Below are 71,047 nucleotides of genomic sequence, written 5' to 3' on the forward strand. Positions count from 1 at the left end.
GAGCTATGGAGATCACTGGACAAGAAGTACAGAGGTGAGGACGCTGGCTGCCAGAAGTATGTGGTCTCAAAGTTCCACGACTTCAAAATGGTGGATTCAAAACCCATCATGGATCAGGTGGAAGCGCTTCAGCTCATTTGCCATGAAATCGCTGCTGAAGGAATGTCCATCTGCGAGACATTCACAACTCTCAGCTTCATTGAAAAGCTTCCTCCAAGCTATGCGGATTTCAAGAACTACTTGAAGCACAAGAAGAAGAAGATGGGGCTCGAGGAGCTCATCATGAGGCTTCAGATGGAATCCAGAAACCGAATTGCTGACAAGGTCACTGCTAAGGAGCACAGTGTCAACATGGCTGAGCACAAAGGCAAAGGAAAGGCACACGCCCATTCTCCTGCCAAGCCTTCCAAAACTGCTGCAGCCCTGAAGGCTTCTGGAAAAAACTTCAAGAACAAAGGCATTGAAATCAATGCGAATGCGAATGTGGAGAAGTTCAGGGGGAAATGTCACTACTGCCACAAAGTGGGGCACAAGACTGTTGAGTGTCGCAAAAAGATCAAGGATGAGAAGGCTCAGGCAAATCTCACAGAGGAGGATCTCGTTGCTGTGGTGACTGAAGCCAACATGGTTGAAAGCAACAACCCCAAGGAATGGTGGTATGACACTGGTGCAACCACCCACATTTGCACCGATAGGGCGATGTTCAGCACCTATCAGAAAAGCATGACTGAGGAGAAGCTCAAGATGGGAAACACTGCAGTCTCCAAGATTGAAGGACGCGGCAATGTGATTTTGAAGATGACATCTGGACATGAGGTCACTCTGACGAATGTGAAGCATGTGCCTGACATGAGGAAGAACCTGGTCTCGGGAACCTTGCTCAGCAAGAATGGATTCGCCACAAATTTTGAGGCGGACAAGCTCGTGATTAGGAAAAATGGGATGTATTTGGGAAGAGGGTATGTTAAGGGTGGACTTGTCAAGTTGAATGTAATGACAGTCCCTCCGAAAGTTGTAGCTTCAAAAGTTTCAATGAATAAGAAAGAGCCAGTTGCTTATTTGGTTGAGTCTTTTAATATATGGCATGAAAGATTAGGCCATGTAAACTACAAATCTATACAAAGATTAATGAATTTAAATCTAATTCCTAAATGCAAAACAAGTAAACAAAAATGTGAAGTATGCGTACAGGCTAAGCTCACGAAAACGCCATCACCTCGTGTTGAAAGAACTAATAAACCTCTAGATTTAATTCACACAGATTTATGTGATTTAAAATACTTACAAACTAGAGGTGGTAAAAAGTACTTTGTGACCTTCATAGATGACTGCACAAAATATTGTTATGTATATTTATTACATAGCAAAGACGAAACCTTAGAAAAATTTAAAGAATTTAAACTCGAGGTCGAAAATCAGCTTAAAACAACTATTAAAGTAGTTAGAAGCGACAGAGGAGGCGAGTATGATGGTCCATTCAATGCATTCTGTAAAGAACATGGAATAATCCATCAAACTACAGCTCCTTACTCACCAGAATCTAATGGAGTTGCTGAACGCAAAAATCGAACTCTAAAAGAGATGATGAATGCAATGTTGCAGGAATCTGGGTTACCCCAGAACATGTGGGGGGAAGCATTGCTTACCACTAATTATATCCTCAACAAAATTCCACACAAAGTAACTGGCAAAACTCCATATGAATTATGGAAAGGTAATTTACCTTCGTATAAATACCTCAAAGTGTGGGGGTGCCTGGCAAAAGTTGCAGTACCGCCACCAAAGAAGGTCACTATTGGACCTAAAACAGTGGATTGCATCTTCATCGGATATGCACATAACAGTAATGCTTATCGATTTCTGGTACATAAATCTGAAATATCAGACATTCATGAAAATACAGTCATGGAATCAAGAAATGCATCTTTCTTTGAAAATATTTTTCCATATAAGGAAAAACAAGGTTCAAAACGAACTCGAGAAGAAAGAGACAATGACAAAAACTCAGAAACTGAGACAAACGTCGAGATTTCTATAAATGATATTTCAGAAAATGAAGAAAAAGATGAACCTCGAAGGAGCAAAAGAGCTCGGAAGGAAAAATCTTTTGGAGAAGATTTCCTAATGGCATTTTTAGTAGAAAATGTTCCAAAAACTTTGGCAGAAGCCATGGCTTCACCAGAAGCTCCATTCTGGAACGAAGCGGTCAGGAGTGAATTTGATTCGATCATGCAAAATTATACTTATTACATAACGGATTTACCACCTGGCTGCAAAGCATTAGGGAATAAATGGATAATGACACGAAAACCTGGTGGAAAATACAAGTCTAGGCTTGTAGTTCAAGGATTCCGACAAAAGGAAGGCCTTGACTATTTTGATACATATTCTCCAGTGACGAGAATAACATCAATAAGACTGATGATAGCAATCGCAGCCTTAAGAGACCTAGAAATCCATCAAATGGATGTAAAAACTGCTTTTCTAAATGGTGATTTAGAAGAGGAAATTTACATGAAACAACCTGAAGGTTTTGTCATTCCCGGACAGGAAGACAAAGTATGTCGACTTGTAAAGTCACTTTATGGGCTTAAACAAGCTCCTAAACAATGGCACGAAAAATTTGACAATACAATGATGTCAAATGGTTTCAAAATTAATGAATGTGACAAATGCATATACTACAAAACTACCAAAAATGCGTATGTTTTGCTATGTCTATATGTAGATGATATGCTCATTATTGGAAGCAATAAAGACATTATCAATCAAACAAAGAACATGCTCAAAGGGACATTTGAGATGAAAGACTTGGGATTAGTAGATGTAATTCTCGGGGTTAAAGTCACAAGAAATTCAAACGGAATTATCTTAACCCAATCTCATTATGCTCAAACAATATTAGAGAGATTTAAAAATTACTCTAATAGTACGGCGAAAACTCCGTTAGATCCCCAAATGCACTTGACAAAGAATTCAGGTGAAGCGGTTTCACAAAACGAGTATGCACGTGTGATCGGAAGTCTCATGTACTTGACCAATTGTACTAGACCGGATCTGGCGCATGCAGTAAACGTACTTAGTCGATATACAAGTAATCCAGGTCATACACACTGGAAAGCTATAACGAGGGTACTCAATTACTTGCGCTACACCAAAGATTTTGGGCTTCACTATGGTAAAGAACCAGCAGTTTTAGAAGGATACAGTGATGCTAACTGGATATCAGATTCTAAAAACTCAAAATCCACGAGTGGATATGTCTTTACACTAGGAGGAGCAGCAATATCATGGAAATCTACCAAACAAACAGTGTTAGCCAGATCTACCATGGAATCTGAGTTCATAGCCTTAGACAAAGCAGCAGAAGAAGCTGAATGGCTTAGAAATTTTTTGGAAGATATTCCTATGTGGGAGAAACCTGTGCCAGCTATACGCATACATTGTGATAGTCAATCAGCAATAGCTCGGGCTCAGAATAATCTCTACAATGGAAAATCTCGTCACATCAGAAGACGACATAAAACCATTAGACAACTTATCTCAACTGGTGTAATCACAATAGACTACATCAAATCGGCTGACAACCTAGCGGATCCATTTACTAAAGGTTTGCCACGAGATGTTGTTGCTAAATCATCAAAAGGAATGGGTTTAAAGCCTATAACGAATGAGGATGCTTGATGGCAACCCTACCTATCATGACTGGAGATCCCAAGACGTAGGTTCAAAGGGAAAACAAAATCAAACAGAATCTAACCAAAGCACTTGAGACAAAGTAGTCTATTCCCAGCTCCTAAGATGATAAAAGTGCTAACAAATGTGTGAAGGATAAGCATAAGCTTTTAATGATTCCATAGCTTCTAAGCGGGGTATTACTCAATACTTTTCATGGTCAATCACCTAATGAGTGTGAAATGGGGCCGTTTCTAGGAGAATGAATGCAAGGCTATATTCTCTAAGTTCACTCATGAAAACCAGGAATAGTTCAGGGCCACAATGAACACAATAGAGAACTAAGTTCTACGAGAAAATGAAGCTGCGTTATGCCTGTTGTCTCGGTTTACATAAAACACCGGTTGGTTCAAGACATCATGTTCACCTTCTGGTTAAGTAAACCCGACAGATATTAACTATGAGTGGTTCAAGGCTTAAAAATGCCACCAACTCAAACACAGTGAATTTTTCGCAAACACTCTCGATAAGTCTGTCTAGTCTAGTCATGATTAGAATAAGTATAGTTTTTCTTTAGAGTCTATCGAGTCTGCATTTAGTCTGCATATGTTTTAGAAGAGTCATTTCTATTCATGTGGGGGATTGTTGGGCCTAATTATTAAGCCTAATCGCTCAAATAATATATGGCAAAATGTGAAAATGAAATGGGCCTATGGGTTCTTACAAAAAACCTTGTTGACTTTAATGAAATGAAGTTAACAACATCCCACATTGGTTGGGAGAGTTGATTTTGAGGAGTATATATATGTCTTCATGACATGAGAGGTTAAACAGCTCAGAGGAAGAGAGAGCTCCCCACGCGCGCGCCGCCGCCGCCGTCCGGCCGGCTCGGCTCGGCGTGGGCTTGGGCTTGGGTCTTGGGTCTTGGGTCTTGGGTCTTGGGTCTTGGTGGAGGGCCTCCGGCCCGATAAGAATATTCTTTTTGGACCAAGTTAAGCTCAACATTCCCAAAAAACGACATGCATTTTATTTTAAACAACACGTAGTTCGTTTAAAACCAACACGCTGTCTCTCTTCTTGACGATAAGTTTAAACGAGAAAAGATCTTGCGGAGGAAGTTTCGTAACGCCTCGCCTCCGAGATCCTCGCGAGATTTCCGCCAACGTGCGCACGTGCGGCATTAGTTACGGAAAATGGCTCGTCTTCTCTTCTTTATAAACTCGTCTCCTCCTTCATTTTTCCTTAAGTTTTTACGCAACAAAAAATCACCAGATCCCTCAACGTAAGTCTAGAGAGTGTTTCGTAGAGTTTATAGTTCGATAGGGTGATCACGAGTGAGGCGTGATTCGTCTGCCATGGTTGTATCCTGGGACTCTATATTCGTACAGTCTCGTCTCACTAACGGAGCGAATATTTTGAGTTAAGGAAAGAGATCATATCTCGACTCCATGTCTCTTTGCAAATACGATTTCTTATCGTTCTTGTATTCGTCTTTTACATTCGTTTATTTCCTTAACATCGCTTTTATTCTATCGTTTATGTCAGTCCGGTTTTTCGGCTTTTACACAAATTAGTCTCGCTTCACTTTATTTTCTGTTGATATATTATTTTTTCGATTTTGGAAGTTTCTTGTTTCTCTTTGCTAATCATGGTTCATCTCTTCATCGTAACATGAATCATTCTTTGCTAGCGAAGCCTCCTTAAAGATAAATAACATTTATTATTGATGAAGCGGTGATGAGTTAGCGAAGATTCAGATTAGTCGGAGATTTCTTATACGAAGGCGTTCCGACAAGGTTTTGTAGTTGTTTCTTTACATGCTTCTCATATGATTTTACCTAAGCGAATTGATGAAAAAAATCCTTTGGATCGGCAGTAAATAAGGGAAGGAGGAGCATACAAGTAGTTCAAATATATGGTGGGGATGGAAGTGGAGATGTGGTAATGTATTTGGTGAGAATCGACTCTGGAGGGACAGAGTAGGTTTCCTACGGAACTTAAGTAAGGAAGTGATGGTAGCAAATGAGATCGAGAGAGGGCGTGGTAACGTGAGAAACAGGACCGAAATACTGGTGAGATGGACCGCCTCTCCGGAGGGGTGGATGAAGATGAACACAGATGGGGCTTCACATGGAAACCCGGGTCCAGCAGCTGCGGGGGTAGTAATGCGGAATGATGAAGGTGAGTGGTGTGGTGGTTTTGTTGTAAACATAGGACGATGTGGAGCTCCGTTGGCGGAACTTTGGGGAGTATATTATGGTCTTGTGGTTGCTTGGGAGAAAGGGGTTAGGAGACTGGAGGTAGAAGTGGATTCGAAGGTGGTGGTGGAGTTTCTTACGACAGGGATTGGGGATACGCATCTGTTGTCTTTCCTGGTACGGCTGTGCCACGGCTTTATATCGAGGGACTAGTTAGTCCGTATTGTTCATGTGTATAGGGAAGCAAACCGCTTAGCTGATGGGTTAGCTAACCTTGCATTTTCTCTTCCGTTTGGTTTTCATAGATTAGATAATGCACCTATTGAGGTTGTTGATGTATTGCAAGAAGATGTTGTTGGACCTCCCCGGCCACGACTAACTCATGTGTAGACTAAAGTTTAAGTTTGAATAAATATTGGGAGCGAGAAATATTGGGAGCTTGCTCGCTCCCAGTTTCCTACCAAAAAAAAGTATAATGGAGATTTGAGATTGGCGGTTTCGGACTGACATGTTTTCGGGCAAAGTTATCGGTATCTTTCTTTGTTTCAGAATAATCGTTTGCCACGTTTTCTAACATGTGTCTTTCATATAATTAATGTTTACATAGTTCAGAAAATTGGGCTTCGATTGAGTTTGAAATTTTTTTGATATGAACTTGTATTATCTTGTAATTTTGGCCTTTGGTGGATATCAGGCTCGTCCCTGATTGGTTATGAAACTGGAACCAGATGAATCAATGATGATGTTATTTTACAAAGGTCTCCAAAGCTGATATCATCGACATATACTCTCATCTTCCTGGTTCAACAAAATTGGTCATGTTAGTTTCTGTTACTAACTAAACTGGATATTATAGCTTAGTACTAGGAATTATTTTTGTTTAGATAGTAATCTTTGTAAAATAACAAGTAGATCGTATATGTTCTTAATATGTTTTTAGAGCATATCACATAGATGAATCTTAATACGAGTCGAATCCTCAAAATGTTCCTAATTTTTATTATCTTTATAAATCTGAAGTCTAGAAAAGATTGTAAATGATAGCAAGTTTAAACTAAAAAAGAAAAAGAGATCATATATTTATTGAAGAGAAAGATAGCTCATTGAGCTTTATTTAGGTGCATTAAACAGAAAGAAAGCAGCTTGAGATTTGCCTTCAATAACAAAGTAGATTCGATAACATCATTAGTATGAGAAAAAGGAAGAGTTGCTAAGATTTCTAGGTTACATTACAATACTCTCATAACAAAAATATATATATAGTATCTCTCTCTCCTCCGGCTTATCCTCTCAAAAAAACGAAACCAAATTTGATATCGCTTCGGCGTCCGGCTGGCGCCAGCTTCTTGTTCTATATTGGCGTTGGTTGTGGTTGTATAGCAGAGTTCCTCAAATTCTCGCTAAGCTGATTTGTCTCTGATCTCTTCACTTTCAATTGTCAAGCACTTAATTGACAGTAAAGATTACAAGCTCGATAAGTTCATCGATGGACGGCTACTCCGGAAATATCTCGGGGAGTCCCGACATCCGAGTAAACGAGGTAAATCTTGCCTCCCCGAAGTTCACGTTAAAGGTTGAGAGCGGTCATGAATTTCTTACGAGCTAGCGGAATGCGTCGAGCTGACATGTTGAGCAAAACTAGTTTAGGAACCGTTAGAATTGGGTTGTTTTGTTCGAGTGGTTTGTCGTGGGATCATAATTCCTGATTTTCAGGCTGATTTATAAAATTTAATTATTATTTTTAAATAATATATATAGTTCAATACTTGCTTAGAACCCTAGAACACTTGAGATTATGGACTTTTCATAAGACATATTTGGGCTTTTGTACGTAGTCTAATAGTAATCTAATAGTAAAACGCTTTCGTACTATGTGATTTGTCTTTTTTTTAAAGGTCCATCTTATTTTTTTCATGTGTAAAAACTAAAAACCTTTCTAAATGAGTAATGTAAATATCTGAAACCTTTTTCCAAAGGGAGATTCATTCTTAAACTTGTGGGTTAACATCTCAGTTTCCATCTCTAAATTAAGGTTAAGCTTTGACCCAAATAAATAAATAATAAATTTGCAAAAGTTTTCTCGTTTTACTCCTTTGGTCTCCATGTTCTATTCATCCTTGATCCTTCTCTGTTGATTTGTATGGACTCATATGTTACGAGTGTCCATCCATTATGGGTAAAAAACAAGACTTGAGTGTTGAGTCTTTTCTTCTTTTTACCGATAAGTTTCTTTTGTCATCTTTTAGAAAAAAGCACAGTGTAATGCTTTTCGGTAGGTTCCCTTTAACACAACAAATTCCGATCATCCGATTTCAAATCTTTGAAGATTAGTTTTCTGTTTTTTTTTTCTTTTCCAAAGTCAAGTTACATCGGCATAAAGCGATAGAATATGGACCATTAAGCCCATTAGACCTATATAATAAACGGTTTGAAATTACTCAAAAAAGAAATAAACAAAACTAGACCTCTAGGTATAAATGCTACACTAGCACACAAGAATACTCTTCAACCATCCATCCAGCTTCTTTGCCTTCCACTAAGTGATGGGATTTAAAGACCTTTATCTTGTTGATTTTCTTTTAGGACTCTTTTCTTTTTGTGAAGTATTTTATTAGATGATTGTTCTATAGATTTGGCTCATGTCTGAATCTCAACAAAACTCTTGATAAAAAATCGAAATCATTTTGACATTCTATCGTTTTGGGCAGATACAACTTGTTTGCTTTGTTTTCTTCTGTCACAGGCCTACATTTCTTCTTTAATGTGTTTCGCATATAGAACTCGTTAGCTGAGTGGACTTTAGCAAAACAGTTGTAGTACCATCATCTTCTATTATTTATGTTAGCATGGGCCTACATCCTTTTCTGTATGTGTTTAATTAAAGCCTTACAATTGTCATTAAACCGGTATTACTCTACCTAATATTTTTTCATATATGTTTACGTTTGCATGTTATCATAATTCAAAACTAAATTGTGCAATAATCAATAGTTATTTGTAGTTTATTAACGTAAAGCCGCAAATGGAAAATATAGTTTTTTTATAAAAGAAACATTAATTTATATATTCAAAATATTGTGTTATAGAACTACGAGACATAGATTATAACACACCAAACACAATCTCCATCCATTGATACTCAATGGGTATGTTAACAATAAAATTAAATAAAATTTAAGAAGATTAATAGAGACAAAGAAAAATATTTCCAAATAGATATTATTAATTACTAGGGCATTGCTCCCGCACAAGCGCGAGATTGTAGACATATTTCTTGTTTCATCTCAATATTTGTTAGGGTTATTGTAACTGTGAATTTTGTGTTTTGGGTTGATCATTGTTTTTAAGTTTTTTATTGTTATAGGGTTAGAGTTGTGATGATGTACTGTGTATGCACTGTTCTCCACCCATGAAGGACTAAACTGTGTTATATAGTAATGTGATTGATATAGTTCGTGGTGTTGCTTGCTGTGTCACTGAGACTTATTGTTTGTTTGTCTTTTTAATTTGTTACTTGTACTGTTAAGATTACATAAATTATATTAAAGTTGTTGAGAGTATCTTTTGTTTCTGGATATTTTTTCTCCAGTTTAGTTGTGTTGTGTGTATTAAGTAATAATTTTTTTTTATTCTTATTATGTTGGTTATATTTTTTTTTATTTTTAAACTTGTTGTTTTTACCGGACATTTAAAACAAATATATAAAGACTTGTAGAAATAACTATAAAATAAGTGACAATTAGTATTTGGGTTTTAATAGGTTTTAAACGAATATATGTATTTCTCATAAGAAGACAATAGCGTTGGCATGTTGACATTGAGCATGTAAGCTATTTTTATAAGACAAGAGGAGTGAGCAGGTGGAGATGTTGTTGCCGCCTTTGTGTCTGTTGGGATTGTCTCTTGTATCTACTGGTGTGGCTTTGCTTGTTTCTCTTTTATTTGATGGGTAATATGTAAACAAAAATCATTGTTAGTTGTATTTATCAGGGTTTGTAACTTACTCTGCTTTTTTTGTTTAGGTAATTTCACTGATCTTGGTTGTCGTATTCGTCTTTTTCGTAAGCATTTGTGAAAATAAGTTTGTAAATTGTTAAATATCTAGCTGTGTAGTTTATATTTGTTTAGCTGGCTCAATGTATGTGTCGTTGAGTTTTAGTTGAGTTGATTGGTTTGATATATTTGTTTTGAAGTTTATTTGTAAGATTATACAAAAAGAGAGGTGATCATTAATGATTCATCTTTTTTGGGATTCTAATTGTTGATGTTTGATTGTTTGGGTTATTGTGGTTTCTTTTAAACAGTAAAATAAAGATTTGTGTAAAATTAGATTGATAAGTAAGGGAGATAAATAGACGACCACAAATCTTGGGTGTGAAATATTTTTGATTATTGATGTTAGCACAATATATACAGTATATAAAGGGAATTATGTGTTGATTTTTTCTTACGGGTCAATGAGGAGACGGATAACGACTCGAGTTGTTTCTTTGGTGAGGCCAGAGCCCTGGACATAACAGATTTTCCCAACCACATCTGTGAGTTTAAATATCAGTTATGATATCAAAACATAATATAAACCCATATGCAATATGATAATATACCTGGGAGTTCTAGGTTTGTGTTTGCAATCACTTGGAGATTGTCGAACAGTCTAATCTTGACTGAAGATTGATCTCAGGAGCACTAGTGATGACTTAATCAATAATAGTTAGTGAGATGAAGCGAATGAAGAATGGATGATCAGTTATCTTGTACATGCTTGAGCACCTAGAAACCTCAAAACGATCGACTTTCACAATGGAACCAGCTTTCAAAGATGACATGTAATGATTAGCACGTCCGACATGAGTAAACCCATGAATCACGGAATCTACAAATAATATTATTCAACAAAGAATCAGGAAATAAATTAAAACAATTATGTTAAATAAGTGTTATAGATCGAAGATTAACTTACTTTTTCATCAAGGAAGAGAACCGTGATTCCCACAAACTCCCTGTCTTTCTTGAAGTTCATGGAATCCCAGAAGCGAGGAAGCCAGAGGCTATGCTCTGACTACTATGACCAAGACGGAGAGATTCGAAGGTTGAGTGACGGACGCCGGGACGCCGGTTTGACGAATTGGAGAGGCAGAGAGAAACATTTTCTTGAAGTTGGCTAAATCTAAGAGGAATCAATGAGTTTTGTGGAGATGCAGATTGGGTTCATCAAAGATGGGAATCATATATATAGGGTTTATATAGGGGCTACAAATCAGGAACATTTATGATCAAGCGATTTAAGATGTGGACATGAAGAGTTCAACGGTGAAAAAAATAGATTACGAACACACACATGGCGCAACTCTGTAACTCAGACTTGTTTGAGACAGTGATGAAAAGAACTCAAACTCATGTTAAACGACAACAATTTACAATATGAGAAAACTATAATTGTTGCAAACTTGAGTTTTTTTCATATAACGTGATGAATCTCATTTAAAATGAAACCCATAACGCATTTGTAGGCCCGACCCTCAGAGGAAGCCGAAGAAGCAAGAGCTTCCGACCTTCATAAATATATATTAGGTTCGACCATCAATATACAAAGTATCATTTAGCTTAGCGATATAAATGTTAGTATTTATATCTCAATAACCCTGATTCGAGCCATAGATTTGACATTTTTTCACACTTTTTCAAAGTGGAACCCACAAAACGCTGACGGGGCGCACTGATGAGTGAAAAAAACTCATATATTATAATATAGATTCTTGAGAACCTATGATACCACATGCCTATTTTAAATTGGTTCAATTTATCAAAATTAATAAATTTTAACTAGGTAATTAGATTAATGTTAAATAACCATATTTATTAGTTAAGAACCCCTATTTGAAAAAACTTGCCAATAAAGTTGCTCTAAGAAATTAAATTGTGTTTGGAACAACCAAGCCCTAATCTATTAAAAATATTTATCTTCTCTATCCCTTGGCCAACCATTTCCTTATTTCTCTAATAAAACTAGTTTGAGACTTTGAGTTAGGTGGAACAGTGGAATTTAGGTGAGTGAATCAAAAGATGTTGATGGTCCCAACACTTTTAGAGATTGGGCTAAATGGTCGACTCAGTCTCGGTTCGGTCGCAATCAAACCTATAACTAATATAAGGAAATCCGGGCAAGTGTCTGTTATTTTTGTTAGTTTTCTCTAAAACTGCAAGTTTTTTTTATTTTTGTTTGTTCATGCATTTGGATAGGAAATATTAGTAGCTGAGCTTTAAAAAAAACACAAATATTAAACGGTTCTGTGATGTGCAAAGGTAATAGAAAAACAGTGGCTTTTATTTGGGGTACAAAAACAGAGGAATTAAAAAAACTAATGGAAGTATGCCTGGCATGCTTGTTTATAGTTTTTTTTTTTGAAACTTGCTTGATTATGCCTTTTTTCAAAAAAAAAACCTTGCTTGATTATAGTTGCTACGTATGTTTAATGATATACAATCGCTTAGGATAGGTATTGTTACGTATTACATGAAGTAATTGATACTCTACGTTTTTGTTGAATTATAGTTCTCTACGTAAATATGTCTATATGCAAACACGTAACTTGAACTTGTAACGTATATATGTGTTTAATGTTTATACGTGTCAACATGATTTCAACATGTTGACGGGATGGTCCCAAAGGCTAACAGAAAGAAGAATAAGATCAACAAATTTGATAAATGCTATAGCCCATCCGGATCCACCCGTTCACCCTTTTTCTCAATTTTCTATAAGAAACCAGCAAATACTCCCTTTTAAAGAAAACAAAAAAAAAATGATAAAAAACTCCGTGTTCGGCCAAGCTTTGCAACGTAATTGAAGAAGATAGAGACGTTACATATATGCTTCATGGACTTCAAAATCATTCACGTTCCACGAGCGCGCAATCATATTTCAGACTTTTTTAGCTAAAGACTGCTAGATCCTTTTATAGGGAGTTACATTTTATTAGTTGTTCTATTACGGTTTGGTTACCCGAACCACCTCAAGTTTGAGTAATAAAATGGATTTTTGACGTAAAAAAAAAACAAAACAAACAAGATGCAAATAATTTGCTCCGAGCGTCAAGAGTAAATTACTCCCGGCAAAAATAAATAAATGGATACTTTAGGGTCTAACGGGTGTAACCGCAGCGGTTGCGGACATTTACGGATGCAGCTGGTTACGATTTTAAACATTTTTAAATTATTTTTACGATTTGTACAACGGTTGGAAACCGATGCGTTTGTGAGATAGTTACAACTGGTTAACTACCAAATACAACATTTGTTAGATAATAAATTAACAATATTTATATTTTATATAATTATAAAATTATTAAAAATTATAATATTATAATAAATATAAAAATTGTATTTATAAAATTATACTATTAAATTTTTTAAAATTATAGAAAATATTTTATTTTAAAGTTTTATAATATAAATTAAAATATAATATATATACATTTTACTATTTATATTATTTCAATTTAAAATTTTTATTGAATATTTTTTAGTTTTATTTTTATAAAAAAAATTTACCTTCCCACAACCACAAACGCTAGTTGGAACCAACTTTTGATTTTAAGAGGTGCGGAGCGGTTTGAAGCGATTTGTAACGTTTTCCAGGCCTGGACATTTTAACTTGGACCAGAAAACCCGAACCGGAACCGATCTGAAAATACGCGACTCGAAACCGAACCGAAAAATTATAAGTACATTTTGCGTCTAAATTTTTTACCCGAAAGAACCAAAACCGAAAAGAACCGACCCGAATAGACTCGAACCCAAAAAAGAACCAATCTGAATAGACCCGACCCGATAAAAACCGATTTGTACCCGACTTAAAAACATGTATATCCAAAACTATGATTTTGTGCTCTATTTTATATATATTATTTTATGATTTATTTGGAATATTTTTTGTTAACATTTGTTATTATTCTTTAACATCTTTTAAGCAATATGAAGCTTTAATTAGAGTTTAAAAAATGTTTTATTTTAATTATTAATAGTTAAGTTATTTTGTAAAATTTTAGATATATATAACAACTATCGACTAAATCATATGGAGTTAGATATGTTATGTCCTTTTCAGATCCTAAATACTTGAAATCAATCCGGACTCGATATGGACCTAAAAAAAAATTATAGACCCAAACAGATCCGGCCGAACCCGAATCAAAAATTTCAAAATACCTATTGGGTGCAAATGTTTAGGAGCCGAAGGACCCGGACCCAGAAGAAACCGGTCTGAACCCGATTCAAAGACCTGAACGCCCAAGCCTAACGTTTTTTATGATTGTTTCAAAATGCCAATAACCGCTATCAACCGTAAAAACTTTGTGTTTGGGGAGGATAACGTAAAACGAGTTAGTTCATTATTCTTTTATAGAAACAAAAAAAAAGCTGAGTCACTTACTTTCTTTTTTTCTCTAGTAAAGAAAAGGCAGAATAACGTACTATTTTTTTCTGACTCCGGCGTCGCTCCTTATCCCTCGGTGTTGACGGCTGGCTCCTTGCCGGTACATCTGACGTTTATATTTCTGTTGTTTTTTTTCTGTTTTCTTCTCGGCTCCTCGCCTCTATGTTCAACCTCGAGATTCAGTTGGGTTTCGATCTTCATCGGAATGGCCTTTCCTTCCCTGTTATGGGCTGGTTCACCTTCGATCTTATCTGCATCAATAAAGATGATCTGCTTTGATTAGGAATTTATGATGAATCAGATCGATTTGCTAGCAGCTGATTTCTTCTTTAAAGTGTGGATCTGTTGAAATCTTGGTTCTATGAATTGATCTCAAGTTGTTGGCGACAGTTCCTTTCCTTGTGTCCTGCTCCGGTGTGTTCCAAGGGACTTCCCTGTTCATCTTCCACTTGCTCCTAAATCGTTTGGTGGCTTCCACGTGGTAATGACAAGTTAGGGATCTTTCAGTTTTTTTTGTTGGGCTTTTCTGAATTTCGACCCAATTGTTTGGGCTTTCTTTGTTTTCTTGCAAATTGTTCTTTTTGACCTTTGTTAATATTATCAGATGAAAAAAAAACGTACTATTTTTTTCTCCTTTCAAGTTTTGTTTGTTTCGAAGAGGAATCGAGTTTATATCAAATAAGAAAATAGAACTTTGAATCTAATAAAAGAAGTGACAGACTTTAAATAGAAATAATCCAAGCTTCTCTCTCCTTTTCCTCTGTTCTCTCTCTAGGATCTTTTACAGAGGAGAAGTTGAGGAGTAGAAGCATTGCGCTGGTATCTTTCTGGCGACTCACTGCCCGTGGTTGGGCCCCTTCCGGCGTCGCATCTTCTCTTGATGGTCGGCCGGATTTTGGATCTGGAGTCTGCACCTTCTTCTCCGGCGTAGGACGTCCGGCTCAAGTTCTTTCCGATTATGGTCTCATCCGGCCGAATCTCAGTCTCCGGCGTTGCATCTATCTTCGGTGGACGGCCGGATTTTACCTTCGGTGCCCTCACCTTCTTCTTCGGTGTTGGACGGCCGATTTTTGTCTCCGTGTCACGATCTTCCTTGATGGTGACGACGGCCTTTTATTGGGTCTTCCCGATTATGGTTTTGATCTACGGTTCTTGTGGTTTACTTGGTCCTATCGATTCTCCTTCCTATCATCCGTCTGTTTTTCTTCCTTCCTCGGTTGAGGTAGCTTCACCTTCAAGCTTATTTGTATCATAAAAGGTGTTTGGAGAGCATGCAGGATCGTTGACGGTTGAGGGATCGATTGATGTCGATTGTGTTTTCGAAGCGTAGATCCTCTGAGCGACTTGAATTTCAGCGAAGACCGTTCTGGTTGGACGGTTTCTTCTCCGTTAAGGCTCCGTTTCATTGGAGTTCCTTCCAGCCGCTTCAGTTTCGCCGGAGGAAGACAATTCTTCATGTCTTGACGCATGTCCAGTGGTTGCAGGGCAACCGAACACGTGGTGGACGGTGTAGGCTTTTTTCTTCAATGGGTTCTCTCTTTGGGCTTAGGGCTCAAAGTTTCTGTATATGTTGGGTTTTTCGTTGGCCTTTTGCTAAGTTTCGACCCGTAAGTTGGGCTTTGTTTACTGTCTTGTAGGTCTTGATCCTGTTGAATCTTGTACCTTTAATAAAAGAGTTATTAACAATAAAAAACAGTTTTAAGTTTTTTATATCACAATAAGACAGTTTCTGCTCGTATGACACTTTCTCTTAACTTTTACTAACATATTTCATCCATTACTAACTAAAGTATAACTAGAACACAATCTGTAGGACCCACTAATTTATCATTTTCTTTCTTTTTTTTTTTTCCAGATTTTTTTTTTCAGTTCATAAAACAAAAACACAATCTCATCTTCTCTTCTTTTACAGCTCCTCTTCGCCATGCTTCCTAGTCCTTATCCGTGACTCTGATGAACCTCAATTCGATTGCTGTTTGTATTCGATTGCTGTTTGTCTTCTCCTTCGCCATAAATCAAGACGACCAAGCTTCGTCTTCCACGTCGTACTCCGCACAACTCAGCCTTCTCGGGCTGTGATAGTATGTCATGGTGGGTGTGATGGTCGGAATCCACTGCGGTGTTGCACAGTGAAGCTCGGGCAACAATGGAGCTTTTCTCACATTTTTACATTTGGTCCTTTATTTGTTAGGTTATTATCAATTTGGCCCAAACTATCAAATTTTCAAATACATCCCTTTTAATTGTCCAAAAAGTTTTAATTGTTCAATTCAATCCCTATAATATGTAAATATGGATTTAAAATGTAATATAACATATATGTACATAAAATTATTAAATATCATAATTTGAGAAATGTACAAATGAATCGGTGTACATATATCTTTGGGTATAATATTGTACACGTGGACAATAGAATACATGGCGTTGATGATATTTGACACACTGAGTAGCTTTCAAGTATCATTCAAAATGTGATTTTTGGTTTTAGGTTTTTAACCAGACAATGTGATTTGCGGTTTTAGTGGAAAAACATGATTGTACGGAACATTACTTTAATAATATACAATGTACACAAGTGAAGATGTGCACATAAACACATATAAGCATGTACACCTGTACAAATGTACAAATGTACACATGTACACATATAAACATGTACAAATTTACACATGTATGCATTCCAGACTCTGGTTATGGAATTATGTATGTAAATATAATATTAACAATTAAATGCTACTTACATAATCTAAATTAACGAATTAAGATGCAATAGTAACATCTAAGTGCTCATATTGTATACATATCTATTTCTTGGTGTACATATGTACATCAACTTCAAAGTGTACATGTGTACACTAAATATGTTCTTTATATATAAATAAACTGCACCACAATTGCATACAAAATCACAATTAAAACATAATTATCTGGTTATATCACAATTAGATATCATGTTTTCCACTAAAACTGCAAATCACATTTTGCAGTTAAAAACCCAAAATCATATTTTCGAATGATAATTGAAAGGTACTCGGTATGTCAAATATCGTCAACGTGTACACATATATTCTACTGTCCATGTGTACAATATTATACGAAAAGATACATGTACACAGATTCATTTGTACATTTCTCAAATTATTATATTTTAATAATTTTAATGATTTTGAGTATAGTTGCTAAAAAGAAGTATTTAGAGGTTTATGGTACATTTATTTCTTCATTTCATTCAACAGGGTCTAAAATGAAAATTCAGAAGTTTTAGGTTAACCGAAGAAGACTTATTTGCAAATCTGAAAGTTTTAAGACAATAGTGGAAATATTTAAAATTACAAGGACCACATGTGAAAATTAAGGAAACTTAATTTCAAGGTTCAACAATGGCGATCCAATCTCGGATGCGGTGGCAGCTTCCCTTTACGGTCCACCGGAGGCACGAAGAGAGGCTGAGGGCACGACGTTGAGGTTTCCCATGGGACTTGAGATACTGCAGAAGAGAAGAACTTTGTAGAAGAAAGGAGATGGTTGTGGAGCTCGTCGTACCTGTGAATTGCGGTGGAAAACTTGTCAACTTAGATCAATCATGATATCTATGGTCATCTGTGACGGTAAATCAGTCACTATGAACTGAATTTGTGGCTCAATCTGTAATTAGTAAAGATAATCTTTTGAAAGAAGAAAAGATTGGAAATCAAAGATTTTAAAATGAAGAAGATGCGAAAGTTACAGAGAAAAAAAAAGATAAAAATGAGATGAAATTGGGTCAAAGAGATAAGAGAGAGAGAGAAAAAAGTGGATCATACTAATTACAATACAGTTCAGTTTTAACTTGAAAAACTGAACGAGATGTCATGAAATTAGGAAAAAATGTGTATCTAGCATAAATTGCCTTATTGTGTTATAAATAACTTAGGCTCCGAATGGTAACAGCGGATTGAGCGGTGCGTGACAAGCGGATTGGATAGTGCGGTACGGTTTAACTGCGGTTTTGTAAACTGCGGTTTTGTAAACTGCGGATTATTAGCGGTTAAACAAAAAAAAAACGGTACAAAATAAAATGTGAATGGTAACAAAAATCAAGCGCGGTACATAACCAAAAGTAGAATGATAAAAGTAGAATAAGCGGTGCGGATAAAACTTAAATTTAAATATATTTTAATAAAACAAAAGATATAATTATTATTAATAAATATATAAAATTTAAATTATTCTTATTACACCACATAGACAAATATACAATCAAGAATTTAAATTTTCCCACAACATATTTGCAATATTATCCCTTATTCGAGCCATATATTCTCCATCTATTGTATTTGTAGCATTTAATGCTTCTGTGTCGTCTAAATCATTCTCCGAGTTTGTGTCGTTTATTCTCGTCTCTATCATCACTTCAGCAAAATCTATATCTGCAAAATTTGAAATTTTGATAAAATTATGTAGTCCAATAGTTGCCATTATCACTTTTTTTTGTATATCAATATCATATCTTGAAAAATCAGAAAAAATCCTCCATTTTTTCTTCCAAACCCCGAAAGTCCTCTCGATTACGGAACGTAAAGAAGCATGACGCCGATTAAAGAAAATGAAATGAAAAAAAAAACTGAAATGAACAAATTTTCTTACACACGTACTTTCAAATGGTCCAATTTATATTATGTATATTACATATATTTTATATTTCTTTTCAGTTTTATAAACAAAAATTAGACTAAATATATTTTATACATAACTATTTATATATATATTAACTTAATGAAAATGAAATGTAAAAAGAAAAATTTGAAATGAAAAAAAAAATTCATACACACAAACTTGAAATGGTGTAAGCAATTCAATTGCTTCCAATGTAGAACTTGACGAACTTAATATAAATGTTTTAAAAAACACTTTGAGATAACAACCACCAACTAGAAAATTAACATTAATATATTTTACGCAATTAAAAATTTTCTATAATAATTTAACTTAAATAATTAAATTTTGATATATAAATATATAGTAGTTTATATTGTATTATTATATTTTTAAAATAACAGTTTTTTGTTTCATATATAAAAATAAGATCAAAATATATATTTTAAACTTAATTATTAATATTTATAAACTAAAAATATGAAAAAAATTGAAATACTTTTAAGATTCATGGGTGTACCTTTCCAAAATTCAAATGTGATTTCAAAGTGCATCTGCAAAAAAAAATGAAATGACAAAAAATTGTTAATGAAATTAAATAAAAAAAAAAATTGAAATAAAGAAAACCCCAGATATATTGCCATACCTTTGCTCGTTGCTTTGAAGTTGTGTCTGCAAAATTTTTCTCTTTCATATTTATTTATACACGAACAAAATTTCTGATAGAAGAAAAAAAAAATTAAACCACTCAACCACTGAACAAACCACACCTACTTTGCTACTTGTGTGGTTCACGTGCGTATTCTAAAACGCACTTACTGTTTTTTTTTTTATTGTTTTTTTTTCTTTTAAACCACATCATATGTTTTGTATCATGTGTTTTGTATAGTTATTATTGATGAATGGTATCTTGATTTTTGTTCAGCCTTGCGTTTTCGTTGTTCCGCTCATAACGTTCAATACCTTAAAACTACCTTTACTTTTGATGTAAGATTTTCTTAATAAAATACCAGAGGAAAAAAAATAAATAAAAGAAGCGACAAAAGTTGGAGTACGAAAGCACAGGTTTAGAGGAAGTGGTGGCGGGTCACGTGGGCTCTCACTCCTTCATAAACTGTACGTTTTCAGAGATGGCACGGGCCCATCACGTGGGGTCTACGTGTTCACACAGTCGCATCAGGGCTCGCTGTTATACCTCAAGCTACACGCGCTTCGTAGGCGAGTGGTATTTCTGGAGTCTACCTCGCTGGAATAGAATGTTCTTTGTTCTTTTGCTTACGATGCGAAGACGTCACGAGCATGTGTCACTAACGCGCGGCGTATTGAAGCTCTTAGATTTCGTATGTGTTTAACATGTCAGCAGATATATACTTGGGTAGCTTTTTTTTTTTCCATCTAAAGTTTATTAAAAGACAAAGTCCATAAAACGAAACCACAATGTTACAAAGATAAAGCCCAGAAACACATGGACGAACCAAACCGCAAACCATTTTTGGGCCGTAAGCCCATCATCCTAAACCCAAAAGCGCCGCTTCATTCACTCAAGGTTCGTGAACGGGACGCGTGTCAAGATCCTCACTGCGAGGGACCACGCATCACCCGGCCGCCACGTGTTGACCGAATCACCATCAGAGAGGCACGCATCGAAAGATCGAAGCCCCACCTCTTCACCGGTATGCAAACCACCGTCGCCACAATCCTCGGAAATCCACCAGAAGTCGACAACCGCTTCGGCCAGGATCAAAGAGAAAGCGCGACCAAATCTCCACCCTGGAGCCCAAACCCGTTGAAGCTATTGATCTCGAAACATCGATCTACGCTTTAAGAAACATCAAACGTCTACGATCGAACCAAAAATCAACAAGGATATTCAGAACGAGAGTCGATTGGACAAAGGAAAAGCAAAAGCGTAGATCGAGAACTGGTTCCGGATCAAATCGGAGAAGAAGCCGGAGAAAGGACGGTGCTATCAGAACCACCGCTTTCCCGGAGACGATCGCCGGCGAAATCCGGTACTGTTAGAGCCACCGTTTCTCGGAAACGAAAGCTGGCGACAGCGGTGTAAAAGGTATCACCGCTTCCCAGAATTAAGCTCGCTAACCGGAGATAAAATTGATTGAACCTCCAGAAGAGATTTCATCTCGATCCTTCCTCTGTGACTTATTTTAGAGAGAAGACAGAGCAAAAGGAGAGAGAAACTTATATACTTGGGTAGCTATTATCTCAAATGGACATTTTAAAAATTTTATCACCAAAAAAAATAACCAAAATATGATTTACTAAATAACAAGTATAATACTTAAGGTTCACACTTAGTAAAAGGTTAAATTCACTATCCTCTTCATGACCAACCAAAATGCCACGTAAGAATAGCTAAAAAAACAATAAAAATAAAAAATTAAATATGCAAAATTCTAAAAGCTAAACTCTAAAACCATAAACTCTAAATCCAAAACTCTAAACTATAAACCCCTATCCTAAAATCTAAACCATAACTCATAAACTCTAAACTCAAACTCTAAACAATAAACCTTAAATCCTAAAATCTAAACCCTTGGGTTTAGGGTTTAGGATTTAAAGTTTAGAGTTTAAAATTTAAAGTTTAGATTTTAGGATTTATGGTTTAAAGTTTTGGTTCAGGCTTTAGAATTTAGATTTTATGATTTAAGGTTTATTGCTTTGAGTCTGGGTTTATGGTTTAAGATTTAGGGTTTAGATTTTAGGATTAGAGTTTATGGTTTAGTGTTTTGGATTTAGGGTTTATGGTTTTAGAGTTTAGTTTTAAAAATTTAGAATTTTGCAGACGGTGTTAATTAATGTTGGTGCTGTTTTTTTTCTAGTTATTTATTTATTTAATTTTATTGCATTTTTTTAACTATTCATACGTGGCACTTTGATTGGTCATAAAGAGTCCGGTGAATTTAATCATTCACCATATAGATGAATCTAAGTATCGTTCTTTACTAAATAAGCTAAAAAAAACTCGTCCTAATTGTGTCATTTTGCTTTTTACTAATTTGTTGTTTGGTATGCGGTGCATGACTAAACTAACTCTGATGTGATAATGGTGTTGTCCCTTGACTTTTATGAATGAAGCTTCGATGATGCGGAGTAGTGCTGTCTCTTGATTTTTAATCGATGGGTTTTCCAAAAATTTTAGTAAGAAATTTTTGAGGTTTTGATCAATCGCTTTGACCTATGAATAGTTGACCGTCAAACGTCTACGTACTTCATCTCCTGCTCGAGTTGGAGATATATTATCTCGTTGCTTCCCCTAGGTGAAGTTTAATTCAGAGTGATGGATGTTCGTGGTTCCAGGTCGATTTTGTCTTATACCTCTTCTCGCATCTCAAATAATTGGAACCTTCAACGCTTTTGGCTTATTCTAGCTTCCATTATTGTCCAGTTTCGCATCTCTATCGATTGTATGTGCGCTCCAGAAGACCTTTGTAATCTCGTCATTTCTTTGTTATGTTTATGTGATATTTGCTGTTTTTAACTTTGGCTCCGAGGGATATTGTTTATCTCAACAGCTTCCGGCTCCGGAAAAAAATATCTTTACAGGCTTTGTATATGTCACTGTTTAATTTTGTAAAATTTCACAAGATAACAAAAATTAAAGAAGCAAGATATCTTTTTACTCAATGTTCTATAAATATATAAATATAAATAATTAAAATAAAACATAAAAATAAAATAAAAATAAGATAAAAATAAAAATAATTTTTATTCTTTAATTATATGTTTGAAACAATTTTGAAATTTTCCATTTTTTACTTTTAAAATTTTAAACTCTACTCCCAAAACTCTACCAATTAACTTTAAGTCATAAATCTAGATTAGTTAACCCTAGATATATATGTTTACTTTTTAATATATATTTTTGATTATTTTTTTTCTTGTGTACTATTTTTTTGTTGAACAAAAAATCTAGAAAGGCTATTCTACGTGTTTCTCAAAATTTACGCTAAACTATAACATGTCAAATTGTAAATATATAATTTAGTATCTAATAGGTCGTAAATTGTGGAAACACCGTAGCATACTAGTAAAATTTGAAGGCTTTTATACTTAGGTATGGGATTAGAAGCCCTTACTATGTAATTTTTTTTGCAGAGGATGTGAACCCCATCGGAGGTTCAAGAGTACTATAGACAGAGTCGTTTGTTCCGGTCGTCTGCTATTTGAAAGAACATGTTCATCGAGGATGTCATACTTGCAGAACCGTCTGTCGATTCAAATGTTTCGAGGAGAGTTCCATCGTAAAATCCTTATCCGCAGAGTTGTTCATCAATATATCATATAATAGAGTTAGAGATTATATAATATATGTATATGTTAATCGGAGACGTTAACTGAACAAAACTATACTTTTCCAAATGGAATTAGTTGGTCAGCCATAAACACAATCTCATTATTTGGTTTTAGTTCTAATTTTTAATATGGTCTCAAAGTTTTTATGTTGCCCACATTCAAATCACACTAGACTACTGGCTTAGCCACATTGTCAAAAAATTCACAATCCAGTTAACAAAATTCATCCTAAATTATAATGTTTATTAGGGAAATCATTTTTTGGATTAGTAGTGATGTAATCCCAAAAATGAAAAAAAAAACATAGGATTCTTAATTAACTATTGTAATGATTAATTGATATTACGTGCCACCATTTAGTTTCTAACAACACATGATGACCACAAAATTATTTAAGAAGAAATAATATCATCTTTTAGCAAAAATAAAGAAATAATCATAACACAATTGACAAAACAAAATGCCAAGTCTAAGACAAGGCAGCATTTTCATTAACTTTATTCGTACAATAAATGGACCAACCTATTTTGATAGAGGCAAGAAGGGAGTGTTTCACCTAACTGCTAATAATTCATCGATAAACTCTCAACGACGTTTTTCTTATTATGGGGAGAAGTGTAGAAATGGGTTTGTGCTAGGTAATACTATTAAGGTTATTTTATAACATCTATAACAAGGGGACTATAGATGTGAACTCTACTGTTCTTCCACAAGTTTCCAACTAGTTTAGTGATTGTGTTGGAATTATGCGATTGATTATTTTGGGCAAATGAACAAACTATCGTGTAGTTGCCTAGTTGGTGCAACACTGCAGTTGTAACTGTTACATGGTAGCTTAGTAAACAAGGACTCTAGCTAACTTTTCAGTAGTTAACACTTAATAGAATTTGCTTAGATTAACCATATCTAAATATGTAAATTTTGCATGTATACTGAAAATGTGTGGGATGATCGCATCAGATTTGGTGCAGCTCAAAAATAAAAATACACCTACCCCATTCTCGGTAAGAGCACCATTAACCTTAAAGTTGCTTAAGTGCAGTATTTAAAAAAAAAATTTATTTTTTTTTGTCTGAAAACAAAATATTAAAAGAATGATCAATCGCGAGCCGCCATGGGGCCCGCGAACAGTGCGGGCAAAGGCATTTTTTTTTTATTTAAAAAATGTTAAGCATCCTTTAAGCACCCATTGTTAATGGTGCTCTAAAACTGATTTTCTATTTTTTTTTCTGCAGCGATTGATTTTTTACGTAACATAAATTAAAACAAATTTATAGTACAAAGTATAAACAGTTGTAATCTATTTATTTATTGATTATATATCTATACTATTAAAGCAGGATCTTATTGTCATAATTACCTTAGGGGCATGTTTCCTTCACTAACATTGCATGTTTCATTAAGGGCAATTAAGTAATATTAATAACAAATCTATATTGGGTCATTATTTTTGGATCCAGCCCAAATCAAATCTCTCTTGGGCCATTTGGGCCTATTAAAAAATCAGATTCAATTCTCACCTTTTTTTTTCCTTTGGACCATTGAGTCCAAGTTCAAATAATTTTTTTCAACTATTCTTAATTATTATTTTTTTCTTTTCTTAATATAATTTAAGCATTCATAAAAATAATTGAATTTTTTTATTGAAAAGTATAAATCCTTATTAAAAGTATATAATTTTTTAATTAAAATATTAATCCCATAATAAAATTAATTTATCAGAGTTATACCAACTTAATTCATTAAAAAAATAAAGTTTAATTTTTTTTAACATAAATAGTCATTTAAAATGAAATACGATAAATAAAGATAAAATTTTTAAGTCTTTTATAAAATAAAACACAAATATATGAAAATGTGACATTTACTAAATATTTGTCAATTGAAAAAAAAAAAAAAATAAAGCGCGGGTCAAAATCTAGTAGCCATTAAAAAGAGCTGCACAACCACAGTAAAAAGAAGACCACATGCAAAGAGAGATCCACCATGTATCCACTGAATCAAAAATGTTCAAATATTCCCCATATAAACCATTTAGCGTTTGCGGTTTCTTTGTTACATTATGGAACATGCGTTTGGATTTTCGTCGCTGAATAGTTGAGGCGGATAAGCATGCGGGTAAGCATAAGACGGCATTTCCATAGGTGGAACCGCCACACGGGGCGGTTGGTAAAGATGGTAGTAATAAGGATTCTCTATCTTCCTTACCTCCACAACTTTTGCTTCTTCCTCCTCACCCCCGCCACCGGTTTCACCACCTCCGCCTTTTTCCGCTGCTTCACCTTCCCCTTTGCCGCCATCTCCTTCTTTCTTCTCTTCATCCGTCTTTGCCTTTTCCTCTTTCCCTTCCTCGCCTTTGGATTCTCCTCCGTCCTTTTCTTCTCCTTTTGCTTCTTCTTTCTTCTCTCCTTCTGCCGCTGCAGCCGCAACCTCAGGTGGCGGGGGAGGCGGTGGGTCAACTTTCATAATCGCAGCATGTTTTCCAGTCCGTTTATAAACGTAATCTACTAGCTTTTGCGGTTCAAACACTCCCTTAACCGTCACTTGAGAACCCTTTAAATCCGATTCAGCAGATTCCACTCCTAAAAAGTAATTTATTCAAACAATAATGAATGAGATAAACAAATAGCAATATCAAAGTGAAGGGCTAAAGACAATTTGACCCCACTACGTATGGTTTACATATTAATTATATACGATACACCTCACATGCTTTCGACAAATAAGAAGATTATGACTAAATAAATTAGCACGTGTGTATGTGTTTTAAAGTGGCAGCAATATGATCTTGATTAGATATTATGTAACAACTTTGATTAAACTAAAGAATTACACACTAACCTTTCATTCTCATGATCCGTTTCTTGATCTCCGTCGCACAAGCTTCGCAGTGCATATGAACCTTGAGGACCACCGTGACCACTACGGGAGGCTGATACAAAATGTTCGCCGGGTAATTTAAATAAAACTACTAAACTCAAATTCCATATACATAAAATACAGTTTATAACATGAACCCATCGAATTAAACAATAATATACCAACCCTACGAATACACCTCCCATGTGAAATCACTGCAAAGAGAGTATTCCCCTTTTAAGCGAATAATAAACTAATGAGTATTTACCGTAAATAAAATAGTAATACAAAAACAAATGAATAGTCATTTCATTATCCCCAAGAAAGCAACCCCTAAAATCACCTCCTCTTCTTTTTTTTTCCCTTTAGTAATATCAAATTTACTAAACAAAAAAAATCAATAAAGAAAGTTTTTTTTTTTTTTTTGATAAAGGGCTATCAATAAAGAAAGTTACCTCCACTTTCTTCTCTTCCACTTTAGGTTTCTCCTCTTCTGCTTTCTTTTCCGGTGGTTGAGACGGCGGAGGAATCGGAGAAAGAAGCACAACTTGACGGTGGGTCTTCCTTTGAACTCTGGCTAATACTTTTAATGGATCAGCTTTCTCTCCCTTCACCACCACTTTCCCCGATTTACAATCAGTCATCACATCTTCCACTCCTAAATAAATCAAACCAAAAATCCAAGATTCACTTCATATTTATCTATATTATCAATTTTTTTTTTTTTTGTAACTGTATTATCAAATATATTACCATGTTTTTTACAAAAAAAAGAAAATACATATTACCATGTTTACCAAAAACAGAATTCCTAGTTTGATTGTTTTTACTTACATATAATATTAATAATTGAAAGCATAACCCAACCCTTATATGGTCCTACGCACAAAAAATATATATAATGATTACTAACGATACTTATACACAAAATCAACCAAAAACTGTAGTTGATACAAACAAGATATAGTTACAGTAATCTACTTATTAGTTGAGTGTGTAATTTGTTGGGAAAAAGTACCTCAATAGATGCTCCGAGTGTATGTGTTTCTATTTTTAAATGGACCACAACATTGATCATCTTAAACAAAAATAGATCGTTGTAAAAGCAAGCGGGCAAACGTTTGGATATTGTGAAACTATTCCATGAAAAAACTAAAATGTAAATATATTTTCAAAGAAACGTTTACATGTAGATGAAATGCAAAAAAAAATTATATAAATAAATATGCACTTTTATACATACCTTCAAAGCCTTTGAGGCAACGGCGGACTTTTCTAGCACAGCCTTCACAGTGCATGTAAACCTTAAGGACAATCTCTTGCGGCGGAGGAGGTGGTGCTGGAGCCTCCGGCACCGCCGGTGGAGACTCATCTTTGGATTCTTTTGTAGGCTCTCCTTCTTGAGTTTTCTTCTCAGATTCTTCCCCTTTTTTCTCATCAGCCTCCACTTTCTTTTCTTCTCCTTCTTTTTTCTCCTCTTCTGGTTTCTTCTCCTCCATTTTCTTCTCCTCTGCTGCTTCTGGTTTCTTCTCCTCCTGGAACCCAACAAAAAATAGTCTTAATTAAAATAAAATTATTGTTGTTATTATTCATCGAGTTTTGAAAATATGATAAGAGTTTGGGATTTTCTTGAACCTCTCCCATTTTTTTGTTTTTTGTTAAGTTGTGAGTGTTTCTATGTTCACAAAAAAATTGTTATGCCCAAAGGAGGCTTATAAATCTCTCTCTCTCTCTCTCTCTCTCTCTCTCTCTCTCTCTCTCTCTCTCTCTCTCTCTCTCTCTCTCTCTAAGGAACCACTTGGGTGTTGGTACGAAGGTAGAACTGTGGACCTCAAGATCTGAAAAGAAATGTAAATTATTTTGTATTACTCCTTTTAAACATGACTTATACGTGAATCTGTTTTTAAGTTAATTGATTATTATTTTAGTATGTGATTTAATATTTTGTTCAATTGTTTATCAGTCAAAATACACCTAATGCTCACGCAATATGTGTTCCTCCATGTATAGTTAAAACTGTCAAAACGCAATTCTAGTCCTCGAGATTGACGGTTAAGTGGAATTGCCCACTTATGTATTTTAATTTTATGTATTTTTAATTTTTAAGACAGTATTTTAACAAATGGTTTAAATCTTTTATATAAGTATGTATGGGTGTGCATTTTAGAAAATCTATTCAAATCGAACTTTATACCATTGTGGAAACCAAATTAGCTTATTTTGACAAAAAATCAAAATTTTATCTTGATTATATATATATATATATAATTAACATTGAGAAAAGGTTATAATAAGTCCATATATCCTTCCAAGTTTTCATTATATTTCCAATCATAATTATTCCTAAACAATGGATTAAAAAGAAATTCAATCATGGATTGTTTGTCAATAGCTACAGCTTTTGAGTTTGTATTGTTGCGGATTAGAGAGAAATGCCCCACGCCTTTTAAGAAACAATATTTATAGAAAACTTCTGTGCTAATATTCTTTCCAAAAAAACTTATGTACTAATATATACCTAACGCAAATTAGAAAAAAAAAACATTATTCTTTCATTTTCCAAAGCACTTCCTATTCGAATGGAATAAAAATGCATGTTATCAAACATGAGATGTCCATGGCGAAGTGAATCAACACGATATTGGTGATAACAACTAATACCTATGGCTTTTGTTGCTAAACCTTAAGTTCCAATGAGAGCTTAATTCAATCTACAAATGAGCGAACAATGGTGACATAGTATAATGGCACATGATATACCCTTAATACATATAGCACATGCGCGCGCACACGTAATAAATCGTAAAAGTTCAACACTATTGTATTTACGAGGCTAACAATTCTTCTTATCTTTTTGGAGTAAACCATTTGAAATCCAGACTATAGTATAAGAAGATCCATAAGCTAATGTATACTATTCTAAAAAAAAGCTAATGGATACTCTGTATCCTTTGTTAATTGAAATTATTTCACATTCTAAGTATATATATGTAGAAGTATATCTGTCAAATTGATGATCGGAATTCAACCTCACAACATTCAGCGTCCGCGACCTTTGTCTCGTCGCCTCTAATGGCAGAAACTATGACGATGCTCACAACCATGATCTTTGCTCGGGATCACGGAATGAAATCGATCTCACTCTTTTCTGACTCTCAAATCCTTATCAACACAATCAAGCGACATCAGATGAACTTGGAAATTTATGGTGTTTTTCGTGATATCTACCTTCTCTCCCTTTCATTTAAGACAATCAAGTTTAACTTCATTCCAAGAACAGCTAATGTCAGAGAACCGACTCTGTTGCCAAACAGGCTCTATGGGCTAAAACCCAACTTTAAGCTTATTAATGAAATCAATTTGCACAAAAAAAATATCTGTCAAATTGATTGCTTACCTCAAGTTATAGTACACATTTATTCCCTCCACCAGATAGTAAAATGATTGAATAAATTGTTTTTTTACCTCAACTACAGAGTTCAGATGATCTTTTCTTTTTTGAAACGATGAGAATCTAATGCTTGACAACTCGGTCTCTCTTTTTCTGGGGCAAAAACTTGATAACTTTTAGACTATAATTAAGTGAACTTCCGTTACATGAAAGTAAGCGAGGACTGGTAATTGGTTATCTTGGACGAAGTGAAAATCAAATGTGTTTTTCGTATTTTAGTTGGTGTCTTAAAACATAAAATAAAATGATCATTGAAGTGCTAACCTTGACACAAGGGGTCGGGTCATGCACAACCAAATATACCAAATTGCAATACATTTCTTACATTGCAATTTACTTTTATACTCCTTCCGTACTTTAATATAAATCGTTTTAGAAAAAAATTTATGTTCCAAATTATATGACGTTTTCAGTTTTCTATGTAAAATTTATTAACACTTAATATTATATGACCAATGATAATATAACTTCTATTTTATTATTGGTTGATTTGTGGTTAGTCAAATAGTTAATGATGTTTTTGTTTAAAAAATATAAAAAAATTAATGATTTTTTAATCTATGTGCACAATTCTAAAACGACATATATTAAAAAACGGAGTGAGTATTTACAGATGACATCAACTGCGTCCCTTACTATATCATATCATCATCAATGTGTTTCTCGGGATACAATGTTCTCATTGTCTGGAAACAGTAATAGTATTATGATCAAACAAATTGCTTTAAAGCCAAAAAGTTAAAATGAGATTGTATATGTAAACTTTAGTTCATATAGTATCTACTAATAAACTGTTAGTAATGATTTCAGTAGGGAGAGGTTGACAAAAAGAAAAAAAAAATCGAGAGAGAATGATAATATTATCACCTCGACTTCCCCATGCATTGATTACTGACGTGGCGCCAAGTAAGACTTCACACGCGTGGTGCATGAACTTTGGATCGCACTGTGGGACAAAGTTTTGTATTACCGAGGCTTACACATGGATGTTGCCGAGTTGGATTCTTCTGTTTTCTGGACTTAAAAAGAGTTCTAACTTAAATATACGTTACTCTTCCTTTTTTTCTTTGGTTCTTTTTATAAATATAATAATAGTAAACAAATCAAAGAGCTGTAGAGCACGTGAAATCGAAATACGTTACAAATCATGAAAAATATTAATTTACAGAACAAAACACTGTTGAACGTTGACAATTACTTTTATTTTTGTTAAAGAACGTTGAAACAATTACATAAATATATGAACAGAAACAAAGAAATTCCTGCAACTGCTAAACTTATAGAATATATATATATTTGTAAAATACTAACTTTAGTGGTAAAATGGTGAAAGTCAAGTGTTTAAGTTAATAAGGCTCATTTATAAAAGAAAAAGAGTTAATAAGGCTGATAAAATAGTAGAAATACCATTAGCTATTGATCATCAATATCCCATTTGGTATGAGTAGAACCGTACGGTTATATTTTTAATATATCCGGTTTGATAAAATAGAATAGTTCTGTTACAATTTGAGATTTTGTCGCACTTTTATGGCAGTGATATAAATGATGAATCTGGTAAAATTAAATGCTTTTGGCAGAGAAAGAATCCAAGAGCCGACGCAGACACGTCAGTAATAATAATAACGTAACGGCCGTTTCTGTAGGCTCTTGTTTTTTTTCTTCTTCACACCATTCTTGCGTTCTTCCTACCTCAAACTTAACGGTGTAAGTCTCAAACTTAACGGTGTAAGTTGTTGGCGTTAACAAGAGCCTAATAAAAGTAATTGGTCAAAAGAACGTGATTATTACCTAATTACCTTTTTACCAGAAACAAAAGTCGACCGTGGTAAGAAATCTATTAGATTATTTCAAAAGTGGCATAAGTTAGTTACTATTTACAGTAGATGTAGTTTTCTCTGGCATTCTTTAGTAGATAACTAGATATGGGTGCTTTTTTAAAAATGTGGTTTCGCGGTATTAAAGACTCTACAATCACATGGTGTTAATGTTATGATATTCAAAGTTACAGAATAGAATATCACATAAAAAACGCTGAACATTATAAGTTACAGAATTAAGAACCCATACTCTGTTGATTACTCAATTTCTGAAAAGCTATAACTGTTGTTCGTCCTTTTCTTCTTCTTTCTATTGTATGTTTGAAAATATACTCTTACCACCATTTTTTCCAAAACATAACCCATGACGTCCTGAATAAACTGATATTATGTTTTCTTTTTAAATATATCAAAAAGTTATTATGTTTTCTTTTTAAATATAGAAAGCATCTCCAAACTTCTTAAACTCATAACTTGAAACGACAAATCGATGTTTTTGGCCGTGACATATATCGAAATAGAAGTAAAGAAAACCGAACTAATTGAAGTTTTATTTGTTAAATTAGCTCATTGTAGTTACATGCAAAGTGTGTATTAATTTTCTAAGTAATGTGGAAAGATATATGATATATCCTTCATCTGAAATGACAGTAACTTATCGCCTTCTTGTTCACTATTGTCCCCCCCCCCACCACCCCCCCCCCCCCCCCCCCCCCAACAATTTTCATGATCTTATTATACCTATTACGACACCAGTATGACACCACCAATCTGAAAAGACTATCTTAACTGTATGTCGAAACATTCGAAAGGTAACTTACAAAATGTTATACTCTCTTTAAATGAGTAAGAAAAAGAAGAAAAATGCTTCGTATATGCGGATGACTTGTGTTGTTGTGGTAGACAAACATTTTTTTTTTGACTGAAGTAAACAAACATTTTTCACACAACTCCTCGCTATATATAAAAAAAAAATCTAACGAGGAGAAATAAAACATCTAATGGTCAGTAGCATCAAGCCATCAATCAAGTTTATTCGATTAATAATTATTCTTCCAAGTAATTTGTTTGTCAAATCAACTATATTTTTTTTTAAAACATTAAAGCGTATAATTTTTGAGTTCTGTAATCAAACTTATATTTTTATTTTCAAGTTATAAACCAAAATTATCAAACATCTGAAAGTGTGCAGCATAAACCAAACATTAGTATGTACGGTTCTCTTTTTACAGCATAGCATAGGAGATCACCAAATTTGAAGTTGGATAAATACAAATATACAATGAAAGATTACCATCCATTCATTAATCCAGCATGCACACTAACGAGGCTGGTCGCTTTTCGTAACGCCTAAAGAAGATCAGTACACATCCGAAAAAGAAGAAGACATTTATAACACTAATGAAACAAGTGTTTGAGATTGCAAAAGATTCTTCGTTTTTTCAGGAATAGAAAAGAGCTATAAAGATATAATGAACAAAACCAAAGGTACTTTTGTGTCTGCATCCAAAACAAGTACATTGTGACATATTAAAGATAAGATTTCTTATCTCATAATCTGTGGATTCCTTCCTTTCCTTTGTTTTGTCATTGATGGTTAGAGTAAGTTTCGATTACAAATAAATAATCTACGAAAACTATAGATAATATGTAATTGACTAAAGGATATCAGAGTACATGATGCTTGAATAAACAAAACCCGGGTTAATCCAATTTGAATTATAATTAGCGATTCGACTTTTTGCCTTTCGAGTTTTGCAACGGGAAATTGCCAAAAATCCCATTTTCAGAGTACCACTTTTCATGTTTACACTAACCATTTTTACCCTCTTCTTTAATGAAAGGTAAAAGACATTTATAACCTTTTGATTACTTTTGACAAAAAAAAAACATATGGTTAACTAATCTAAACTTAAAACATCAACTATAAACCCTAAATCATTAACTCTAAACCCTAAACCCGGAAACATCAACTCTAAACCCTAAACCCTAAACCCTAAAACTTCCAATCTAAACCCTAAAACATAAACTCTAAACCCTAAACGTAAACCCTAAACCCTAAATCTAAACTTAAAATATCAACTTTAAACCCTAAATCATCAACTCTAAACCCTAAACCATGAAACATCAACTCTAAATCCTAAACCCCGAAACATCAACTCTAAACCCTAAACCTTCAAATCAAAACCCTAAAACATCAACTCTAAACCCTAAACGTAAACCCTAAACCCTAAACCTTATATTTTTTTGAAATTCGAACCCTAAACCCTAAACCTTCAAATCTAAACCCTAAAACATCAACTCTTGGGTTTTAGGGTTTAGGGTTTAGGGTTTAGAGCTGAAAGTTTAGGGTTTAGGGTTTAGAGTTGATGTTTTAGGGTTTACGGTTAATTTTTTAGGGTTTAGGGTTTAGAGTTTACTTTTTAGGGTTTAGGGTTTAGTGTTGATAGTTTAGGGTTTAATGTTGATGGTTTAGGGTTTAGAGTTGAAGTTTAGGGTTTAGGGTTTAGAGTTGATGTTTTAGGGTTTAGAGTTGAAGGTTTAGGGTTTAGGGTTTAGAGTTCATGTTTCGGGGTTTAGGGTTTATTTCAAAAAATATGGTTTAGGATTGATGGTTTAGGGTTTAGGGTTCGTATTTAAAAAAAAATACGGTTAGGATTGATGGTTTAGGGTTTAGAGTTGAGTTTTAGGGTTTAAATTTCGAAATAGTGTAATTTAGAAAAAAATTAAAACAAATTATTTTTTATTTTTTTAGATTTTTATTTATTTAAATATTTATTTATTATATATATAAAGAACATGAGCATAAGAGTCGTTTGCCACTTAATGAAGAAGATATTTTTGAAAATGTCATTTTAGTGGTGGTAAAAATGAAAAGTCATAGCATGAAAGCGGTAAATACTTAATTTCCCCTTTTGCAATTGCATTATTCAGTTTAGCATTTATCCCGAAAGTTGGAACTGAAAGAATGTTTTAAAACATACAATAAACTCTTAAGTAGAAGGCATACACTATAGAGATTAAAAAAAAATGTACATAATTGCGTTATCTGAAGAAACTATTCAGTTTCAAAAAAAAATTTCTTTTATAAATTACCTGGATTCAAACTTGAAATTATAGTTTCACAGTCTGATTGTAAAGGTACTTGCTGAATAATAATCTTCAAAAATAAAAGTTGGAGTAAGAAAACTAGAACTCACAAGCTCGTCTAGTAACATAAAATAACATACACATGAACTGATGATCTATCATTCACAAAAAAAAACTTATCTGATCAAAACATGAAATTACGACAATCATATTTATTTTCTTTTTTAGGAAAATTGTTTGCTAACTATAAAAATAATACTCGATCATATAGGTTGTTAAAAACAAAAATAATTGTGTTGTTAAAAAAATATGAGATAAATTTTTTAAAAACTATATGAATTACAAAACAACATCAATGAATTACAATATATATATATATATGTTATGTTACTAATATCATTTCACTAGCTAAAAATGGGTCATATATAAAAGACAACAATTTCTAATGAGAAATTCCTCACTCTAAAACTGAAAAATTAGCCATAACACACGTCTAAAAGATGAAATAAACAAAAAAAAGTACATAGAGAAAATATTTAAATACAAAAAAATATAAGAACATGTCAATAAATATAATACATGATTGTTTCTGTTTTGCATATGAATTTTATAATTTATGCATTTAGTTCTTAACGACCATATAAAAACTTGGAGAAATTTCATGTTTACCACTTTCATGGTATCACTTTTCATCTTTTCCACCATTAAATGAATATTTTCATAAAAATATTTTTTTTATTAAGTGGCAAAAGACTCTTATACCATTGTTCTCTATATAATAATAAATCATTATTTAAATAAATTTTTATTTTTTTTTTGTTTTTTTTGAATTTTTTGTTTTCAAATTTTCTTTTTGAAAATCGAAAATTATGTTTGAAACTATTTTATATATTTTAAGTATTTATTTATATATTTATTAAAATCCTAAATTTCATATTCCAAAAACACTACCCCAGCCCGCCCTCAACTCTAAACCCTAAGTCTAGATTAGTTAACCATAGGGGTATAAGTATCTTTTACCTTACATTAAAAATGAGGGTAAAAATGATTAGTGTATATATGAAAAGTAATATTATGAATGTGGTATTTGTGGTAATTTCTCTAAAAACTTTGTTTGTAGTCTAGGGGGTAACTGGTGATAAATTGTTTTCATAAAAAAACAATTTTAATAATGAAAACAAATAATATAATTTATAAGACGATAACTAGAGAAACATCTCGAAAAATTATTTAAATTTATCTTAGTAGAGTATTTTGGATTTAAAACCTATTTATAACTTTTGTTGCAATTTGTTTCTGATAATTTATTCTATTTGAAGATCTCCTACCATTTTAAAATGTATTTAAAAGAATACAAGGCTTTAAAATTAATTTTTGCTACATGTATCTTTAAAATTTCTTATTAGCCATATACACAATGTTTGTAAGTTTCAATTACAGTTCACCAAAATATTATATCTTTCAAATAAAAATTCATGAAATGCACTGACATATTTCCAGTAGAATTTCTTTAGATAAATATTATCTTTCTTATTAGGAACATGTAACAAAATTTATTAGTCATATATGATAAATTTATTCATGTTAATAAGTTATAATAAAAATGATAAAATACTATAAAATTTCCTAAGTGTATATTATTTGAGTGCATAATAAGATATTATTGCAGTAATAGAAATAAAATCACTTTTAACATTATATTTTTTTCTCGTCGTTAAGTAAATAAAATTTAAAACTAATTTATTATTTTTGTAAATTTCATCTGAACACGCTTATAAATCGAATGCTACTCTTGACTAAACCGCAACACAAGTTTTAGCCATGAGTAACTTTTGCAGTGTATCCGATGATATCTTAACTAATATTATGTCAAGACTTCCGGCTAAACCATTTGCCGCTGCTGCTTGTGTTAACCATTTATGGAATCGAATTTCCGATCGTATTCTTTCTCGACCCCGACTTACTTCTGGTCTTTCTCTTGCCGAATCTCCCGAGGTAAAAAAAATAAATATTATGTTTTATATGTATAATCAATGTTTCCTTATATTCAAATATATAATCTATGTTTTACAGGATTTCTCGAATAGGAAAAAAATTCATAGTTATTGCATCAATACTGTGTGGATATCATTGTTGTTTTTACTAGATGTAACATTGTAATTACGCTTTGCATAGATCGCCGTGGATGAAGCCCTTGAAATGGCCTTATCCAAACCAATCCGGCCACATTTTGCAATTGCTTTTGTCGGTTTACATTTTCCCATAGAAGAGATCCATAACCGGGTAACTAATTCCATTGTATAATTGAATCTTCAAATGCTAGAAAATTAAAAAGAAAGATTATTCGCTTTTAGTGACTTATTCAACTATAATCAGATTGCAAGTAAAATTGGTGCAAATACGATCCTAATTACGACTGCTTCCCTTGGAACCATCGATGCAGATTCGATTACTAATGAACTCGAAGAGGTAAACTAAAATTAATCATGACATTTTATCATTACTATATAAAATTAGTTAATTCGCTATAAAGATTTCGTAATTAATTTTTGATAGATGAAATGGGAAGATGATGAAGATGCAGTGATTACGGACGATGACATGTACCTAGGAGTCACAATGATAATTGGGTTCGTACCCGGTTTGAAAATCAATGTTGTCCCGCTCCTACATACCAACACAGTATGTTAATAAATCTAAAATCAGACTTGCTTTTAGTTTTAATTAATTTACTTTGAGGGGTCAAATGGTCCTAATTGCGTCGATGTATAGGAGCCACAAGTGCCGATGGTCGACGAATTCATTTCGGACGTAAGAGATTTCACGGTTCTGGTCGCCGGTAATACAAACCCTGAGCCGGTTGGTATAATGCTGTTTGGGGTGAGAATTTTTCAATTTCAAACTCATCTTCAGTTTGGTTAGGGTAGACAGACTCGGTTTTGAATCAGTTGAAAACCGGTTACTAGGTTTTATGTTTTAACCAGACCCCTGATAATAAGTAAACTTAATAATTTCATTTGAACTATTTTTCCATGAATATATTGGAACTAACTTATCGTTTTTTTTCTAGGATCATTGTAGGAATCTGAAACCTATCCTCGCCGAAATTGGTGAGATCTGATTACATAATTATATTAGCAACATACAGTATAACCTCTTCCAATTAATATCGTTAAATCAATACTCTATAAATTAATATACACTAAAAACTTTTATAAAATAATATAATTTTATAGTTTCAAATTGAGTTTTTGGTTCAATTAGTATATCAATAAATTAATAACTTCTATAAATTAATAAAAAATTATAATTTTGGTATAGTCCCAACATTATTAATTTATAGAGGTTTCAGTGTATTGAGTATACTAGGCTCTCTAATACTTGTATAGAAACAGATGCATAGTATACTTCTCTATATACCGTATACATGTATATAAAAGAAACACATTGTACATGATTCATTAATCTATGAGATACACTTTAAGTTTTTGTGCTCTCTCTCTCAACATCTTGATATGGTATAGTTCATAATCTTTCTTTCTTCTTCTTGTTTGTAGATGCAAAGATATCAAGAGAAACCGTTATGATCGGTGATGCGCACAACTATTTCGTTTGTACCAACGCTGAAGTTGACAATATTGATACCACTCTTTACACCGTAGACGCGGTCGCACTTGTTTTCGCCAGAGATAACCTAAACAACAATGAAGGTACACAAGTTCTTAGCTGAAAATTACAGTTTAGAAAAAGACTAAAAATATAATATTTTGTTGACTGAAAAAAAAAAGAAATCACACATACTAAAATACTAATTGCATGCAGTGGAAATCAAATTTCACGTGGGGATTTCAAGTGGGATAATCCCAATTGGTCCAAAAATAGAGATACTCGACGTGTTGGTGCACGAGGGAAAAACAACATGGTTATTCGCTAGAACACAAGGCGAAGTATGGCCACTTGATGCTTATAATCTCATTCTGTCTCTTCATACCCTGGTAATCATCTCTATGTTCCATACTTATATGCGAATGCATTATGCATGTATACATTAACTGCGATGAGATTTACAAATGATATTTGCAGATTATAGATAAGCCGTATTTTCTATATATCGGTGTTACAAAGGAAGCCGAACCGCTAGACGGAGGACTGTCCATAAAATATACAGAGTTCTATGAGGTCATTGGGTAAGATTATATACATTATTTTACGTAAACCACTAAAATTTTAGCATTTTTTCATGAAAATATTATTTTATTTTGTTACTTAAGTATGAATGATTGTAAACAGGACACAACAGATAATGTTTAGTGTCGCGGGCACCGGTATAAATCCAGGCGATATTTGTATGTTTTATCACTCAGATATGGACTCTGCAATGGGTTCCAGCAACGATGTTTACAACCGTTTTCATCATCTCGTCGAGCCGCCGCCTCGTCAAGCTTACGGTCAGTTGGTTTCGAGTAGCCGAAGTAACAGAGAGAAAGTGTTTGGAGGGTTCATGTTTGCTAGCTCGAACCGTGGAGACAAGCATTTCGGGAATTCGGTAACGGATTGCATGCCGTTTTACGAGAATTTTCCTGGTGTACCATTCACAGGAACTTTTTGCTTTGAACCTATCGGACGTTCTCCCGTTTTGGAAGAGGAAGAGGAATGGCAGAGTGATGAGAATCGGTTCAACATGCAGGCCTTTAATACAATCCATCTGGTCATGTCTTATAAGAAGACAGCATGAATCTTAACTAGTCTTATCTTATTAAGACATCATGAATGCTATAAACTTATGTATGGTGTGTAAGAATAATTTACTTGAGCTAAAAAACTATTTAAGCGGAAGTAGAGCTTTATATATATAGTTTGCTTTTTCCCAGCCAAAATCAGTTTAAAATTTGAGTCTTACAAAAGAAACCCAAAAAATGAGAAGACAAGCGTTCGAATGTTTTGATGTTCTTCAGCTACTTATTGCATTATGCACGAGAGACCTCGTACTATCAGGTAAGCAAGCGAAACACACAAGAGAAGCTTTGAGGAAAAGAGATTTATGAATCTCTAAACAGTGATTCCAAGGGACTTGTTGAACTTCTCTACCTCTAAGTAGACAGTAGAGTAAGGAAGGAACTCAGAGAAGTAATCTCCACTTAAGTGGTTGATGGCTACAGCGAGTTTCGGAATCTCTAAGGTTTCTTCGTTGGTTAGTGTTCTTATGAATCTTGCTGGATTGCCTCCCCATAGTTCACCTGATGGGATCCTTCTTCCTGGTGGCACAACCGAACCAGCTTCGAGGATTGAGCGGGTCTCAACCAGTGAACCTTCCATTAGTATTGAGTGTTGCCCAATGATACACTCTGGTTCGATGGTACATGATCTCAGAAGACTGTATGCACCTACTGTCACGTACCTGTCGATCAACGTCTCTGCTGGTAATCCTGAAAATTTCAAAATAGACAGTAACCCTAGAATGATCAATATCAAAAAGCCAATCAGATCATAGAGACTGTGTGCTAATCTACTAAACTCTACTATTGAGCTCAAGAACATGGCATATTCTTGATTCCTATCTAACATTATATTGATTCCATAGAGTGAACAGTAACCTGTTGGGGACGACCACGCGGCATGGACAACGCACCGTTCCTGCACATTCGAGCAGAACCCGAGGGTGATTTTGTTGAGATCGCCGCGCAAAACGGCGCCGTTCCAGACGGAAGAGCCGTCCCAGACGGTGACCTGACCGGCCAAGACAACGTTGGGCGCCACGTAGGCATCAACGGCTACCTTCGGAAGCCACTGCCCCAAGGGAATGATCTGTCTCTGTCCCCTGTAGTCCCAATTCACACGATCCGGCGACGGCGACACCGTCGGTTTTGGCTTCGGCGCCTCTGTCTTGACCGCGACCGCCGCTTCCGCAGCGAAGTAGCGACGGATCAGGTTAGAAGCTACTCCTCTCCGAGAGAATCGAGCTATTGAAGTCGCCATTGCTGATGGATTTGCCAAGACGAAAGTGCGGAGAAATGTGGTCGTCGGGAGACTCAGATGAAACAGAACAGAGATGAAGATTAGGCTTTAATGGGCTTATTGCAACAAGCCCAATAATAGACGATACGGCGTCGTTTTAGAGATCCACAGATCATTCGACTTACAGTGGTTGGTGCTTTTAAGAAGTGAAAAGACTTTTCAACTAATAGTTTGATTGTAAGTGGTAACCCCTATCAAGTGGCATTCGATAAAGGAACCAATTAAACCAGATCCCAAACAAATTCCACAGCTGATACCAGATCCATACCAAGATGAATTTTATATCATATATGAAATTTTTTGATTATATTCACATATATATCCGAAAATGCCAGATCTTACATCAATTTTTGAAAAACTAGAAGCACAAGCAGAACCGGAGAAGAAAAGACTTTCCGTAAACCAGTAATAAGCTAACACAGTTAACCGGAATAGATGTGTACGTTGATGGCGATGGTGAAGATAGTGATGAGACCAAAGAAGATGATTGCGTGGACGAGAATAGAAGCGCCGCTCGTCTTCATATTCCCGAACTCGACAACTCGGCCTCCCGCCGGAATCTGGAAAAGAAGCCCCGGTGTTAGCACTACGAATAGGATCACGGCTATCAGAACTGGTCCCCAATCTGCCATCTTCCTCGTTATAGAGAGAGAGAGAGAGAGAGAGAGAGAAAAAGTGAAACTCAAACGAAAAAGGGAGAGGGGGAGAGAGAGAGTGGAGTAGGAGCTGGGGTTGTTTTGTTTTGTTTTGTTAGACACGAAGCTTCTCGTCTGATGTGAAAGCAAATGGGAGTGGTGAACCAACCAATTTTTGGAACCCACGTGGAAATACATTTTAATATTTGAAGTACATGGGCTTTTTTAGCAGATTCATTTTCTTGTAATTTGATTTTTAGGCCCATATATAATGATTGTTTTATTATTGCGGCCGATATGTTACAGGGTAATTTAATATTCTACATGTTCAAGTTATTGTTTGTTTGATACATTATTTAAATTGAAGTTAAACATACATTCCACTACAAGAGAAAAAGACAAAAATAACACTAAATCAAACTTATGTTCTATATGTTCAACTAGCACTCAAGGTCAAAAGTCACAAAAATAGCACTTAATGTTTTATCAAAAGTCACAAACTTAGGGTTTATATAGTTAAAGGGTGGAGTTTAGGATTTAAGGTTTAGGGTTTAGGGTTTAGAGTTTCGGGTTTAGGGTTTAGATTTTAGGGTTTAGGGTTTAGATTTTAGGGTTTAGGGTTTAGAGTTTAGGGTTTAGGGTTTAGAGTTTAGGGTTTAGGGTTTAGGGTTTAGAGTTGAGAAATGAGGTTTTGGGGATAAGATTTCAATTTTTGAAAAATAAAAAAAATTAAAATTTTCAAAGGATAAACTAAAAAATATGCTATTTTGGTCATTTTAGTTTTTGAGTGCTATTTTTGTGATATAAACTTAGAAATGTGCTATTTTGGAGATTTATCTGGTTCTAAGTAAAAAAATAAATATCTTTACATTCCTGTCGTAATCCCAAATTTTTAAAAGAAATAAAGTGAGATTAAAAATGAAATCCAGAAAGTATCATCAACTCGTGTCGTGTGTAACACCATAAATATATAATGACGATAACACCCTTTGCAAAATAGGAAACCAATCTATGAGTGAGTCACTCGTCATTAAGTGGAGGATATAATAGTAAATTACGAAACATAAGAAATCAATATATTGCCAAAAATAAAGAGGAGAGCCTGTCTCAATTTGCAAAAAGGAGGAGATAAACGTTTTACAGAAAATCACAAAATCATTATCCCGGGAGGAATCTACGACGTTCACCAATCGTTCCGCTCGTCTCTCTCGTCGCCGTTATCCTTTGTCACGAACGATTGAGAAGGAGCATCTACGACGGAACTAATCTCAGCTTCTTCATCGTTAATTTCACGAGTTTGTCCTTTTGTTTTGTATAATCTTTCTCGTTTGCTAGATTAGTTACGATTCCACAAGACTTTCCTTGTTCGAAATCTAAATCAAATTTGCGTAAGCGTTGACGGTATCCTAAACGTTTGATCTCTTCTACATTACATTCTAAAGTAGAAATGGCTAACCAAGGCGGGCCAAGACGGAGCTTATCTATAACGACTTCGTCATTACAGAGGAAGAGATCCATGGATATCAGCGAACGTGGTCTCGACGTTGGTCGGAGATCTCTTTCTATTTCACGTTCGCCTAGGTAACTCTCAATCTTGCATGTATTATTAGCTTTGTAAATGCTGGTTTCGTAGGCACAATTTGGGTTCCTTTACGAACAAGTAAACTAGCCCTAGTTGTTTGGATCAACTTTGATCATTATTTGGATATGGACGCAGGGGTTTTACAGGAGGAGAGCGAACTGTTAAACGTTTAAGGCTATCGAAAGCCCTTACTGTACCCGCAACAACGACTATTTATGAAGCTTGTAAAAGGATGGCTTCTCGCAAAGTTGCGGCCTTATTGTTGACCGACTCCAATGAAATGCTTTGTGGGATTCTTACTGACAAGGTATGTCACTAGCATGTTACAAAGGTTGAAGCTATATTTGATCCTATGCATCGTTTTTATGGGGTTTTCTTTCAGGACATAGCTACAAGAGTGATCTCACAGGAAGTTAATGTGGAGGAAACACCTGTATCCAAGGTTATGACTAGGAACCCTGTGTTCGTCCTTTCGGAAACACTTGCTGTTGAAGCCCTCCAAAAGATGGTCCTAGGTTTGTGTGTGTTTGCTTTCAGTTAGAGAAACCTAATGGTTTGTTTTTGTTCATTCTAATTCTTATGTATGGATTGTTAATGAGCCTATATATATATATATATAAAATAACTTTTACAGGAAAATTCAGACATCTGCCTGTAGTTGAAAATGGGGAAGTAATTGCTTTACTAGACATAGCAAAGTGTCTGTATGATGCCATTGCTCGCATGGAGAGAGCAGCTGAGAAAGGTAAGGCCATTGCTGCTGCCGTTGAAGGTGTTGAGAAAAGTTGGGGAACTAACACTTCAGGTGTGCCAGGAACAAACATTTTCTCTTGTCTTTTTTTTTTAATCAGATTTTTGAATGTTCCAAGTATGTTTGATTTTTTTCATGTGCGTAGTTCCCAACACATTCATTGAAACGCTACGAGACCGGATGTTTAAACCTTCTTTATCAACAATTATACCAGATGATACAAAGTAGGTAATCTCTTATTTTTCTTTATTAAATCCTTATTACGATCTTGAGTGATTCCTCCCTTGAAGTTATTAATTCACTTGTGTTTGTTCAGGGTTTTGAAAGTCTCACCAACTGATACAGTCTTGACTGTAGCAAAGAAGATGGTTGAATTTCAATCAAGCTGTGCAGTCGTGATGATCGAGGACAAGCTTCGAGGGATATTTACGTGAGTTTCTCCTTTCTGAAAGCATTGAAAACTTTGCCAATGTTTCCTCTACCAACTTCTCTTCAGATACTATATAATATTAGACATGTCAATTAGGGCCGAAGCCCGTAGTCCGAGCCCGTCCAGCCCTAAAAATTACCGGGCTTGGGCTTAGCTTTATAAGTCCAAAAAAAATTGGGCCTTTCGGACTAAGCCCATTTGGGCTTTGGGTATTTTGGGCTTAAGTCCGTTTGGGCTATGGCCGGCCCGAAAACCCGAAATTTATATTTTAGCGTAAATATTATCCTTCTTTCTTGTAATCGAAACTATTATTAGTATTGATATATTATTTTAATATTTTTATCTAAACTCTAATAAAGCAAATATAAAAGTTTTTAATGCACTTTATTGTTTCATCATTACAAGTGTTACATTTTAAATTTTACAAAAGTACATTCTTCTTTCATGTACGACATGTTTTTATTTTCAAAATATAAAGTATAAAACGTTTGACCATGTTTATCATAAATTTTGTTCTCTTATATTTTTTGTTTTAATTGATATTTGATTATTTAAATCTTATTAAATTTGGTTTGTGTATAAAATGTTTTTAAAACATACGAAAAAATAAAAAATTTGTGATAGACAAGAAAATTTTAAACTCACTTTATACTTTTTTTATTTTTTAAAAATGAAACTCTTTTTTTTAATGAAAATTCACATGTATTAAAACGATGGAAGTGACAATAACAAATTATTTTTCGAAAAGCCCACAAAAGCCCGAAAAGCCCTGTAGCCCTATAAGGGCCGGGCCGGGCTTTGAATTCTAGGCCCAAATTATTTTCGGGCCGGGCCGGCCCGGGCTCAAATATTTACGGGCTTAGCGGGTTTGGGCCGGACCGGGCCGGGCCAGCCCGAATTGACACCCCTATATAATATAAGCCAGATGATATGAATCTAGGAATCCCAACTCAACCAAACCACATCTACCTAACCAAACTGCTTGATGCCTAACAATTCTTTTTAATATTGTATTTGTTCGCATTCTTGAGTCCAACTAACTTGCTTACTAGTTCATGCTGTTATTGAACTCGTATGTCTTCCTTGTAAATAATTATCACTAACTTCCAAGAGTTTTGTTTTTCGTTTATCTAGTTCCAAGGATATACTGATGCGGGTTGTCGCTGAAAATCTTTCTCCATCTGAGACTACAGTGGAACAGGTAGGATTAAGATACAGTTACTCAAGTATTTAGTTTTGAAGTTTTGAATCAAATTTTCAACCATCTTAAGATTCCTATTTTCAGTTGGGTTTAATCATTTGTTTTTATTCGTGAATGCACAGGTTATGACTCAGAATCCAGAATCTACGACAGTTGACACGCCAATCGTTGAAGCTCTGCACATCATGCACGAGGGAAAATTTCTACACCTTCCTGTAACTACTGATAAAGGTAAAAGTTCTTTTACATTTTGGATTGCAAGTCTTATGAAAACGTATGTAGATAACAAAAGGGTTTCTGATTGCAGACGGAGATGTAGTTGCAGTTGTTGATGTAATCCATATAACTCACGCTGCTGTCGCCACTGTAAGTTGTCGTATCTTAGATTGTTCTGATTATAACAAAACATTTTTTATAAAGGTGCTTTTAGTTGTAGTTGTTTTTGATGTGATCAGGCTGGTACTACTCCGGGAATAGGTAATGAGGCAACACACACAATGATGCAAAAGTTTTGGGATTCGGCGATGGCATTGTCTCCTAATGATGAAGACGATGACACGAGAAGGTCAGTACCCTGACTCGCTCAAACCACTAAACTTGCTTCTTTTCAAATTGAGCTTTGGTTTTACTGACTTTGTTGGCTACATGGGAAACTTTTTTTTTTTTTTTTCAGTGAGAGCTCCTTGAAAGTTGCTTCTGAAGCTGATACAGGGAGATCTTTACCTTTTGCATATATGTTTTCTTTCAAGATCGAAGACAAGAAGCACAGAATGCACAGATTCATAAGTGGTAAAGCTAAATCTTTCTCTTTGTTCATCTAGCAAACAGTTATAGCAACCTTGTGTCTGTGTACTCACATGGATTGGTTCTTAAATTGCAGACACTCGTAGTTTGACAGAAGTGATAACCGCGATCCTTCAGAGAATAGGAAACGATATCGATCCAGACAACCTACCCCAAATTTTGGTACGTAAATAACATTTTCACATAAGAATGATGCAATTCTTTTCTCATCACCCCTGAAACGTTACAATGATGGTTATAATCTGCAGTACGAAGACGAGGACCACGATAAAGTGTTGTTGGCTTCAGATAGTGATCTTCAAGCAGCCATAGACCATGCCAAATCAATTGGCTGGAAGGTAAGTTATACATAAATGAAGAAGCAAATGAGAACTTTATGAGAGTTTGGCATTCTGAAATGATTGGATTATTATAAACTGTAGAGTCTGAGATTACATTTAGATGATTCAAGAGAAGGCAAAGGAAGAAGAAGAGCATCAGGATCAGAAGCAACGGAGTATGTAGAGAGAGACGCTTGGGCTGCTGCTTACAGTGGAGTTGCGGCTGGTGCTGCATTAGTAGCTGGTCTTGGCTTTATGGCTTTTCTCAAAAAATTCCGACGCTGACTCCAAAAAAAGACAATTATATTCTCTTACATATCGATACAAACAAGAAAGAGTGTCATGCAACAGAAAACATACAGAGGTTTTGAAGGTTTTGTCTGAATTCTGAAACATATTATATACTAACGTAATCTTTAAGATTTTCTGCTTTCTTTCATTAAATCAAAAGAGCAAAAATACCTAAAAAACTAATACATCAAGAACAAAGGCTTAGAATCTTGTCCAAACTGATCACAACAATGTCAAAAGGAAAACTCAAACAGAACAAGGGCTTTGCCATGTGGAGATATCTGCTATAAGTTGTCGAAATTTGTCGATAAGCTCTTTGACATGAACATTCTTCTCTGCAATCTCCTGCATCCACAAACATCCAACACTTAAATCCAGACCTGATGACACACGTACGTACACAAGAAATATACACACTTTTTTTTCATGGTTCTAGAAACCAATGTTACAACTTTTATACTGCACAATGTGAATCATATTTTCTTTTATCCACACAGTTCTAAGCCTTGAGGTATATGCAGTACTGATAATTTACGTTCATTCGATACCAAGAATTGCTTAAATGTAAGTAGCATTCGGATTGAAAGTTAACAAAGAGATGTCTTACCTTCCTGAGACTCAAGGCTTTCTCCTCCAGCTTTTCGATTTCGTCTTCTTCTTCAGGAGTTCCTAAACCATTTTCCGCTTCAGATACTTTTGCCTGTCAAATAGATTATACATATCAAAATCAAGAATCCTCATAACCTCTGAATTGGAATTAGCTTAACAAGTATAGAACAAAATGTATTCAACAAGCAAGAGATCCTTCATCTAAAAATCGAATCTCCCTTGGATCAAGCTAGTAACACCATTATGCTCATTTACCTTCTGAGAATTGGGAATCGCAGCAATAACAGCACGAAGAGAAGTCACTGAGTTCTTATAGCGAAGACTAGCTTCATCCAGAGCACTGTTTCCACTTCCTCCTCCGCCTCCACCACCACCAGATTCCGAATGATGCGGTGCTCCATCGATCCCAGCCGCATCGGCGGAAACGAGAGCTGATCCGTTGGAGCCAGTCGTGGAACTCGCGGTGGCTGATGTAGACCATAGAGAAGGATTGCAGAGCTCATCATTCATGGCGGAAATGATCTGAAAAGCCGCTTCGATAGTCTCCTCTAAATGCTTCTCCCCTTCCATCGCAAGCTCCTGTGTCGTCGTCATCGCCGCCGTCGTCTACGATTCAATCACAGTGACCGCTCTGGTACGTCGTCGTTTGTCAAATTATAGTTGTGTCTATAAAATAAAACTATTAGGCCTGCAGATTCGAACCGAACCAAACCGAAATTTTCGGTTTACTGGTTAAGTTGTGGTTTTGAGTTCGGTTTATTCGGTGGGATTTTGAAAATAATTTGGTCTCTGGTTAGGTTCCGTTTTTAATTTTCAATAAATAGAAATAAAAATAACCAAATTTAACCAAAAAAACAGCGAAAATAATTAAATTCAACCATAAATAAATCGAAATCTAACCAAAAATTAAATATTCGGTTATTTTTAGACAAATTTTGAAAAACAAAAATTAACAAAAAACCAAACCAATTTTTTTCGGTGGAGCTGTTCGAACCCAAATAACAGAACTGATAATACTCAACCCGAATAAACCGAAATATCAGAATCCGCAGGGAAAAGAAAATAAAAAATCAGAACCCGCAGGGAAAAGATAATAGCGACGTCGTTTCGCTACATTATATTAGTCTACAAAATAAAAACAATTAAAAAGAAATGAAAATAATCAGCTACATCGCTATCCACCTTATCCACTATATCTCCAAAACATTGTAAACGCCTCTTTGATCCAATCACAAAGCGCAGAGATCCAATGGACAACAACAAACAGCAACCACCACCACCACCCACCTCCGTCTACCCTCCCGCCTCCGCCGCAACCGCAATCCCTCCTCCTCCTCCTCCTTCCGGATCTACACCGATAATCCCCGGAGGAGGAGCCTCGTACCACCACCTCCTCCAGCAACAGCTTCAACAGCTACAAATGTTCTGGAGCTACCAGCGCAAAGAGATCGAACAGGTGAACGATTTCAAGAACCACCAGCTCCCTCTCGCTCGCATCAAGAAGATCATGAAAGCCGACGAGGACGTCCGCATGATCTCCGCGGAAGCGCCGATCCTCTTCGCCAAGGCCTGCGAGCTTTTCATCCTCGAGCTCACCATCAGATCTTGGCTCCACGCCGAGGAGAACAAGCGCCGTACGCTTCAGAAGAACGACATCGCCGCCGCGATTACCAGAACCGATATCTTCGATTTCCTCGTTGACATCGTCCCGAGGGAAGAGATCAAGGAGGAGGAAGAGGCGGCTCTCGGGAGTATGGTGGCGGCTCCGGCCGTGAGCGGCGTTCCTTATTACTACCCGCCGATGGGTCATCCGGCTGTTCCTGGTGGTATGATGATCGGAAGGCCGGCGATGGATCCTAGTGGTGTTTATGCTCAGCCTCCTTCTCAGGCCTGGCAGAGCGTGTGGCAGAATTCAGCCGCCGGCGATGACGTGTCTTACGGAAGCGGAGGGAGTAGCGGCGGCCATGGGAATCTCGATAACCAAGGGTTAGTAAAGTTCTTTTCTTTTTATTTTTGGTCAAAAGTAAAGTTCTTTTCTTTCAATCGGAATCTTACAGTAATGTACCTTGTCTTAAAACTAGTAATGAGCTTGCTCTGATTGGTCTAAAATGTTCATCAGATATGCTTACAGTATGTTAAGTTTCTTCCTTGTCTAGATGAATATTTTATTACCATGGTTTGCAGTTGAGAAGCTTGGAAGGATTTTTCAGATGCTGCCTTGTCTGAAAACCAGAAGCTGAGCTTAATCATCAACCCTGCTTTTATTTTTGCATGTGTCTGATTCTTACTTATGTATGTTTGTGATTTAATGGCTTACTTGTAAGAAGAGAGACAACAACAACAACAAGAACACTCTTTTCATTCTCTTCCCCTGTTAACTTATAAGTTATTGCAGCAAAACTGCAGGCTTGCTTAACTATATAATCTAAATGTGCATATTCTGATGTATGCTTTTGTTTCTTCTTCCCCTACTCTTGCTTCTTGGTAATAAATAAAACACATTGTTTTTGTTGGTTTCTTACAAGGATGAGAAGTTTTAGAGCTTGTAAACGTATTTTGATCATTAGACTAGGACTATATATATAGTTAAAGCTTGTATGCATGGTGAATATTGGTGTAGTTTTTGATATCTTGTGCTCAACTTTCTATGTTTTTGAAACTTTTGATAGTGTGACGGATAACCGTATCTAGCTTTTCATACATAATAACATTAGACTTATTAGACTTATTCTTGGGTTCATTATTTTAATTTCTATATCTTTTAATAACAGATACAAAATATTGTCAAATTGTCAAATTGTTATAAATCAATGGGTGGATGTCCATAACCGGTCTGGTTCATAACCGGTTCAACACCTAGAGGGAGTGTCGGCCAACCCTAGAGAGAGAGACGGCCGCGTGAAGAGAAGAGGAAAGAGAGACGGTTTAGGAGAAAATGAAACTATTTTTCATTTTCCTTGTATTTGTACATTTTCCATATTATGTTTTTCTTTTTATCTATCTTGTAATCCCTATATAAAGAGAACACTTATGATTAATGAAATACACAGAAACTTACAGTTCTAAATCCTAAGTTTTACAACACGTTATTAGCACGACAGCCTCTAACACCCTGAGCCTAAAACCAAATCCCTAAAACCCTAAACGAAGAGGAATCTGCCTCGGAACTTCAAAGAGGCCGTTCTTCCAAACTGCGAGGACCCAGAAAACGATCAAGATATCAAATCGAAGCCCTTGCCGAGATGAAAGTCAGTGCAAACCGCTTGTCGATCTGACCACCGACGCGCCCTCACGCACAGATACAGTGCGCTCCGATTTGCTTTGGAACCCTAATCCGAACCCAACGAACCTTAATCCGTCCCCGCGTCTGTTCCAGCTCGTATCCACCTGATCAGCTCCAGCCCCAAGGCGTTCCTGATCCTAGACGAACCCAGCTTCATCTTGATCCAGGACAGCTCACGTTCCAGACAGCAAAGCTTCCCGTTCGCATCAGAGCCGCTCGCAATCGCAATCCCGACTGCAACAGCTCCCGTTCGACGATCAGCTGCTCGCATCTCCAACCTTAATCCGTTCGCGTCCAGGCCAGCTCGTGTCCAACTCGCGTTCCTGCCCAGCTCGAGGTTCATTCTCTTGGTGGTCCGGTTTCAACAATCTACAAACCTAAAGGTATTTCGAATTCTAAGAACATAGAATCGAATTTGGATTGATTGTAAAGCAAGAAACCCTAAAACCTAATCTCTAAGATAAAGCCATAGGTTAATAGTCAAACTCTAGATGAGTAAATCGAAGCTCTATAAGTTCGATCCCCAAACCTAAAACGAGATTGATCCATTGATCAATTAAAACCAAAGCCTTAATGGTTTTGAATCTCAAATCAAATTCCTTTGATCTAAGATCAAATTTTCGAAAATCCTAAAACCCTAATTCGAAAACTATTGATAGATTGCTTGGTTAATATAATCCGAATTTGATTGATTGATCTGATTAGGATTGTTGCTAGAATTGATTAATTTCTTACTGTTTTAAAATTCGAACCTGATAATGATTGCTTAAATAATTAAACCTGAATCTGATTGTTTGTGATTGAATTGTTTCTGAATATGAATCACCTAGAAACCGATTGCTAGGATCTCATACTGAAATTTTATTGTTTGAATTAAATTAATTGTTTGAGATTTCATGCTTTCATAATCACTTAGAAACCTGATTGCTAAGGTGTTTAAAACTGGTTGCATTATGATCATATAGAAACCGATTAAGATTGTTCATGCCATTAGCTGTGTGACTTGTCTTGCAACCATGATGATCACTTAGAAAATTGTTAGGATTGATTTTATTGCTTATAATCATCTTGTAGCCGTGTGGCTTGCATCAATATTACTAGGATAAGTAAATCATCTCGTTTGATCGTGAGACCAATAATGCATTATAACCTGATCATTTTGTTTGCATATGATACTTCTTAGAAATTTTTTTTTGGTCCGTGTGACATAAACTATTATTATAAAGCTATAAAAAATTTCTAAAAGTATTAATAATTGTTTCCAGATGTCGAAAATCAACAATTTGGATTTTGTTGCCCTAAATCTCTCAGGAGATAATTACTTGCAATGGGTGCTTGATACTAAGTTTGTATTGAAATCCAAGGGCCTCTGTGAATGTATTGCCAATGAAAATAATGTAAGTAAGAAAGATCGATACAATGCAATATTAATTATTCGCCATCATCTTATAGAGAGTCTCAAAGATCAGTACATAACTATTGAGAATCCTCTAGACCTTTGGAACAAGTTAAAACAAAGATATGATCACCAAAGGTTGGTGTTATTGCCAAAGGCTAGATATGATTGGATGAGTCTCAGGATCCAGGACTTCAAGTCCGTGGATGAATATAACTCAAAAATGTTCAAAATTGTTTCTACATTGAAGCTGTGTGGTAAGGAGATCACGGATGAGGATATGTTGGAAAAGACATTGTCCACCTTCCACACAAATAATATGGTGTTAGGACATCAGTAACGTGAAAAAGGCTTCAAGAGTTATGAAGATCTGATTCCATGTTTGATGCGTGCTGAGCAAAACAATGAGTTACTGATGAGAAACAGTTAGATGAGACCTCCAGGATCCACACCATTACCTGAAGCACATGCAGCCGAAGAAGCTATGAATGAATCTAACCATGTCCATCATGATAAACCACACGACCATTACCGTGGTGCATGGAGAGGACGTGGCCGCGGCCAATACAACTTACATGGCCGCGGGAATAGCTATGGAAGAGGCCGTGGATATCAATTTCATTCAGGCCGTGGTCGAGGCAGAATCTGTGGTGTTTCTAAACCACAACACTCGACCAGATCAGTGTGTCATAGGTGTGGAATAAGTAATCATTGGGCTAAGAATTGTAGGACTCCCAAGCATCTAGTTGATGTGTACCAAGAGAATTTTGAGAGGGAAGAATCCTGAAGCTCATACGATCTTATGGAATATGAGACTTCTAATTGTCTAAAAGAATAAGTTGATTTCAATGTCTTGTTTTGATTTTATGATTTCTTTGTCTTTATGACTTATTTGAATTTATTATATGAATGAAATTTTTTATTTTAAAAATCCTATCTCTGAAAATCTGAAATAAGTATAATAAAATCTATAATAATAAATCATAAAATTTCTTCATTCTTAAATAATGGATAAATGGTTTCAAAATTGAAACCATGGGCATATGGAACAAAAAATTCCTTTACATCGCCCAAAGAGATAAGAAATATAGTTGCGGGTATAGCCCTTCCCATGAAAGGCTACGGCCAGACTAAAGATATCTAATGATTTATACTCACCCATAGAAGCCCATTGAGTTTAAAAGACATAAAAATGGTTTTCATATTGAAATAATGGGCAAAGGAAATAAAGATTTCCTTTTAGAATTCACTCAAAATCATAGAAAAATGGCCGAGACTATACATGCATTCTCTATTGGTCTATACTATGCAAAGATCAGTATGATAGAGGCAAATGCCTGCGAACTTTTCACTCTATGGCATAACCGTATTAGCCATCCTGGTTCAAACATGATGCAAAATGGGCACACATTGAAATAAAGAAAGAGTTATCCCATAGAATCTCACAAGGGAAACTCATTAGGCCATAATTATAGTATGTCCATGAGGGGGCAGTGTGGAAAAATCCGTGGCACATGTCCATACTATAAACGGCTTGGCCGAATCCTTTTATAAACCGCATAGGCCATTACTTATAAGGTCAAAACTCCAAATCTAAAGCTTGGGGACATACAAATTTTACATGCATCTAAGTTAAAAGCATCAGGTCATTTAGTGATCATAGATATTCTCCATCTCGATTAGATAATGGGTCAAGAGCCAGACATATTTCATCATTAAATACATTTAGATGTGCCAATTGCTTCACCACAGAAAACTAAGATGGGACCTCAAAAGGAGAATGAGGATATATGTTGGATATGAATCTCCCATGATAATGAAGTACATTGAGCCAAATATGGGTGATCTATTTAGTGGCCAAGAACACGGATTGCAAGTTTAATGAATCCGACTATCCAACATTAGGGGAAAAAAAATAATAAGCTGGTAAAAGAAACAGAATGGCATCGACCATCATTGTCTTGACAAGATCCTCGGACTAAAGAATGTGAAATAGACGTCCAAAGATTATACATTTACAAAGCTAGCTAATCAAATGCCAGACACATTTGCTGACCCGGAGAAATGACTAAGTCATATATAAACCAACTTGTAAAGCACCAACGAAAATGATGTCCAAGAGAGACACAATCAAGTTGCTACAGAGTCTATATAAGATAGACCAATAAGTTCCAAAAAAAAAATTTAGAATCCTCGGAAACAAAACAAAAGGTGCAGATAATGATAAACAGATCCAAATCCGAGGTTACTAAGGAAACCATCCCTGACATAGAGATAAAGCCGGACGGCTAAACATCTAAGGTACCAAACAATGTAGCTTGGGACGCCAAGCTGCAAGGTAATAAAGGTCCTTGATAATAATAAAATCTCAATCGATTATATCATGTTTGGAACATTATGGAACACATAAAGAATGTCGACATAAGGTGATTTTAGTAGCACTTGAAATTATTAATATAAACGAGGATCATGAACCCACTTCCATACATGAGTGGACTCAACAAATCAGATAAAAGGAAAAGGGGACGTGGAATTAATTAAGAAAAGAGAGGTTTTGGTCCCACATTTCGGACACCTCTAGATGTAAAACCAGTTGGACAAATGAGTTTTTGTAAAAGAAATGAAACATGGCGAGATAGCAAGATATAAAGCACAGCCATATGCACAAGGATTCACACAAAGACCAGGAATCAATTATGAGGAGATATACTCCCCTGTGGTGGATATAACAAACATTTAGATTCCTAATAAGTCTGGCCATAAGAAAAGAAAATAGATTTGTGGTTAAAGGATGTAGAAACCGCCTACTTATATGGTCCAGTGGATAATGAATATATATATAAATCCCAGAAGATATTGAGTTGTCAAATACAACAGGTTCTCGAGAACTAAAATATATATGTGTATGTTAATATCCTCTGGAGAGATTTCCCAAACAATTATCTAAAGAAAGAGATTGAAATGAGAATTTGAGACAAATAAGGTTTTGTTTGGGAATAAAATTAAAACATCTTAAAAGATGAAATCTTTGTGCATCAAAGGGCTTATAGAAAGGTATTCAACCAAATTTTAAACATGGACTGAATGCTCGCCCATTGTGTTATCCCATAAGGTACTTTGGTCCGGACACAAACGTATTGTAAGTCTCAAGAAGGACATGATCGTGAGGATTTTTTGAATTAGACACGGATCCTTTGATCCCAAGAAGGACATGGTCGTGAGGATTTTTTGAATTAGACACGGATCCTTTGATCCCAAGAAGGACGAGGGATAAGTCCTTGGTCCGGAAAAGTTCTTAACCCACGTACCATTGGCGCCTTGATGTAATAGGCAAGCTATACTAGGCTGGACATGTGTTTTTTGCCATGAATCTCTTGTATATGTTTAGATCATGTCCGATTATGAGGTTATCTATCAGATCCACATCAAGCTCGATCACAGACATGATATGTCTTTACACATGGAGGTACGACCATATCATGGTGTTCCATGAAACAAACCATCGCGGCCACATCATCTAATCATTCGGAAATATTGGCCATACATGAGGCCAGCCGCGAGTGTGTTTGGTTGAGATCGATGACCCAACACGTCCGAGCTGATTGCGAGATGGCCGAGAACAAAGAGCCAACCGTGATGTATGAGGATAATCCTGTGTGCATTTCTCAGCTCAAGGACGATTACAAAAAAGTGATAGGACGAAGCACATATTGCCTAAGTTCTTCTTCACTCACGAGCTTCAGAAAGCCGGTGAGGTCCAGGTCGTCCAAGTACGATCCAGTGACAATTCAGCAGACCTATTCACCAAAGCACTTCCTACCTGCACGTTCAGGAAGCTCACGCATCAGATTGGGATGCGTAGGCTGAAGGACCTCCACTGAGGTTCACATCAGGGGGAGTAGTGCGTATTGTACTCTTTTCCTTCATCATGGTTTTGTCCCACTGGGTTTTTCTGATAAGGTTTTAATGAGGCAACATTAAGCGTATTACAACTCCTCTATGGTTATGGCATCCAAGGAGGAGTGTTATAAATCAATTGGTGGATGTCCATAACCGGCCCAACACCTAGAGGGAGTGTCGGCCAACCCTAGAGAGAGAGAGAAAGAGAGACGGCCGCGTGAAGAGAAGAGGAGAGAGAGAGAGACCGTTTAGGAGAAAAGGAAACAATTTTTCCTTTTCCTTGTATTTGTACACTTTCCATATTATGTCTTTCCTTTTATCTATCTTGTAACCCCTATATAAATGGAACACTTATGATTAATGAAATACACAGAAACTTACAGTTCTAAATCCTAAGTTTTACAACACAAATTATATTATGTTTTTAAAATTAAAAGTTAAAAAAGTAAATAAAAAATAGTAGTAATTAAAAAAAAATATATATATATTTTTAACGTTGTCAGCAAAACACTAAACCCTAAAACCTAATCCCTAAACCCTTGGATAAACCTTAAACCTTTGGATAAATCTCGAACTCAAAATCAAAATCACTAAATAATAAAACACTCAGGGGTTTAGGGTTTAGGATTTAGGGTTTAGGGTTTAGGATTTAGGGTTTTTTATTTAGAGTTTAGGATTTATCCAAAGGGTTTAGGATGTACCCAAAGGTTTAGGATTTAGGGTTTATGATTTAGTGTTTTGCTGGCGACGTTAAAAATATTAAAAAAAAAAAAAAATTTCTGTAACTACTATATATTTTTTTAAAATTTTTTAAAAACATAATATAACTCGATAATATTTTATTTCTTTTTTAAAAAATATCAAATTTGAAATAATGAAATCCTATTGGCCGGTGAACCCAAGAATTACTTATAACATTATGCGTTAGTCACATTAAACTTAAAACAAGTAAGCACGAGTATCACCGATCAAACACAGCCACGGGATTCATGAGCTATGGATTGCTATGAAACGTCTCCACGTAAAATTCCTAGTCAGATCCAACCTCCAAAGGGATGAATCTTAAATAACTAATAAGACTTGCGCAGGTTGAGTTATATATATAAAATATAAAAGATACGATACTGACAAATTTAAAATTTATATATGATCAATTTTTTTATATATAAATATACAGTTTTGGATTGTTTATATAATCATCTATACGTTGGACCGAGAATAATTTTAATTAGAATTTTGGATTAAAACTTCAAATTTATGATGGACCCGATACATTTGGATATTTTCTTTTAATAACTTGGTGAATAAGATTTATATAATTTTTGATTTTGAAGTTACACTAATTTTTAAAATATTATATTTTTACATTTTTTTACAACAATAAATAAAAAAATTAAATAAAAAAACTACAAATTGAGTTCGCCCAAATAAGATGAAATTAGTTTTTGTTTGCAACTGATACTTTACTTTAAATACTTGATGATGGTATTCTTTGTTTGCAACCGATACTTTAAATAGAATGAAAGCTAGGTTAACGTGATATATATCATTAACTACTACGAAATGCTATTATTAGCGTTTTCCTAAACTACAGAAATAATTAGACAATTCATTTTTTGGTGCCAAAGTTTTTTTAATCTTCAATAGAAATTTTCTAATTTAAGTTCTAAAAAATTGTGTAACAAGAAAAAATATCTGATATATAAATTCAGAGAATGATATATAGGGGATTTAGTCAGGAAATAATTAGAGGATTTAATTTATGGGTCAAAAGGAAATAAATAAAAAAAGATACTAAGCTCTAAAATATTCGGGACAATTTCAATGATCAATTTGTACTTTATTCTCTTACAGATAATTAGGTGAATGATAGATACCTTTTCCAAGTAAAAATTTGACATTTACTGCACGGTGCTAAAAGGTATTACATTGACTCATATAAGTTATGTATTGTCATAAAAACATTTAATGTTAAACGTTTTCTCCAAGTAATGTCAATAACAATCTAAATCTTTTAAAGGTCGGATATTTAGAAATAATAAAGATATCTCTAAATCCTAATTTATAAATATGAGTCTATGTACCGTTGAACACTATTGTCTCATGGAACTCATGACATCTCCAACCCCACTATATTTTTTCCTCTAAAATAGAGTTTAGAGTAAAAATGCTCCAATAGTACTCTATTTTCTACTATATAATAGTGTAAACCTATTTTTTACTCTATATATAGAGTAATTTTTTTATTTTTTGTTCATCACCATATTTTTCACTCTAAAATAGAGTACCATTGGAGCAACATCCAACTCTATTATAGAGTTACTCTATTTTAGAGGAAAAAATAGGGTAAACTATTAGAGATGTCACATATGGTATTTTTAAATATAGTCACATTTTTTGTTTACCATGACCAAGAAAAATCCAAGTGTTTTTTAGCTATGTGAATCTAACATGTACACAAAATTGCATTGAGATTATCGAAGGTCACCTTAAACGACACTTATAAACTAACATGAACACAACATTTTTGTAACATGCACACAACATTGGACGATGAGAAAGACCAATTCATAATTTAAACTTCCTTTTTCTAATTTATCAGCACCAAAGTAAAACTGAAATGTTTGATTGATCATGGTGATTGTGAGAGGATGTGTATAAGCGATGAATGATTGAAGTTAAGTCATTGATATACGGAAAAAGGATGTTTAAAGATGAACGGAAAAAGATCAATACATATTGACTTGTGAAAGTGAGATAAACGACAAAAATTCTGGAATTTTTTTGTCTTTTGTTATTTTGATCAACTTCAAAAGAGTATTGATGATGGTTTAGACAATCAGAACTAAAGACGAAACACGATTCTAACAATATATAATAGACTGATTATAAATTTTGTTAAGTGATGTCTAGAAATAATCATTTTTCTGAATGGGTTGTACCAAAAATTATTGTTAGTCATACGACCAAACTGCATATTGATATAGTACTGTTACTAGATTAAGATCCGCGCAAGGCGCGGAACAAAAATTATGTATAAAAATTATTTTATGCATTATATATTCTTACATATTATGAAATAATAACTATATATTGAATAATTAAAAGTCAGTAACTATTACTTTATATAATTAAATTGGTGCGAATGTATAAATCAATTTTATTAATCCAAACAATTTTTTTAAAAATTTGATAGGATATGTAATTAAATTTAAATGATATTAACATACATAGTATATTTTTAATATTAATGTCTATTAAATGATGCTTTCTACTCATATGTTTTTTTATCATATGTATCTTTAATAACAAAAACTTTAAATTATTGATAACAAAATTTTCATTGTGGGATTAATAATTTTAGTAATTTATAATTTAAATTTTTTTTATCAATGTTTGTTCAAAACTTTTATCAAAAAAACTTATTCAAAGTAAATTTTGAAACTAAAATATTTATTTATTCAATATGGTTTATAGTTTAATTTAGAATGATATATATACATATATATTTTAAATCTTAATGATTAATTAAATTAGACTTTTACTTATATGATTTTGTAATCATTTGTATTTTGTCATAACAAAAATTTTAAACCATGGATCGCAAAATTTGAATGTGAGACTTTTAACAGTTTTAGTAATTAATAGTCGTTTTTTAAAATTCAAAATATAACATATACAGAAAAATCTAAAATTTTATAATATGGTTATTGTGATTCTTTTAAATTATTTTAATAGTTTAAAATTAAACAAATTTTATAGAAGATACATTATTTTTTTATCAGATCTTTATTTTTCAATTAATCGTCATATATACTTTAGACACATAAAGTAATTCCGTAATCTTTATTTAAGGAAATAATAAATGACATTAATAATGAATTTATGGTTAGTTTAATAAAAACCTTATTATATAATTAGATGGACCAACCTATTTCTCTAATAATTCTAAGAATCATCCTAGTGATGACACGTGGCTACAAAAAAAAGTTGTAATGTTTCACAAATAATATATAGGGGATTAATTTCTTCATACTTGATCGTTAATATAATCCTTTATGTCATAATGTAAAGACGCAGACCAATCCTAGAGAATAAATTTTAGTTTATGATTTGTCCAAAGCTCTTGTAAAGATACCACGTAAGTAATAAAATGATGTTAGGTAATGACACATCAGCAAGTTCATTATGTAATTAATACAAAATGGAAGTTGAATCTTTTTAAAAGATCCTCGAATAATATATAGGGGATTAACCCTGAAAATGTTATGAATGGGTTACATTATGAATGGGTCACTTTATTGCGTTGATAATACAATATGAACTCTATAAATTAATAATCGATAAATTAATGCACACTATAAATTAATAAATTTGTTGGTCTTGAATTGGACTGGTTCAAAATATACTCAAATCGATAAAATATGGTAATTACTTTTTTAGAAAATTCTATGTAAAATAATACTTGGTTCGTATTTATATAAAATGTGTCATCGATCAAGACAAGGTTGTCTCTTTTAGCACACCACTCTACTTTGCAGAAGAAGGAGAGTTAAGACAAATCATAAAGGAGAATGGGAAGTTCACAATCGAGGCTTTTGAGGATATTATGGTGAGTTTCCACTTTCCTCTCTTGGAGCTTTTCTATCGGCACATTTTGGAGTTGACACAATGAGGAAAGCCTTTGAACTCGTCGAGGTCAAGGCACGGGAAGAGTTTTCTCGCATCCAGAATGCCAAACCCGGAATGCAGTACCTCATCGTGCTTCGCAAGAACTGATGATCCAAATATATAATTGATTTTTATGTTATTTCAAAGTTAATTTGTGTTTTCATCGTTGTAATTCTTCTTCTTTCATCTCATAGTGTATTGTCTCTTGTTGTTACTTCTTACTGTTGTGTTAGTGCTCATGTATTCTCCATATCCTACAACTTAATAAATGCAGATTGAATATCTTTACATTTATCTTTATCATCTAGACAAAATAAAAAAACTAACACGCATTGGTGTGATGGTGTCGACAAGATGCTCCATCAATACTGTACTTCACGTAAATGTTATGGAAAAATAGTATATATCAGGTTGGTGGAAGATTCTCAAGACAATCTTTTGAAATAGAAGTAGAAATACATATACAAGTTTCCTACATTAAAGCACACACATATATATATATAATAAAGCTAATACTCTGAAATAGTCTGAATTATATATGTAAGTATTTCATTGTAAATAGTGATTTACGGTTTCTAAGCTTGAGCAGTCTCGGTTGATTTTTCCTACATGTACATCTTGCAAATGTATACATGAATTGAGGTTGTCTTCAAAATTGTATATTCCACCATCAGATAGTATCTGAAGCACGTCAGTCCCTTTTTATCATCCTCACCACTAAAGTCGTAATCATAACCATATCGGCATCTTTTTTTTTGAACTGGACCCATATCGGCATCTTCATTATGATATTTCGTATTCCAATAAAATAGCAATTGCACAAGTAATTGAAAGTCGACAATAAATTAATTAAACAACCACCAATTTGTCGTTACAAACTGTCACTAGCATCACTCTTCTCTTTTGGTTGAATCGAACTTTCCTTTTTGTATGAGCAATTTGTATGATAAATACTGAATAATGTAAGCTTGGGTTGTTCAAACAACATGCAAGTCTGTGATACGTGTATTGTGGCCTCTCTCTCCTACAATTCACTTCTTCTCTCTCTAAATACCAGAATTTCAGTGTCATTGGTGTATGGAATCTTCAAGCAATGCATTTTTGTGTGTTTAGAGTTTAATGATAAAATTTTATGAGCTAACAAATCTATTTTGATGATGTAATTTTGGGACATAACCGGTTACTACATTTTATCAGTTTTTTTTGTTACAGTTAGTCCGTTATGAAACACAACAAACACAACAATGTTATGACTCAAAATATCGTTTTAGTAAAACATAAATAATTTTCTTTCTAAAAAAACATAAATAATTTGCTATGACATGTCCCAAAAAAAACTAACAAATAGAAATAAATAACCATACAAAAGATATAAAATATCTTAATAAAGAATCTCTATAATATTATCTCAAAAATCATTTTGTACGTAAATGCAATACGTTAATTTTTACGATGATCAATTACGTTGATAACTTTAATGGACTAAACTTATTATGCAATTGACATTATCAAAATTTATATTTTAGTTTTTATTTATTTTTTCTTCAAAAAATAACAAAATGGAAATTCTGTATATCTTTCTAAAGCTGTTGAAATGTTTTTTATGAAATATTTTACATTAACATTTCAAAATTCAGTAATATATGTATATTGGATTAATAAGAATTAGTTTAACAATTAATTTTTTATTAAAAAATTGTTTTGTTTATATATACATATAACCAATTCTACATTAAAAAAATATTATATACTTTATATGGTAGTTATACGATTTTTAGTTCAAAATATCTACGGATTTAAAGTTTTCTATTTTCTTTTCAAAATAAAACTTACTAATTATTTACTTTTAAATTGGGAAAATCAATATTTTTAATTTGTATTCTTCTTCTTCTAAGTTTGTTTTAGACAACATATACAAATAATATAAAGTACTTAAAAATGTAAGATGAATACTAAACTAAATGAATATAACAAAATTATTCACATTTAGCATAATTAGATTGCAATAAAATATATTTATTAAGTAATAGAATGAATAGAACAAAAAATAATTAAAAATAATATTACTTTCATCTATTTAAATCCAAAATTAATTATGATTTAGTTAATTTTTTTTAAATAATCTAATATGCCAAAATGTGAACCTATCTAAATTGTTATATATGAAATCACATATTAAATTGAAATAACAACATAATATATATTATATTTATTTTTCATTATATATAAATCATAAAATGATTTAAAATTGATCAACAAGTGGAAACAACACATTCATTAAATATAATTTGATTATTTATAAATATTTATATCCATACATGAATATGTCAGTTAGTCTTATAATATTACCACTGCAATGTATTTATTCGGCTATTCTGCTACAACCTCAATGTGTAGTAGACCAGCACTTTTATTATCCAGCTACCATATTTTATGCATCTTCCTTATTAGAGTTAGCCAGTGCCTGCAAATACATACGAACGCATGTAATGTCACAATAATATTGATATCCATTTTTTGACGCATACTTTATCAATGGGATTATTAGCTATCAATATCTTTCTATGTAACTGTCCAATTATACTTATCCCTTTTTTTCCTTTTTGTTTATTTACTTATTTGGATGAATGGCTCAGATTGATTATTTGAATATATGTCAAAAAAAAAAAAGAAGATTATTTGAATATTGAAATAAATGTTTAAAATGATTAATTTTAAACTCTTATTTAAGCAGTTTTGTTCAATGCTAATTAAAGTATGTGCAAGTACTATTTCCTTTGCATTTCAAAACAAATTATATATTTTTATTAAATATATTTTATATACAATTAATTTAATTTTAGTTATTTCTTAAAATTTATAGAGTAAAACAAAAACAACTTGGATTTCATAAGACATGTAAAATATTTGGATGGGGAAAGAAATAGGGAGACTTCCTCAACCGGACAAAAGTAAAAATTATTGATGACGTAGGATAATCCGATGATGTGTTATTGTAAGAGAATAAATTACTAACCTAGATCAGCAGCATTCAATCTGACGTAAAGATCTTGACCACCGACGGCGTATTTCCTGATCTCAACGAGCTCTCCGGTCCAAAACACACAACCCAATCCGCCGTTTCGAACATCCACAATAGCAAACGACGTACAGTTACAATCGCTAAGACACCTCGCTTCACATTTTTTCACATCAATGGTCCGATCCACCGTCGCAGTCTTAGTATCCGGCAACTTCATGTTATTTAACCGCAAAAACCCATCTCAACTACCGCTCAGCCGCGTCCTCCTCACACACCCCTGTGATCCGTCTTTCAAGTCCCACCGCTGACTGTTCTTGGGAACGAACCCTCTAATACAGTTACAGTTAGGTGACGTGGTTAGGTCACAGTAAGAATAAGATCCACAGAAGTAAAGCGAATCGCACACGTCCGTTGGTAAAACCCAGAACAGGCTCCACCCCCGTGATGGCGGGATCCACGTGAATCGATTGAGTGTATAGTCACTGACTGTCAATCTGGAGTGGATGCTTTGGTTGGTCATATGGAACGAGTAAGCGATCTCTTTATTGTTCTCCGTATAATTGTAAACCATGTAATTTAATCCTTGCACCTCCGGTATGCCACTAAACTCGATTCCATTCCACGGACCGCTCCTTTGTATTTCAACACGTTGATTTATAAGAAGAATAAACTCAGGCAATCCCCTTCGAATGTCGAGTTTGTACGTGGTATTCCCGCTTGACGGATCATCATATGATCTCCATGATGTAAGGAACCTGTTGCGGCCTGTTTTGAGATCGTAACCTAGTTTCATATCCGGAAGTAAAGTATCTGTCGGAGAATCGAAACTCTGCCACAAGAACCCACTTGAGTCTTTGTTGTTGGAGTATCTCATTACAAAATTACCGTTGGGCAGAAGCTCTGCTATCACTGGAGATCTCAAATTACATCTAGTAAGATTTGTCGACCAAACAGTGTTATTAGACTGACCTAGCAGGACAAGATTGTTGCCAGAGATTTTGAGGGTTCCACTGGAATTGGGGAGAGGGTTGTCTCTGTTGGCGACCCATGCGTAGGTCCTCCGGGGGACCTTCTTATACCATATTCCGAGATACCAACGCGAGCGTCCCGAGGGTTTGAAGAAACCAAGCTCGAAGACTCCACCGGAAGATACAAGTGTTCTCTTGCTTGAGATTGTGAGAGATTCTGAAGACAACATAGTGTTGACATAGGTCGAAAGGGCCGGATGAAATAGAATCAAGACAAGGAAGACTAGCAAGAACGAGAAGGTGTAAGAATGGTGGTAAATGTTCTTTAGTACCCCTTTCATCTCTCCCCACCACTTCCTTTCCTTTTTTTTTTCTTTATTCTTATTAGTTTTGTCCTAACTTGCATATATATATATATACATCCCAAGTTACTTCGCAAGAAAATTCGAAATTAAATTATTATGACGAACCTAGCAGGCAAGCAAAATGTTGTGTTCTTCCATAGTCCATGACTTTTTCATCCCATCGATTAATTCACTTCCATAAACTTGTATCATTCGTCAACTACTTTTATACCTACACGTTATTAGTTCTCACGCTGCCAACATTGCATACGGTGTTCTCGAAAAGAAAACACATAGCATATGGTATTCCGCAAGTATGGTGTACTCAAAGCATCATTCTATACATTCGAAGTATACTGAAAATTTTCGTATCATTTCGTCCAACGATTGTGGAAGATTAAACGAACAACTAGAGTTTACGTTGGTTCTTAACCAAAAGAAAAGAGTAGAATTTGGTCTAACTAAATCAAAACTTTTGTCTTGGTTTACGTCGGGTGATGTCTTGTGAATTTTTTTTTTTTAGCTAAGTTTTTTCATTATTATTATTTTTTTTTGAAAAATTGTAGTTTTTTTTAAGAAAAAAAAATTGAGTGTAGTTCATCGTTCGCGAGTGTATATAATTCCGCATTTAGTAAGATTTACAATACAGAAAGTTTTTCATTGTTTTGACCATACATTTTGGTTTTCAATTCTACTACAGCCTTTGTTTATCGTACCTCACTCACCACATGCAAGGTATTCTTCAAAACACTTACAATACGTGTCAGTTCAAATATTTGCTAAAAAAAAAAAAAAATTCTGAGTCCACCTCGCCCATTCCACACTTTCACGATCAACATTCACAAGAAATCTCGAAATAACTACCTATATTTTCTTTCTTTTTAGAACAATAACTACCTATATTATACTTTCTCCGTTTCAAAAAAATAAGGAAAAATTTTATTTTTAGACTTTGTTTGATAACACTATTCAACTTTACCACCAATCTAGGGACATTTTCATAAATACCACTTTCATTAATGAACAAAAGATAATAGTACCCTTACCTCATCTTCTCCTCAATCATCGATTCTTCCTCTCTTTTCGAGATCCATCTTCTTTCGTCGAGATCTGCTGTCTCCGTTCAGACCCGCCGTCTCCGTCCAGATCCGTCGTCTCTCTCTCACGCAGCCGGCGACGAAAACGGATTACAGAGAATCGTGATTCAAAGCCTTCAAAATGTTGATTCCTGTTCAAGATTCACAACTCGTATGTCTCTAATTCCTGTATCCTTTTGTTTGTTTCGAGTAATTTTTTGATTTTGTTCTTTCTCTTATCAAAAAAATCAAACAAGGTTGCTTTAGAGTTTAGACTTCTCATTTGAACATGTCGATCTAAGAGAAACAATTTCGATAGCGAACAATATTGAGTTTTGACAACTTAAAACCCTTTATAAATCTGGGTTTCAAGTAATTTTAGGGGTTTCTCCTTTCTGTTATCCAAAAATAGAATACAATTAATTTGGACTAGTCATCTGAATGGTTCCGGCTAAGATTGAGATTTTCGATAGTGAACACTGCATATTAAGGAATTATAACCCCTTATAAATCTGGGTTTTAGGATATTGTTGATAATACAACTCAATGATTTACAAGGTTTTATAAAAGAAGTTTTCTAACAAAAGTTCATTGTATATGTCTATAGAACAACCTATAAATGTGTGAACTCAAGAAGTCTTGTGTTGTGTTATCCTATATTATATGTAAGACTGTTGTCGAAATACACGAACACTATGCTTGGATAAGGTATCTTTAAGCCATGATTAGAAGTTCATATCATCGTTTTATTAAGTCCATATCATTGTTGCTTTAGACTTCTCATTTGAACATGTCGATTTAAGAGAAACAGTTTCGATAGTGAACATTGAGTTTTTGACAACTTAAAATCCTTTATAAATCTGAGTTTCAATAGGATTTTCTTCCTTCTGTTCATCCAAAAATAGAATACGGTTGATTTGAACTTGTCATCTGAATAGTTCCGGCTAAGAGAGAGATTTTTCGATAGTACATTGCATATTAAGGAATTATAACCCCTTATAAATCTGGATTTTAGGATATTGTTGATAATACAACTCAATGATTTACAAGGTTTTATAAAAGAAGTTCTTAAACAAGAGTTCATCGTATATGTCTATATGTCTATAGAACAACATATAAACGTGTGAACTCGAGAAGTCTTGTGTTTTGTTATTTGTAAGACTGTTACCGAAATACATGAACATTATGCTTGGATAAGGTATCTTTAGACCATGATTAAAAGTTAACATCATCTTTTTATTTCGTCTTGCAGTTAGATAGCAATGAATTTTGCACATCTTCGTGATTGCCTCCGAGGATTTATGAAGATGGAACAGAACCACTAGACAATCCAAAAGTGATTATCCAATTGATGTCTTGGTCAATAATGTGAAGCGTTTTATAAAAGATTATAAATGTAGTTTTATAGGAGTTTATAAATTTATAAATTAGAGATTTGTAGAGACTTATAATACATTTTTTATTCTTTTTTACATCTTGCGGTTAATACAGTGTTTGAATTCTTTGAGGAATACAAACATTTGGTGACCCCAACACATCCTGATTTTGATGACATGGATTTTGACAGTGTTGTACAATTAGTTCAACAAGGATATAAAAGGAAGAAAAGCTAATGGGAACAAGGATTTGTGGATTTACTTTTTGCAGCATATGATATAGGGCAATAACACATGAAAGAAGATAAAAATGAAGAGAAAAGAAAGCTTAAGAGCAAATAAGAGTTTACAAATCATTTATAAAAGTTTATACAACAATTTTTTAAGTTTATAAGCTATTTATAAAAGTTTATAAATTATTTGTAAGAGTCTCTAAACCATTTATAAAGGTTTATAAAACAATTAATAAAGTCTATAAACCATTTATAACTGTTTATAAAAACGTTATGAAAGTTTATAAACAATTTATATGGGTTATGTATTCAATTTCTAAGTTTTATAGGTTTAGGAACCAACTAGAAAGTCTCTTAAATCATTTATAAGAGTCTACAGCAATTTATAAAGACTTATAAAAACAATTTATAAGAGTTTGTAAAATAGTTTATAAGGGTTTTTATGGATATATAAATAATTAATAAGCGTTTATAAATCATTTATAAAATTTATTAAAAACAATTCATGAATTTTATAAACCTTTTAAAAAGGTTTACAAATTATTTGTAAGAGTCTATAAACCATTTATAAAGGCTTATAAAACTATTTATAAGAGTATGTAATATAGTTTATAAGGATTTATAAAAGTATGTAAATAATTAATAAGAGTTTATAAATCATTTATAAAATTTTATAAAAACAATACATAAATTTTATAAACCATTTATAAGGGTATATAAATTATTTATAAAGAATCTATAAACTTTTTATAAAGGGTATGTAAACAATTTGTTTCTTCATGGCTTTATAAAGTATATCTTTTGTCTGTATTTTAATCATTTGATATGGACTCCTTACTTACCTTCATAATTTAGACACTGAAAACATTTGAACGACATGTTTTTTTACTTGAATTATGGATACAATGTGTTATTTCCATTCTTGTTCTCTCTTCCGTATAAGTTTCCCTTCATGTAACCCATTTGGTCACATGAATATTGGGACAAAATCTAGACCGTTCAACGTCAACCTAACCAAGCTTGATTTCTATTACAAGAAACAAAATGTAGTAAAAATGAGTAGTCTAAATTACTTAACCGCATAATAACAGGTCATTTCATGGAAAGAGCAAGACTATGAGTTGAAAGGACTATATAAGGCTTTCATCTCAACATTAGAGATAATTCCTTGTTCTCAACAAAAAGTTGCCATTTGAAACATAATAATCTGAGAACATCAAGGTTTCTCCACATCGCACTCTTCTCTTTTGTAAAACAAAAACGATTGCAGCCAAACTCACTTAGATGTCCAACTAACCTCTTCAACGCTGCAAGTCTTAGGAGAGATATACGATTGTTTTAGTATAAGAGATGTCTGAAGAAGATGAGAGAGAAGATGGTGTTAAGAAGCCAACTCTGCAACTTTTATAAAGCTTTATAAATCTGCAATTCTTCGATTTCACAAACCACGTTCTTGTTCAGAGTCCCTCTTGCTTCTTCAAACAGCTCACCAACCTCGTCGATCTTCAAAATCTGAAAGCAACCTAGTCACATATTATTCCTATGCATAAGCACTCACTTCCGAAAACAAGATCCACTGTAATTTAACTCAGAAAATTGCACTTCAAAGTTCAAACACGTCACTTAGATTTGGGGTTTTACATAGATTCATTTGAACAAATTTACTCTACTGAACTCGGAATTCAAATCCACTGACACAAACTATTTCTAAGTTTGTCGATCGTGTTCACCGGAGCTTGTCGGTGTTCACCGGAGCGTCATTGGTCTCGTCGGATTTGGTCGGAGCAATTGGATATGGTCACCGGAGCGTCATTGGTTCAGTCATCATAACCTGATTATAAGAAATATAGGGATCAAGGAAGGAATAGAAAATATTTAACACAAAAAAATCTCAAAACAAGAAGGATCAACAAAGATATATCAAAAACGATAATACATAAGCACTACGTTCTTCACTGATAAATATTTATAAGGTTTTATAAACTTGAGATTTGAAAACTTCATGAGAAAAACTTCGTCTTCCTTCCCAGAAACAGATCGATTTTGAGAAACAAAAACTACAATTACAGAAAGAGATGGAAAATCACCATCTATTATCTTCTGACCTTTTTTAGCGTTTCTTAGCGTTGTGAAAGAGATCGTCTCGTTCGTCTGAGCTTGTAGATTCTGTCAGATCTCGCCAGAAACTCGTCAACGTCGTCACATCTCGCCGGAAACTCGTCAGCGTCGTCAGATCTGGCCGGAATTGGTCAACGTGAAGAATCTGAGATTTGGGGAATTTGAGCTTTGAAAAAATCGTGGGAAAGAGAAAGATGCTTTAACTTTAATTAGCTAGGGGTACAATAGTATTTTGCCTATTAAAATTTTAATGGTAAAGTTGGTTAAAGTATAAATGAAATGGGGTACAAGAAATGTGGTAAAAGTGGCAATTTCACCTAATTATGAATTTCAAAAACATTAATTGCATTTCTTGGAATCTTATTAGTTTAGAAATATAGAAAAATAAAATTACAAAAAAATTATGTATTAATAACTAAGATGTTTTATTAATAAGTGTAAAAATCTTAAAACATGTATTACTCCCCTTGTATCAAAATAAGTGGATTTTAAAGTTTTTGCACACCGATTAAAAAATTACAAATTTTTTATTCAGTCTTTCTCGTTTGTTTAAAAACAACAATAATTACAGCTAATCCAACCAATAAAAAACGATACTGCAGAATACAAATAGTCAAATACATGAAAATTACATTTATTTTTACATAGAAACTTGAAAGCATCACTTAAAATAAAACAATTTTTTTTTCTTAAAACACCACTTAGAGAAAGTGATACGGAGAGAGTATTTTGAAACAGAGAGAATATTGTTTATACTAGGCATTGTGACCGGCGCACATGGTTTTTGCCATTGTATTCCCCATTTTGTTAAGCGTACTTTAGCATACCAGCAGGAAGATTTCATACCAGCAGGAAGGTTACATGAAATCTTCCTGCAGCGTACTTTAGCATACCAGCAGGAAGATTATACTAGGTGTGCCTTGTATCATGTACTTGAATCATGGCAAATTGCATGCAGAAGTTCGTAAATATTAAGCCAGCTTCCTCTTTTGTTTCTATTCTCTCCCCTTTTCTCAAAATTGGTCATTGTTATATTAAGCTTTTGTCAAGTAATGAGCGACTCATAAAGCTGACCTATCGTTATTTAGTTTTTAAACAACATTTAGCTTTGTTTCTAGACTGTTCTCATGACTACATCGTCACAAAAGGGCTCACAATGTTTTCTGGCTCATCTTTTTTCACGGTGATCTTCGAAGAACACATTGTTTGGGCCTTCTATTTAATCCCAGCTGGAACATTGCTGCTGATACGTCTTTGCCAGTGGGTTCTTTTTCGGAAAAGTTGTTTAACAGAGAAGGAGAGAGGACACTATATTAAATTTTGGGAAGGTGCCATTGTTAAATGAATCCATCCCGTACAAAATCGAAGCGACCTAACTCTCACTCACCTCTTTAACATTTTCTCTTCTTACGATAATTGTGTGATGGATGGTGTTTGAGAGTTCAGGTCACCATCTTCATTCTTATTTCAAGTGTTCTGTTCCTTCTTCTCTCAGTTCTCTTCCTCTGTATGACTGCATCCATTCGCAAAATACTAAAACGAT

At 34.2% G+C, this 71,047-nt stretch overlaps 8 protein-coding genes across 10 annotated transcripts; 3 read left to right on the forward strand and 5 right to left on the reverse strand.

The window, feature by feature from the left end:
• Nucleotides 1-25,168: 25,168 nt before the first annotated feature.
• On the reverse strand, nt 25,169-30,469 carry LOC106348339 (heavy metal-associated isoprenylated plant protein 7). 2 transcript variants are annotated; one of them, XM_048750712.1, is made up of 5 exons: nt 30,437-30,469; nt 27,362-27,653; nt 26,574-26,776; nt 26,101-26,191; nt 25,169-25,841 (listed from the first exon to the last, which is right to left on the reverse strand). In XM_048750712.1, exons 1-5 carry the CDS (start codon nt 30,452-30,454, stop codon nt 25,315-25,317), a joined length of 1,131 nt encoding a protein of 376 aa, XP_048606669.1. In that variant the 5' UTR covers nt 30,455-30,469; the 3' UTR covers nt 25,169-25,314. The 2 variants fall into 2 exon arrangements, with proteins under 2 accessions (XP_048606669.1, XP_013643524.2); XM_013788070.3 differs by lacking the exon at nt 30,437-30,469 and adding an exon at nt 27,754-27,885.
• A 5,713-nt stretch (nt 30,470-36,182) lies between these two features.
• LOC106348354 (F-box/LRR-repeat protein At5g63520-like) lies at nt 36,183-39,264 on the forward strand. Its single transcript, XM_013788082.3, has 10 exons — nt 36,183-36,474; nt 36,655-36,762; nt 36,856-36,948; nt 37,036-37,161; nt 37,252-37,359; nt 37,550-37,589; nt 38,037-38,189; nt 38,302-38,474; nt 38,563-38,666; nt 38,770-39,264. The coding sequence occupies exons 1-10, from the start codon at nt 36,301-36,303 to the stop codon at nt 39,212-39,214; spliced, it is 1,524 nt and encodes a 507-aa protein (XP_013643536.2). The 5' UTR covers nt 36,183-36,300; the 3' UTR covers nt 39,215-39,264.
• A 40-nt stretch (nt 39,265-39,304) lies between these two features.
• Nucleotides 39,305-40,556, reverse strand: LOC106348362 (gamma carbonic anhydrase-like 1, mitochondrial). The gene is made up of 2 exons (XM_013788092.3): nt 40,074-40,556; nt 39,305-39,905 (listed from the first exon to the last, which is right to left on the reverse strand). Exons 1-2 carry the CDS (start codon nt 40,453-40,455, stop codon nt 39,529-39,531), a joined length of 759 nt encoding a protein of 252 aa, XP_013643546.2. The 5' UTR covers nt 40,456-40,556; the 3' UTR covers nt 39,305-39,528.
• Nucleotides 40,557-40,759: 203 nt separating this feature from the next.
• LOC106348372 lies at nt 40,760-41,300 on the reverse strand. Its single transcript, XM_013788102.3, has one exon. The coding sequence runs from the start codon at nt 41,124-41,126 to the stop codon at nt 40,917-40,919; it is 210 nt and encodes a 69-aa protein (XP_013643556.2). The 5' UTR covers nt 41,127-41,300; the 3' UTR covers nt 40,760-40,916.
• Nucleotides 41,301-42,231: 931 nt separating this feature from the next.
• Nucleotides 42,232-46,642, forward strand: LOC106348381 (CBS domain-containing protein CBSCBSPB1). 2 transcript variants are annotated; one of them, XM_013788114.3, is made up of 15 exons: nt 42,232-42,424; nt 42,572-42,710; nt 42,847-43,018; nt 43,094-43,226; nt 43,346-43,516; nt 43,608-43,686; nt 43,779-43,892; nt 45,027-45,093; nt 45,216-45,324; nt 45,401-45,459; nt 45,549-45,658; nt 45,767-45,882; nt 45,974-46,059; nt 46,146-46,235; nt 46,320-46,642. In XM_013788114.3, the coding sequence occupies exons 2-15, from the start codon at nt 42,577-42,579 to the stop codon at nt 46,500-46,502; spliced, it is 1,623 nt and encodes a 540-aa protein (XP_013643568.2). In that variant the 5' UTR covers nt 42,232-42,424; nt 42,572-42,576; the 3' UTR covers nt 46,503-46,642. The 2 variants fall into 2 exon arrangements, with proteins under 2 accessions (XP_013643568.2, XP_013643577.2); XM_013788123.3 differs by having other exon boundaries at nt 42,575-42,710.
• Nucleotides 46,500-47,820, reverse strand: LOC106348394 (mediator of RNA polymerase II transcription subunit 30). Its single transcript, XM_013788135.3, has 3 exons — nt 47,373-47,820; nt 47,116-47,208; nt 46,500-46,853 (listed from the first exon to the last, which is right to left on the reverse strand). Exons 1-3 carry the CDS (start codon nt 47,709-47,711, stop codon nt 46,755-46,757), a joined length of 531 nt encoding a protein of 176 aa, XP_013643589.1. The 5' UTR covers nt 47,712-47,820; the 3' UTR covers nt 46,500-46,754.
• A 447-nt stretch (nt 47,821-48,267) lies between these two features.
• LOC106348404 (nuclear transcription factor Y subunit C-4) lies at nt 48,268-49,482 on the forward strand. The gene is made up of 2 exons (XM_013788146.3): nt 48,268-49,103; nt 49,302-49,482. The coding sequence occupies exons 1-2, from the start codon at nt 48,367-48,369 to the stop codon at nt 49,303-49,305; spliced, it is 741 nt and encodes a 246-aa protein (XP_013643600.2). The 5' UTR covers nt 48,268-48,366; the 3' UTR covers nt 49,306-49,482.
• Nucleotides 49,483-62,567: 13,085 nt separating this feature from the next.
• On the reverse strand, nt 62,568-66,502 carry LOC106380419 (S-locus-specific glycoprotein S13-like). The gene is made up of 2 exons (XM_013820176.3): nt 63,384-66,502; nt 62,568-62,831 (listed from the first exon to the last, which is right to left on the reverse strand). The coding sequence occupies exon 1, from the start codon at nt 64,696-64,698 to the stop codon at nt 63,631-63,633; it is 1,068 nt and encodes a 355-aa protein (XP_013675630.1). The 5' UTR covers nt 64,699-66,502; the 3' UTR covers nt 62,568-62,831; nt 63,384-63,630.
• Nucleotides 66,503-71,047: the final 4,545 nt, after the last annotated feature.

Source organism: Brassica napus, chromosome C3 (genome assembly GCF_020379485.1).
Source record: "Brassica napus cultivar Da-Ae chromosome C3, Da-Ae, whole genome shotgun sequence".
NCBI classification, from domain to species: domain Eukaryota; kingdom Viridiplantae; phylum Streptophyta; class Magnoliopsida; order Brassicales; family Brassicaceae; genus Brassica; species Brassica napus.

Excerpts from the sequence above, each read along its gene's own strand:
- LOC106348339 (XM_048750712.1), bottom strand. Across the intron at positions 26,192-26,573 it reads TGGAAGAGAAGAAAGTGGAG|CCTCCCGTAGTGGTCACGGT; the intron begins GTAACTTTCTTT and ends ATTTTGTATCAG. Across the intron at positions 25,842-26,100 it reads ACGGATCATGAGAATGAAAG|GAGTGGAATCTGCTGAATCG; the intron begins GTTAGTGTGTAA and ends ATTACTTTTTAG.
- LOC106348354 (XM_013788082.3), top strand. The coding sequence starts at position 36,301 with ATGAGTAACTTTTGCAGTGTATCCGATGATATCTTAACTAATATTATG. Across the intron at positions 36,475-36,654 it reads CTCTTGCCGAATCTCCCGAG|ATCGCCGTGGATGAAGCCCT; the intron begins GTAAAAAAAATA and ends CGCTTTGCATAG. Across the intron at positions 37,360-37,549 it reads TTGGTATAATGCTGTTTGGG|GATCATTGTAGGAATCTGAA; the intron begins GTGAGAATTTTT and ends TTTTTTTTCTAG.
- LOC106348362 (XM_013788092.3), bottom strand. The coding sequence starts at position 40,455 with ATGGCGACTTCAATAGCTCGATTCTCTCGGAGAGGAGTAGCTTCTAAC. Across the intron at positions 39,906-40,073 it reads CGCGTGGTCGTCCCCAACAG|GATTACCAGCAGAGACGTTG; the intron begins GTTACTGTTCAC and ends TGAAATTTTCAG.
- LOC106348372 (XM_013788102.3), bottom strand. The coding sequence starts at position 41,126 with ATGGCAGATTGGGGACCAGTTCTGATAGCCGTGATCCTATTCGTAGTG.
- LOC106348381 (XM_013788114.3), top strand. The coding sequence starts at position 42,577 with ATGGCTAACCAAGGCGGGCCAAGACGGAGCTTATCTATAACGACTTCG. Across the intron at positions 43,517-43,607 it reads TTGGGGAACTAACACTTCAG|TTCCCAACACATTCATTGAA; the intron begins GTGTGCCAGGAA and ends TCATGTGCGTAG. Across the intron at positions 46,236-46,319 it reads CCAAATCAATTGGCTGGAAG|AGTCTGAGATTACATTTAGA; the intron begins GTAAGTTATACA and ends TATAAACTGTAG.
- LOC106348394 (XM_013788135.3), bottom strand. The coding sequence starts at position 47,711 with ATGACGACGACACAGGAGCTTGCGATGGAAGGGGAGAAGCATTTAGAG. Across the intron at positions 47,209-47,372 it reads CGATTCCCAATTCTCAGAAG|GCAAAAGTATCTGAAGCGGA; the intron begins GTAAATGAGCAT and ends TCTATTTGACAG. Across the intron at positions 46,854-47,115 it reads AAGCCTTGAGTCTCAGGAAG|GAGATTGCAGAGAAGAATGT; the intron begins GTAAGACATCTC and ends TTGTGGATGCAG.
- LOC106348404 (XM_013788146.3), top strand. The coding sequence starts at position 48,367 with ATGGACAACAACAAACAGCAACCACCACCACCACCCACCTCCGTCTAC.
- LOC106380419 (XM_013820176.3), bottom strand. The coding sequence starts at position 64,698 with ATGAAAGGGGTACTAAAGAACATTTACCACCATTCTTACACCTTCTCG.